The sequence below is a fragment of the Leptodactylus fuscus genome, chromosome 4 (assembly GCF_031893055.1).
Source record: "Leptodactylus fuscus isolate aLepFus1 chromosome 4, aLepFus1.hap2, whole genome shotgun sequence".
Lineage (NCBI taxonomy): Eukaryota > Metazoa > Chordata > Amphibia > Anura > Leptodactylidae > Leptodactylus > Leptodactylus fuscus.
In genome coordinates this window covers 118,920,690-118,992,778 of record NC_134268.1, presented here as the reverse complement: position 1 = coordinate 118,992,778, position 72,089 = coordinate 118,920,690, and the positions used below count along the sequence as shown (strand labels likewise).

General features: G+C 41.8%; 1 protein-coding gene across 2 annotated transcripts; it reads left to right on the top strand.

Moving 5' to 3' along the window:
• The first annotated feature begins 13,902 nt into the window (after window positions 1–13,902).
• Window positions 13,903–60,884, top strand: OTULINL (OTU deubiquitinase with linear linkage specificity like). Of its 2 annotated transcripts, none has more exons than XM_075272202.1 (8): window positions 13,903–14,173; window positions 51,587–51,728; window positions 51,814–51,851; window positions 51,939–52,030; window positions 53,643–53,792; window positions 55,591–55,719; window positions 59,005–59,274; window positions 60,671–60,884. In XM_075272202.1, exons 1-8 carry the CDS (start codon window positions 14,032–14,034, stop codon window positions 60,848–60,850), a joined length of 1,143 nt encoding a protein of 380 aa, XP_075128303.1. In that variant the 5' UTR covers window positions 13,903–14,031; the 3' UTR covers window positions 60,851–60,884. The 2 variants fall into 2 exon arrangements, with proteins under 2 accessions (XP_075128303.1, XP_075128302.1); XM_075272201.1 differs by having other exon boundaries at window positions 51,808–51,851.
• Window positions 60,885–72,089: the final 11,205 nt, after the last annotated feature.

Sequence of the window (72,089 nt, the reverse complement as noted above, 5' to 3'; positions counted from 1 at the left end):
AGGGCCAAATACACTGCTGGTAAAATGCTCAACTCACCTCTGAAGGGCCAAAAACACTGCTGGTTAAAGGCTCAACTCACCTCAAGAGCCAAAAAAATTGCTTGTTAAAGGCTCAACTCACCTCAAGGGCCAAATACACTGCTGGTAAAAGGCTTAACTCACCTAAAGGGCCAAAAATACTGCTGGTTAAAGGCTCAACTGACCTCAAGGGCCAAAAACACTGCTGGTTAAAGGCTAAACTCACCCCAAGGGCCACAAATTCTGCTGGTTAAAGGCTCAACTCACCTCAAGGGCCAAAAACACTACTAGTTAAAGGCTCAACTCACCCCAAGGGCCAAAAACTAAAACACTGCTGGTGCAAGCCTCAACTCACCCAAAGGGCCAAGAACACTGCTGGTACAAGGCTCAACTCACCCCAAGGGCCAAAAATAAAACACTGCTGGTGCAAGGCTCAATTCACCCAAAGGGCCTAAAACTCTGCCGGTACAAAGCTCAACTCACCCAAAGGGCCTAAAATGCTGCTGGTGCAACGTTCAACTCACTTTTTTGATGATACAAACACTATATGATCGTTCCACCAAGGCTCAACTCACTTTAAGGGCCTAAAACTCTGCTGGTAGAAGGCTCAACTCACTTTAAGGGCCTAATACTCTGCTGGTACAAGGGTCAACTTACCCCAAAGGCCTGAAGCTAAGTTTGGCAGGGCTCACCCCAAGGGCCTGAAAAGTAAATTTTTGTATGGCTCAGCTTAAGGGCCTCTAACTTAATTTAGAAGGGCTCACCTCAAGGGCCTGAAAAGTAATTTTTGGAGGTCTCACCACATCACACACACATAAACAATGACAGCTAAGGGTGGGGGCTGTTGGATTTCCCATTGCCTATACCATCTATGGTTGTCATGGGCAACGTGATTTAAAGGGGTGCATGCTAATGTTTCTTTAGCTTAAAATTTGTGTTTCTGTCCATACTAATGTAGACGAAAGAAGATTTCCAAGTATTTTTCCACTTTCCATATTGAGTTTGGAGTGTCTAGTTGATAGGATGTGATAGTGGGGTAATACTGGGACTTCAGCATGTTAGATGCACCCAGGCATGCTTCCCCTGCTGTCCCAGTTGCATTCCAGAGGTGTTGGCATGTCCTGGGGTGTCATTGTGGACTTGGTGACTCTCCTTAGTTGAATTTGGGTTTCCCCTTAAAGGGGCTCTATCACTGGGAAAAGTCATTTTTAACTAATCACATGCTTGCATAGCCTTTAGAAATGCTATTCCACACTTACCTTTTGTATGTAGATTGCTTCAGTGGTCTCTGAATAAGTCCGTTTTTATTCATATGCTAATGAGCCTCCAGCCAGCTCAGGAAGTTCCCAGCAGCCTCCTCTCTCCTATTATCTCCCTATGTGTGTGAAGCAAACAGGAAGCTGAGTCATCAGCAGCAGCAGCAGTCTCCCATAGAAAACAATAGGAGAGGTGTGCACGATCTATCGTGCACCAGTCTAATTAGCATATGAATAAAAACGGACTTATTCAGAAACCACTGAGGCAATCTACATACTAAAGGTAGGTGTGAAATAGACTTTCTAAAGGCTATGCAAAGGTGTGATTAGTTAAAAATGACTTTTCCTAGTGATAGAGCCCCTTTAAACAAGCATTTTTTCCCATTAGACTATAATGGGATTTGATATTCGGTCGAATAGTCAAATATTGAGGGTCTACTCGAAATGAATATCGAATATTTCACTACTCGCTCATCTCTATTTATTATGTTATAATTATTAATAGAGAAATCTATGCAAGTTAATGTATTTCATAGAAGATGTCTCTGAAAAATCCAGAATCTGTATCCTTCTGTAATGGCAAGAGATATTTGCGCAGATTTTTAGCTATTTCATTAGCGGCAACCCCAACAGAATACTGGGCTAACACCATAGAGCAGCATCTCCTAAAAGTATATTCAGTAGATTTATCTATGGGGTCCTGCCAATTACAACTAGAAACGGGTGAACCTCTAAAAAATCGTTTTGGGTTTGGGTTGTTTGGTCTTTCTTTTCTGGTCGAATAAGTTTGGAATAAATCAAACCTTAAATTGGTTTAAAACATAGTGTAGAACGCTCTTAGGGCTTCTAGGAATTTATTTATCCAATTTCTAGCTCTTTAAGGAAAACACAGCCTTATATAAAAGTGAGTGAGGAGTAGCAGCCATCAGCAGCAGTACAGTAAATGAAAGATGATTATAAAGGGAGATGTGCCTGGTAGCGGAAAAAGATAGAATATCTTCTGAAATGAAAAGGCTTCTATGACCCTGAGAATAACACATGGGAGGCAGAAAAGAACCTGTATGAACCTGCTGGTTACCCTGTATGGGAGCAAATGCCACATCAACATTATAACAAATTTCCTGAAAAATCTGGGACGTGCTATCAGCGTGCCTGGCCTGGCTGCCAGCCGAAAAAGCTAGCCTATCTTCCAAAAGTGATCATTGTGTCTGTAGTTTGCTGAATACAGTAATTATATACTGCTGCTCAATCTGACGCACCAGCATGTGCAAAATGTGTGCTTCACCATACAACCATGAAACTAGGGAGTATAGTGGAAATAATGGCTTGAAGCTGGGGGGTAGGAAATGGTCCATTGTTTAGGAACTGGAGGAAAGTGGCGGGCCTTGCTGCGTTTCTAGACTATGACCTCTGATGTTCAAAACGTTAACCCAGTGGGCCATGACAGCTAATGTATTGTCCCACCATGTTTTGAGGGACTACTTTGCTTTTGAAATAATGGTGGCTAGGTGTTCGCTATGAAGTCTGTGAGCTCCCATCAGTTGGCGAACTGCAGTGGATTCCACTAAGTGGCACAGCAGAGACTGCACCACCAGTAACTTGCAGACCAGCCCAGCGGATGACTAGGTACAAATTGCGTGGAGGAGAAGGAGAAGCATATGGAAATTTTTATTTGATTAAAATTTTGAAAACCATGTATCATTTTGTTCCACCTCACAATTATCTGCTACTTTGTGTTCTTCTCTCACTTAAAATCTCAATAAAAAACATTTAAGTTTGTGTTTGTAAGGTGACATGGAATGGGCATAGTCTCAAATAATGACAGATGAACTTTGCAATACTCTTTTGGAAAATAATTATGAGGTTCACCGACAAGTTTCCATATGGACAAGGTTCAAGCATCATGGCGTCGGTGGGATGTATGTGATTGGGCCTCACTGGTGACCCCATCAGTAAAGAAGCTGGAAAGGTGTTTATTAGTTTATCTGCGCCACCCATGGGCCTCCATAGATTATACTCTGGGGTCTGAAGATACAGAGAACAATAATAACATGGATGGCAATATGACAGAAGGGCAAGACTCTTTGACAGTGATTGGCTGGAATTTGCATATATGTAGTTAGTGCTGTTGTAGGACTGTCTGTGAGTGATTCATGTATATTCCAGTGCAGGCGGGTTTAACAGATGTGCAGGTTTATTGTTCATATGGTTATGTCAATTTTCTTAATTTGCAGATGTTTCCCCTCTGGTGTGGATTATATCGGTCATTCGTATGTTTACTATATGGTAAGACATATATGGTAATTGGGGTTTTGGAAAATGGAAATGCTTTGGCACAGTATATGCAGAATGAGTTGAATGCCGGATGTTGTAGCAGACAACAGATCCTCCCAGGTCTGGTGATGTTGGTGGTACATGCTGTAGGGAATGACATTGGGTTGATTCATTTGTAGAATTTAATTCCCCTTATCCGTTAGGATTTTGACTGTTTTCCTGCATTTTTCTCTTCCTTGGTCGTGGTTTGGTCAGATGTGGTTCCTTGGGTTTACTTGTGTGCAGTACAGTCCCGACTGCTATTAAAAGGGCAAGGAGATTGTTGAACATGTGTGTATCCCAACATTCCAGGGTGGGATTGTGATGTGACCCTTAGAAGACCGACAATCGGAGTTTGCTACATCATGACAGAGTCCACTTCAGTGAGATTGGGTTTGACATTTTTCTGTCAAGGATCAAGGATGCTATAGAAAGGGCACTGTCCCTGCTGCTTGGGGAGGTTGGACCCTGGTGGGTTTCACCGGGCTCCGGTGGCATATGGCAGGATCTTGTTCCCTTTACATTATGGAGAAGTACAGATGTTTCACCTGGCGGAACAACTAAAACATGTTCACCGCGGAGGCAGTAACTGCCATTCAGTGACACATCAGGTTTACTTTTTAATAAAGTTATCATACAAAAAAGGGCAATAAATAAAACGTGTAGAAACATGATAAAGAATCTGAATGAATGTGGGGTGCCAGGACCCCATTACCACCAGGACTGTATGCCAAGAACTGCTCCGCATAAGATTCAACAGCCAACTCCCAACCCGTGTGCCTTTGCTAACACTGCAACACAGAGCTCAAAGACTTGCATGGGCCCGCGACCATCGTCATTGGTCCATGGAACAGTGGCAGCATGTGGCATGATCTGAAAAATGACGGTTCCAGTTGTATAGAGCCGATGGGCGTGTGAGAGTGTGGCTTAAGCCCCATGAAGCCATGGATCCTGCATGCCAATAGGGACATGTCCAGGCAGGAGGTGGCTCCATCATGGTCTGGGCCGTGTTCACATGTCGCAATTGGGCACCATTGTCCGGATTCAGGAATCAATGACTGGTGCTCAATACGTGCAGACTATCTGCACCACTTTCTGGTGTTGGAGTTCCCTGATGGGGATGCTGTGTACCAACAGAATAATGCAACATGTCATTGCTCGTTGGTGGCATAGGACTGGTTTAATGAAAACACCAGTGACCTCACGACCCTCAATTGGCCTGCCTGCTGGCCCGACCTCAACCCTATAGTGTGTTGCATAATGTATACAGATACAGCAATTGTTATGAGGACAGCCATGGCACAATATCATGATATCATAGTGCACTGTGCTGATAATTTTGCAAGTCTTCAGTAGGTGATACCTTTTTTAATGGCTAACTCATAATGATGACAGAATATGACGTTTCAAAGCTTTCCTCTGAGCTTCTTCTTCAGATATAACTAAAAAACACTGTAGAGGCTGCATATTTATAACTGGACACAGGGCTAGAATTACAGGAGGGAGGGGGGAAGAGGCTTATTACTATATACTTATAACAACAAACAATCAATTGCCAGATCCCCCAGTTCTTATCTTAATGGCTGTCTTAATGATGTGTATAAAAAGACATAAACCCACGTGAGATGTTCATCCCATTGTCCAACGTCTGGAATAGGGTCATGGCCTTGTACTCATAAATCAGTCGCTGTTTCCTTGATTTAAAGTTCCCTTTTAAGATCAAGATTTTCATGTCATTGATGATGCTGTGGTGTTCCTGGCAAAAATGATTTGGCACGGGAAGATCAGTTCTCTGTTGTTTGATTGTATGGCGATGTGAATTAATTCTCATTCTGAGTTTCTGACCAGTCTCTCCAACATACAGATTTTCAGTGGAACATTTGGTGCAAATTATCAAATACACCACATTAGGTGTGTTACAGGTGAACGTACCTGGGATTTTATATTCCCTGTTAGAGTTTGGTATCTCTATCTTGTCAGTGGTCAGTATGTGGGGGCAGGTTTTGCACCTCTTCTGTCCACATGGGAATGTTCCTTTGTTAGTTGGAGGTGACAGTGAGCTGCTAATAATCATATTCCTGAGGTTTGGTGGCTGTCTGTAGCATAGGAGAGGGGGGTCAGAAAATATGGATTTTAGACGGTTGTCTTTTTGCAGTAGTGGATGTAATTTGCGTGTGATTCCTCTCAGCGTCTCCAGGTGGGGGTTGTATGTGACAACCAGGGGTACCCGAGTGTTCTCCTGTTTGGTATTGTATTTTAATAACTCCGATCTTGGTATCCTGGTGGCTCTGGTGATTTGGTTATCAACTGTTCTTGGATGGTAACCCTGCCTCAAGAATGTGTTTTTGAGGCCCCCAAGGTGTTCGTCCCTATCTGCAGGGTTTGAACATATGCAATGGTATCTGATGGCCTGGCTGTATACAATGGAGTTCTTTATGTGTTTAGGATGAAAACTATCCCATCTTAGGTACGTAGGGCGGTCAATTGGTTTCCGATACAGCGATGTCTCAATTTTGTTGTCCTGTATCTTGATGACTGCATCCAGGAAGTTTATTTCGGAGAAGGAGTGATTGAGCGTCAGGTTGATGGTGGGATGGAACTGGTTGAACTGTTCATGGAAGGTTTTCAGCTGTTCCTCAGACCCGGTCCAAATGATTAGGATATCATCAATGAAGCGATAGTAGGCCCGAGGCCTAATGGTGCAGGTGGAGAGGAAGTCACTCTCCAGCTTGGCCATGAAGAGATTAGCGTACTGTGGCGCCATTTTGCTCCCCATTGCGGTGCCGGTCCGTTGTAAATAGATGCAGTCACCAAAGGAGAAGTAATTGTGAGTGAGGATGAATTTTGTCAGTTTCACCACCGATTCAGCGTTCATACCTCGCTTTTCCATGAAAAACTGGCAGGCATTTATACCGTCCTGGTGTGGGATGTTGGAGTACAGGGATTCTACATCCATGGTGGCCAGGATGGTTCCATCTGGAAGGGGACCTATAGTGGATAGTTAGCAAAAAAGGAGACATCTGATTGGACACCTCCAACTGGACGAAATTTTGATTTGGATAATTACATAGACTGTTTCAGACACATGGTCAAATCCACTATACTGGATACAAATAAAGCCCTGCCGTCTAACATCAGCGCCCAGGAAAGAAGGGCTATAAAATCTCTGAGAAATAATAACGACATCATCATTAAACCAGCGGACAAGGGTGGTGCTATAGTCATGATGAACACATCAGACTACATACAGGAGGCACACAGACAGCTGAATGACACACACTACTACTCCAAGTTGGATTCAGACCCCACAGTGGAGTACTCCAAAAAACTAAAAAAGGTTATCTCCGGCCTATGTGATGGAGCAATAAGCCTAAGCAGCCTCATACCAGCAAGCCCTAGGACAGGGACTTTTTATATGCTTCCAAAACTGCACAAACCTGGGAACCCAGGGAGACCGATCATCTCATGTGTTGGGACTCTCACTGAACAAATCTCTGGATGGGTGGAGGGCACTCTGAAACCCCTAGTGAAGGATACAGCCAGCTACCTACAGGATACTACAGACCTATTAAACAAACTATCCACTATAGGTCCCCTTCCAGATGGAACCATCCTGGCCACCATGGATGTAGAATCCCTGTACTCCAACATCCCACACCAGGACGGTATAAATGCCTGCCAGTTTTTCATGGAAAAGCGAGGTATGAACGCTGAATCGGTGGTGAAACTGACAAAATTCATCCTCACTCACAATTACTTCTCCTTTGGTGACTGCATCTATTTACAACGGACCGGCACCGCAATGGGGAGCAAAATGGCGCCACAGTACGCTAATCTCTTCATGGCCAAGCTGGAGAGTGACTTCCTCTCCACCTGCACCATTAGGCCTCGGGCCTACTATCGCTTCATTGATGATATCCTAATCATTTGGACCGGGTCTGAGGAACAGCTGAAAACCTTCCATGAACAGTTCAACCAGTTCCATCCCACCATCAACCTGATGCTCAATCACTCCTTCTCCGAAATAAACTTCCTGGATGCAGTCATCAAGATACAGGACAACAAAATTGAGACATCGCTGTATCGGAAACCAATTGACCGCCCTACGTACCTAAGATGGGATAGTTTTCATCCTAAACACATAAAGAACTCCATTGTATACAGCCAGGCCATCAGATACCATTGCATATGTTCAAACCCTGCAGATAGGGACGAACACCTTGGGGGCCTCAAAAACACATTCTTGAGGCAGGGTTACCATCCAAGAACAGTTGATAACCAAATCACCAGAGCCACCAGGATACCAAGATCGGAGTTATTAAAATACAATACCAAACAGGAGAACACTTGGGTACCCCTGGTTGTCACATACAACCCCCACCTGGAGACGCTGAGAGGAATCACACGCAAATTACATCCACTACTGCAAAAAGACAACCGTCTAAAATCCATATTTTCTGACCCCCCTCTCCTATGCTACAGACAGCCACCAAACCTCAGGAATATGATTATTAGCAGCTCACTGTCACCTCCAACTAACAAAGAAACATTCCCATGTGGACAGAAGAGGTGCAAAACCTGCCCCCACATACTGACCACTGACAAGATAGAGATACCAAACTCTAACAGGGAATATAAAATCCCAGGTACGTTCACCTGTAACACACCTAATGTGGTGTATTTGATAATTTGCACCAAATGTTCCACTGAAAATCTGTATGTTGGAGAGACTGGTCAGAAACTCAGAATGAGAATTAATTCACATCGCCATACAATCAAACAACAGAGAACTGATCTTCCCATGCCAAAACAGTTCTGCCAGGAAGACCACAGCATCATCAATGACATGAAAATCTTGATCTTAAAAGGGAACTTTAAATCAAGGAAACAGCGACTGATTTATGAGTACAAGGCCATGACCCTATTCCAGACGTTGGACAATGGGATGAACATCTCACGTGGGTTTATGTCTTTTTATACACATCATTAAGACAGCCATTAAGATAAGAACTGGGGGATCTGGCAATTGATTGTTTGTTGTTATAAGTATATAGTAATAAGCCTCTTCCCCCCTCCCTCCTGTAATTCTAGCCCTGTGTCCAGTTATAAATATGCAGCCTCTACAGAGTGTTTTTTAGTTATATCTGAAGAAGAAGCTCAGAGGAAAGCTTCGAAACGTCATATTCTGTCATCATTATGAGTTAGCCATTAAAAAAGGTATCACCTACTGAAGACTTGCAAAGTTTTTTTTGTTTTTTATATTTTATAACCACTGGCTAACACGGTACCAAAACAAACATTTTCCTTGTGCTGATAATGTAATTCATCTCATTCAATACAACTATAGCAAGCTGCTTGTCTGATAACGTAACTCTGAAACTTCATAACATAATCTAAAATCTGTAATGTTATTGACTGCTACATCTGTACATGTGTGTGCATTAATGGGATGCATTTTTACTGGTTTTAAAAAATATTGCAGGTTTACAGAACAGGGGAAACCTGACCAGGTCCTGTACCCTGGGTAGAGCTTCCTGCCCCCTTATTTCCCAATTTTTAGGCTGCACACTTACCCATCACTCTATTCCAGTAGTGTCAGGGAGCAGAATGGTGGGTAATAAACTGATATTCACTGCTCCCTTACAAGAGTGTGGGGGCATTGAGGGGGGCATTAAACTATGTGGAGATGCCGGGGCAACACGGTGGCTCAGCGGTTAGCATTGCAGTGCTGGAGTTCTGGGTTTGAACCCTGCTAGGAACAACATCTGCAAGGAGTTTGTATGTTCTTCCCATGTTTGCATGGGTTTCCTCAAATTCTACAAAAAACATATTGATAGGAAAAAATCTATGTGGAGACAAATATTAAAATAAGAGGATATAATTCCTATAAGGGGAACATTAATGTGGGGAATAGTCTAGGTGAGGCACCGTTATAAACAAGAAGGACATGGACTTGAATTATATTATTCCTTCTGCTGCATCCCCACAGAGCCTGTTGTTAAGTTGAATCCCACCAATGTGTATTACAATATGTATATGCATGTGTATGTGTGAATTTTATATATGTGTGTATTGTACATTTGGAAGAGTAATAGAGGAAGGTGTAGTGTTGTAGTGAGGATGGAGGTCTTCTGGAATAAGTCCACTATGAGATGGTTACTCTTGTAGATCAGAACACTTTATTCCATGCTCCATCATGGCTCCCTGTCTAACCACTCCTCCCCCTCAGCTCAGCTCCTCCTCCATTACTACCTCACTGTTGCTAGGCAGACAAAGCAGAATAAGTAAGCAGAACAGAACATACAGAACATACTTATAACAACATCACATCTCTCCCCTTCTTATAAAAAAAAAATAAAATAAAATGCAAACATTATAAATGAACAATAAATAAAAGGTCCGAACTGAAAAGAAAATTTTACTGCAGAACATAGTCCCTGAGGTGCGTTGGTGGCCTTCGACTCATCCTTGTCGGGTAGCGTTGAGACATCCCGTTATCAGAAACAGTCTGTGAATTTTCGGAGGTGTCTCTTGTTGGTGTTGCTGAACCAGTTGTACCTGGTGAAATGTCCTCATCATCTGTCTCCTCTGCACTTGCTCCTGGGTTGTAGTCACGAAGCTTTTTAAAATGGGAGACATTTCGTGTCACTTGATGACCCTGGCGTTGAGCAGTAACCATGTTGCCTTTGACGTGTGTGACTTGAAAGGGTTCTGGATGATAAGGGGATGATAACTTGTCACTGGGTCTCAGCCTTTTAACAAGGACCCAGTCACCCACGTCCAGCTGTTTGAAGTGACAACTTCTCTTATCTGCATATCTTTTCATCCTGCCTTTGGCAAGGGAATCATTGAGGACCAATGGAGTCTGGACGTGAACTACTGGGATGTTTGGAAGCTTAATGCGCAAAGGCCTGCCGAAAAGCGCAGTCGCTGGCGGAGTTCCTGTAGTAGAGTGTGGGGTGGCTCTGTACTGTCTAAGGAACCTGTACAATTCTTGCTGCAAATCCTTGTGTTCCATGGTAGCAATCCGAAGAGTTTTGTTGATTGATTGCATGAAGCGCTCCACTTCACCATTGGCTTGAGGCCAGTAAGGAGTTATTTTCCTGTGGTTAAAACCAAGATAAGTTGCAAAAGACTGAAAATCTGCACTATTGAAAGGTGGCCCATTGTCAGTCTTCACTGTTTCAGGTATGCCATATGCAGAGAAGATTTTGTCCAGTTTTGGTATGACAGCTCTTGCAGAGGTGGTGGAAATGGGTTCAATGACTGGAAACCTAGAAAAATCATCTATGACAACCAGTAAATAGGAATGATCCGGCAAAGTGCAGAAATCAACACTCACAGCAGTCCATGGATTGTCTGGTAGAGGTGTCATTTGTACTGGTGCTCGGCTATGGTCCACCGTAGTTGCTTGGCAAGGTATACATGTGGCAATAAGTGCTTCCACTTGTTTATCTAGTCCAGGAAACCATATTTTCTCCCTAAGTAATTGCTTTGTTTTAACTATACCTTGATGGGCCTCATGGGCCAGATCGATCACTCTACTCTGAAGTTTCTGAGGAATGACCAGGCGGTTGTCACGTAGTAGTATGTTTGAGTCAGATACAGAAAGAGAGTGTCTTGCATTAAAGAAGGCCTGTAAATATGCTGTTTGGCCCTGCGGTTGAAGACGAGTGTCAGCTAGAAAAGAGTTCCAGTTCTTAGACCGACATGAGTGCTAAAAGTTGTGATATATCTGGAGTCTGGATGCAATTCAAGCTGATGATAACCAGATTTTAGATCAATTTTTGAGAATACTTTTGCACCATTTAGATCTGTGAGAATATCATCAATGGTAGGCGTAATGTGCCTTTCTCTTTGAATGGCTCGATTGGCATGTCGCATATCCACACATAACCTGATTTTACCAGGCTGCTTAGGTTTAGGCGCAACAACAATTGGTGAGACCCAGGGAGTTGGGCCCTCCACACGTTCAATAACATCATCTGTCTCCAGGTCTTGTAGCTCTTTCTCCACTAGCTTGCGGACATGGAATGGGATGCGCCTGTGAGGTTGAACTGACGGCTGGACTGACTGGTCAATGTGTAATTTCACTTGAAAGTCTTTCAGCTTTCCTATGCCTTGAAAGAGTTGAGGATATTTCTGCATAACATTTTGGACAGAAGAGTGTGTTACGCTGTTTGCCAGTTTCACTAGGCCCAGAGATACCGCACTATTGCAGCTAAGAAGAGTGTCTGCAGAACACTCCACTACATAGAAAGTGTCCGTGATGGATTTCCCATCAGCCGTTAGTAATGCCTGAAATTTGCCACATAGGGGTAATGCAGTAGCTGAACCATAAGGATATATCTTCAGGTTAGTACATTGCAAAGCAGGTTTGTTCTTTAGCTGGCTATAAGTGGCATGACTAATAACATTGACAGACGCCCCTGTGTCTACCAGTGTCTCCACCGGATTGCCATGTATTAAGATGACTTGTTTGGGATTAGACATTGTATGCACATTGTGAGACCCCTCAGTCACTGAGAATAAGTAGGTGCTGCTGGGCTCATCCGCAGGGGACACTGACTGCACTGCCTGAACTTTCTGTGGCAAGGCTTGTTTAGCAGAGAGAGAAGATTGTGATTTTGATCTGCAGACTTTTGCAAAGTGATTTTGTTTCCCACAGTTATGACAAGTTCCTCCCTTTGCTGGGCATGGTTTCTGATGAGGATAAGGACCTCCACAGTTGTAGCAGGCTGCAGCCTGTGTGTGAGGCACATGTGGCTTCTGAGTGAGCTTTGCTACAGAAGATGGCTGCTCTGGTATACAGTCTGTGTTCTCTATAAGTTTAGCTTGATTCTCTGCTGCATCATGAATACGTGCAATGTCCAGTAGCTTTGTTAAAGTCATGGTGGGATCTCTGAGTGCTTGTCTCCTTAACTTAGAGGACACACCACCTTGTATGATTTGCATCAGAATTTCCTTGTCTATATCTGCAAATTCACAGTAAGCTGCAAGTTGTCTTAAGCGGACATGATATTCATCAATGGTTTCTGTTGCTGACTGTTTTGACTGTCTAAACTTGAAAATTTCAAAAGCTGCATTTATGTATGGAGAGAAATGCTTAGTTAATGCTGCTTTGCTTAGCTCATAGTCACTGTCCTCCCCTGTATTGGGCAGAGTTGTGAAGATATCATAGACTTGCTCCCCTGCATAGTGTAATAACATGGCTTTCTTTCTTGCATTGTCAGTAATGTTCATTGCTTGCAGGAATATCTCAAAGCGTTTCAGCCATTTATTCCAGCATGCTGCTAAGTTTGCTTGGGGCTGGTGCACATCAAATACAGCAAAGGAGGGTAAGCAGGCCATGGCTGGTGCTAGGATTGCAGTCTTGTACACAGTTTTCTGTAGCAGTGAAATACCTTTAGCTGATTATTCTTAATCCTTGTCGCCAATTGTAGTGTTGTAGTGAGGATGGAGGTCTTCTGGAATAAGTCCACTATGAGATGGTTACTCTTGTAGATCAGAACACTTTATTCCATGCTCCATCATGGCTCCCTGTCTAACCACTCCTCCCCCTCAGCTCAGCTCCTCCTCCATTACTACCTCACTGTTGCTAGGCAGACAAAGCAGAATAAGTAAGCAGAACAGAACATACAGAACATACTTATAACAACAGAGGATATAATTCCTATAAGGGGAACATTAATGTGGGGAATAGTCTAGGTGAGGCACCGTTATAAACAAGAAGGACATGGACTTGAATTATATTATTCCTTCTGCTGCATCCCCACAGAGCCTGTTGTTAAGTTGAATCCCACCAATGTGTATTACAATATGTATATGCATGTGTATGTGTGAATTTTATATATGTGTGTATTGTACATTTGGAAGAGTAATAGAGGAAGGAAGGCCCAGATACACATCATCTTGCACAGGTCTCATTTGCTGTCAGTGACTGCCCCTGCATAAGTATATAATATTTGCTAGACATGATATTTAATATTAAGCTCCATAACATGTTAGCAATGTGCTTTTGTTACACTCATAAATGTGCTGGCACAAAGCGTCTCTGCACGCACATCCAGCAAGCAGTAACAGTCATGATTTAACAAGCCCTGTGATCCTTGCCAGGAAAATGAACGTGCAGTTCCTAATCAGCTCGGCTGCAGCTTCCTGCCAGATAACTTGTTCTTTACAGTATCAAGAGTAAAAAGTGGACATAATTATAGGGCGTTGCACAAACAGAGCCAGCCCATCACCTTGCCATTGGCTTTCGAAGCAAAACAAAAGCACGTAAGGAGTGAAGAGAAAATACCAGTAGGAAGTTCGCTCTCTGCACTTATTTTGCTGCTTGTACTGTAGGAGAGGACTGAGAACAAGAATACGTAAATTCATTCTCAAAGTAACTACATCAGCCTGACTTACTAAGATCATCCGTGTCTATTCAGTCATCACTGCCATGGCTATGTCTAATAAAGTGGACAGTTACTATAGAGAGGTGCCCTTTCGTCGCCATCACACTGCACCAGGCTCTCTAGCCGAGCACCAGTGTAGACAAGAACAGCACGAGCTCCACACCCATCATTCAAGCACATCAACAGGTGAGAAGATATAAATTGTCTTCAGCGCTTTATGCTCTCTTTATATTTCATAGAGTTAAGTGAATATTTGTAAATCTGCAGAGGACTTATCTAGACTAAGTGAAAATTCCATTAGTTATCTCATGAATTTGCCATCCAGACAGGCTGATTTATTCTTGGAATATAAAACAAAGGCTGACTTAAAGTAGTAAATATAATATTAAGTGTTCTGATGTTTATCATTGAAATGTAGCAAAGATTTCTGTACCTAGTCTAGGTTCTTATCTTCTTTAGCACAAGATTGTCTTCACATAACCTCAGGAGGAAAAAATTTATAACTTTTATACACTTATTCCTACTTTAAATATTTACAGCTGCTTTTACTACTACATATTAAATTATTGCATTATTCAGAATAAACTTCAGAATAAAAGGACTGTTATAGTAAAATTAAAAGGATTTAAAGAGGACCTTTCATCAGATTGGGCACAGGCAGTTCTATATACTGCTGGAAAGCCGACAGTGCGCTGAATTCAACACACTATCGGCTTTCCCGATTTGCGCCCCGGGTAAAGCGCTATCGGTCCCGGTACCGTAGCGCTTTACAGTTAGAAGGGCGTTTCTGACAGTCTGTCAGGTACGTCCTTCTCCACAGCAGCGCCTATCGCACTGTACAGTGTGAGCTGGTAGGAACGCCTCCTCCCTCTGCTTACACAGCTCGTTCATAGATGAGTATTATCAGGAGGGGAGGGGGCGTTCCTCCCCGCTCACATTGTACAGCGCGAGACGGACGTTCCGGACTGACTGTGAGAAAAGCCCTTCTGACTATAAAGCGCTACGGTACCGGGGGACCGATAGCGCTTTACTCCGGGGCACAGATCGGGAAAGGCGACAGTGTGCTGAATTCAGCGCACTGTCGGCTTTCCAGCAGTATATGGAACTGCCTGTGCCCAATCTGATGAAAGGTCCTCTTTAAGATGGGTTTTCCAGGACTTATTTAATGATGAACTTAGGATACGGTTACAATAACTGATCATAGTGGTCCTACACCCAAGATCCCCACTAATCACCTGAAGACTGTATAGGGGCTGTGCTTGAATGAGACTGATCTAGAAACCGGCCATGTGACAAATGAAAGTGTCAGTGGAGCTGAAGCATGGCTCACCTGAGCGCTGCCGCCTCTTAAAGCATCTGTTGCCAGACTCTCACTGATCAGACATATTGTTAGGAATTACACTCTTCTATGGATTCATCTTTGTATTGATTTGTGTGCTTTAGTATCTTTCAGTATCTTACATGTGTATTGCTACCTTTTAAATCCTTTTAAATGTGATTGGAATGTGATTAATAAAGGTGATATATTTTTCTTATATAAATTATATGTTTATTACATTGGTAGGTGCAATTTTCCATAAACGCATACCCTTCTTGTCCAGTAAAAAGCAAAAAGCATTTAAAGGGGCTCTATCAGCAAAATCATGCTGATAGAGCCCCACATATGCGTGAATAGCCTTTAAAAAGGCTATTCAGGCACCGTAAATGTTATATTAAACTACCCCCCCATTTTAAAATAAAACCCTAAAAAAGAATATTATCTACTTACGCATCGTGCACTGTAGGCGGGCATTCAGGGTGTGTCTTTATCTTCCTCCACGCCTCTTCTTTCTCCGATGTCCTCTGGTCCCATCCTCTTCCGGCGCTCGCGAGCGGACACTGATATAAAAAAATGGCCTGGGCGCATGCACAGTAGCATGCGGCTGCTACTACGGCTATTGCGCATGCGCCCAGGCCATTTTTTTATATCAGTGTCCGCTCGCAAGCGCCGGAGGAGGACGGGACCGGAGGGCATCGCAGGAAGAAGAGGGGGGATGAAGAAGACGGTGCACCCTGAATGCCCGCCCAGCGTGCACGATCCGTAAGTAGATAATATTGTTTTTTAGGATTTTATTCTAAAACTGGGGGGGTAGTTTAATATAACTTTTACGGTGCCTGTATAGTCTTTTTAAAGGCTATTCACGCATATGTGGGGCTGTTAAATGTGGGGGCTGTTAAATGTATGTATTATATATATATATTCACAGCTTTCCTTATGTGTTTACCCTTGGTTTCACCCCAGTGTTAGACACCCCCTCATTTAGTACAGCTCTGGTCAATCATAGGGTGGGATTTGGAGACTCAAGTCTCTGCAGGACTATTAGTCTGGTTAGTTTGCAGTGACTGTTGGCACTGTCACCATCCAGCTCTAACATGTTCCTAACAGATTTGCTAGAGACAGCCTTGAGACAGGGATCATCAGCCTGTCTGCTGCACACTTTGAAGGCCAGGAGGAGTGAAAGAGTCCCATGTGCCAGGAACTGTTTTCTGGGACCCACCTCATAATGTATCTAGGCCCAAGGGACTTACTAGCTGCCAGCCTTCAGACCGATTTATTGGCTGAGGCTAGATTGCTGTAGAGTTGTTGAGTGGAAAATAATGCACCTACCTATTATTAGGTATGGGCATCGCTCATCCCCAAGTCTGAGCGAATCTAACAATCAGGAGACTACTACCCCCATTGGGAAGTTGCATTGGTCAGGGCCGGCTCCAGGTTTTTATGGGCCCTTGGGCGACAGAGCCTCAGTGGGCCCCCTTGTAAAGGAGGTGGGGGAGTCGAGACACTGTGCGTCACAGATGAAGCGAGGGACGTCATGCAGGAGTGTGGCGTCACCAACGCCATACCTCCCAATTTTTAAAGAGAAGAAAGAGGAGCAAAATGTGCGGCGCGCTCTGCGCGCTGCGGCAAATTTGGCTCCACCCACTTTGGTTGATTCCACCCATTCTCATTCATTTATCATGTGCTCCCACACAGTACAATCCTCCTACAGTCACCCGTAAATTATATGCCCCCCCTCCATCTCTCCCCCAGTTTCATATACACCCTTCCTCTGCCCCCCAGTTTCATGTCCCCCCCTCCATCTGTGTCCCCAGTTTCATCACGTTCTCCCCCTTCATCTGCCCACAGTTTCATGTCCCCCGTCTCTGCCCCAGTGTCATGCTGTTCTCTCCCCACCCCCTTCATCTGCCCCAGTGTCATGCGTTCCCCCCTCCCCTTCATTTGCCCCCCAGTTTCATTGGGCCCCCTCCATCTTTGTTCCCAGTTTCATGCCGTTCTCTCCCCACCACCTTCATGTTCTCCAGTGTCATGCCGTTCCCCCCCTCCCCTTCATTTGCCCCCCAGTTTCATGGGCCCCCTTCATTATGTTCCACCTTTATATTTAATACAAAACAAACACTTACACTCACCTTCTATCACTCACCTTCCATCGATCCCCCGACGATCCTCTCTCCAGTCACATACGCGATTAAAGCAGGAGCTGTGAGTTCAGCTCCTTCTTAGCTGCGGCCCGGCTTGCGTGTGTAGGCGTGATGACGTCATCGCGCCTACACACGCAAGCCAGGCCGGAGCTTTAAAGTAGGAGCTGAACTCACAGCTCCTGCATCGCGTATGTATTCCAGCTCATCGGCGGACGGACCCCGATGAGCTGAAATCGTGACAGGCAAGTGCCGGGGGGCCCCCAGAGGCTCTGTGGGCCCCGGCACTTGCCCGACTATGCCGTGCGCTGACGCCGGCCCTGGCATTGGTTCACAGTTTACAGTTGCCACAGTAAAGTTTTTATTTTTCACTCCCTGCTGAGTCATTCCTGGGATTACCATCAGGCCCCTTCCGAACACCATCACACTGGCTCAGGAGAAGATAGGAGTCCTTTCCAACCAGAAGTACCCCAGAGCAAATGCTACCATTAGCATTGGGTAGCACATAGGCCTTCCAGCTCAGTGCCCAGCCTAGGTATGCTGGAAGAAATTGGTTGAGGGCAGTCGACCTATCTGGTGACTTAGTTATTGCCACTATTATTGCCATTATTGCCATTATTGCTATTAATGCTATTATTGCCAGTTCCCTCCATCTGGATTGCTGCACAAAACTGACCTGCATAGGCAGCAGGGAAGAGCAGCTACAAGAGACACAGAATTTGGGATATCAGTCTTACTCCCAACCACTGTAATTATTCTGGATTAAGGAGGAAGAGTATCCTGAAGGCCCCGTACAATCCTCAGTGGGCACATGGGTGGCTGAGGGGGGACTATGGGGGCATTTACTCTGTGGGGGTATTATACTTTATATGGCATTAAGAGCCATTATACTGTGTGGGAGTCACTGAGGAGGCATTATACTGTATGGGAGAAGAATTGCTACTGTACAAATGAAAACTTACCGGAAAACCTAGTCCATGCCACTGCTTGTCTAACAGTGTGATAGACAGATACAGTGATTCCATTCCCTTATCTCCGTCTATGAAATGCAAGCCTTCTTCTCCAGTTCCACATAAAACGAACACCTTATCATTCTGCTTGGGCTTTTTATAATACCTATGAGTAGTGGCGTAAATAATATTGTAGCAGCCAAGGCCTGCGACCTTAGGGGGCTCCTGCTGCTTTTATTTTTTAATAGGCTAATATCTGCTGGAGTAATCCCAGTAGTTAAATGGCCCTATATATTTACCAATCCCCGATTCTCCTCACGGCCACCTCCACTGCAGGGTGCCCCGTGTATCCCAGCCATGTAATATGGGATGCATGGGGCCCTCTGGAAGGCAGAAGGTGAAATACCCATGAGCAGGAGCGTAGATAGGCCCACGGCAAGAGTATAATAATTAGAGGCCCAGAGGAGGTGAAAAACATAAAAAAACAAGTTACCTCTCCTGGGCTCCGGCATAACTGTTTGCTGTCTTTTACTCTCTACACCAACCACTGCCCCCCTTATGCCCTGGCCATAGAAAGAAGTCTCTATCTATGTATATATAGAAAAAAAATTTAGATAGCTTTTAGGAAAGATTTTTTTTTTTTTTTACTGTAGTACACACATAAGACGTCTTCTTTTGTATGTCCTGTGGTGCTGAGCGCTGGTCAGTAATATACATTTCTCACTGGCACCTGCTCAACTTTTAGTCTCAGGTTTTGTTTTTTTTCTTTTGTAATAATTTAAGTTTTAGTTAGATTTAGTTAGCATTTCTATAAATATAGATATAAATCTCATCTATGTACAGTAAGATTCTAGATAGGTACTTACCTAACGTCTCATCTGACTCTATTGTGATGGTTGTAGTTATGTGGTTTTAAATAAAGCTGTGGACATTTAATACCAAAAAATAGTGTCTTACGTATTTATCTGGATCATGCGTTATGCAGTTTGGGTCACTTTGCTAGCAAGTTGGGGTCTATCATATAACCATAATCATAATCTAATAATCCAATAACAAGGCATAGCACTGGTAGAAAAATCAAATTGCCATGACAGGCTGTTTATATGGTATATTGTCCTTTCAGTGTAGTCCAGGTCCAGATTCCAGGAGCAGAAATACTGTACAGTATATTATAGAACTGATATAAATACAAATGAATAATATTTATTGTATAACATAAACCTAATAAACTATTTCAATTTGCTAAGTTACCTAGAAATATCTTCTCATTTATGTAAACTACATTTTTCTTCGGTAGTGATAAAATCTACTTCACCAGTTGTAGATGATACTTTTATGTATGTATGGAATGCCGACGATGAAAGATAAAGACTAAAATCTGTAATCGCTTCCTACATACTGTAACAGATAACATGGAGAATTAAACCAGCAGACTTGGATGAGTTTCAGAATGTCACCACACCCTTTAAGATAGAAATACAGAAATACATGTCATATTAGCTGTGAGAATAAAAGAACTTTAATATGTGTTGTTACACGAGTTGCCTATAACTCATTTGTATGACACTGACACTGGAACTAGTTTTTTTTGTAAAAATTATTGTTGGTGTTGTAAAAGTAGAGCTCTTACTGTAATGATTCTTCACAATGGCTCTAGGCACTTGTCTTCCAGTGCTAGCCATAATATACCCACACTTCTAGGCCTCGGGAAGAGCCGACTGCGCATGCCTACAGTATTGTTAGTGGCCATTTTCTTATGGCCTGTGGGCTTGCGCAGTCAGCTCTGCCCAAGGCCTAGAAGTTTGAACCCAGCTCCAGAAGAAGACGCGCAGTGAGGCTGTTCCTGAAGAAGATGGAGGCGTCGCTGGAGATTTCTCTCGCAGCATTGGGGACGTCCCCAGTGCTGTTTGAACTCGGTGCTCCTAGAGAACTCATTTCCATACGAAAACCAGGATTTCTACCGAATGGTGGCATGGAGAAGACATCTAAAGGTAGGAGAAGAATAGCCTTTATTAAGGCTATTCCTACGTGCGATCGACAAAAAATGTGATTTTAATAATAGAATCCCTTTAAGAAAGTTATTGATTGCAAAACTACTATAACGTTATACCACATCGGATGCCAGCCTTAGCTTATCACAAAACAAAGGAGATTTTAAAGCTAGACTCATTTTTAGGCACATTTACTAAAGTGGAATCTACTTCTTACTATTTACTATATATTTATCACCTAGTATCTGTTATGTTCACATCAGAAGCTAAATGGGATAGCAGCTAAAGCTAGCCACACGATGACATGGTCACTGATTTGTAAAGAAACTTTGCATAAATCAGTAGTATTTTATAGTAATTGTTAATACATATCCTAGAAAAAAACCTTCCTTTACCACTTATCAGGTTATTTTCATGCTCCTAAACTGACGTGTGCTCTAAAATCTCCTTCATGATCTCCAAAGGCAGACTGTCTGCTCACAAGTATATAAGGCTCCACCAGTCTCAATATAAGACTATGGAGACTGGTGGAAAGTGGAGATGAGTGAGACAGAAGGAGAAACTCATGTAGAAACATACAGAGAGGCTTCAGGAGATGATGGGAAGTTTTCAGTGTCACCCCAAGTGCTTTATGCACATCAATACTGGTCAGTAATGGTCAGTAATATGTGCTCTCTCATCTGAACGCTTATTTGCACCTGGCCAAGTTACTGGCTGTGCTGTGGTGTATTCCACTGTATTTCACCAAAGGCATGCACTCAACCTCAACGGAGGATACCTAGCTGCCATTATTTCTCTAGGAAATCTATCCCTGCTTTATATTACTATGTATGGGATGGAGAAGATCAGGGATCCACGCTCAAAGGTCATATTGGAAAAATATAAAGGTCCAAATATACTTGAATTTATATGAAAAAGGTTTTTAATAAAATAAAAACAGTAAGTACAACGCGTTTCGGATTATGTAAAATCCTTTTTCAAGTGCAAAAAATCACAGGTCCACGTCGGGCGAGATGCATCTCGCCCGACGTGGACCTGTGATTTTTTGCACTTGAAAAAGGATTTTACATAATCCGAAATGCGTTGTGCTTACTATTTTTATTTTATTAAAAACCTTTTTCATATAAATTCAAGTATATTTGGACCTTTATATTTTTCCAATACGACCTTTGAGCGCGGATCCCTGATCTTCTCCATCCCATCCATTTTTCCCGGGTATCCGGTGTTTCCAGACGGAACCGCTGCCACTCTTACCTGGCTCATCTTACAATGCGGATACAGGTGTTGTGACTATATCACAACCCCTCCAGGTGAGAGGATATATTGGTCATTTTTATCTTTTAATATAAGGCTTGATATCTTTCAAAAAGTGATACTACACTTAGAGCGCTCGGTGTCTCTGTTTCTTTTTTGTTATATTACTATGTGTCAGAGAAGGTGGACTTTCCTTCATATGTCAGTTTGGGGAAAGAGGCATGCGACCAACGTGAAGAAACAATTATGAACAAGGACAATACATAGCTTTCACTGCACAATGAGTCAATGTGGTAAGCAGCAGCTGCAGTGCAAAGTCAACAGGCCAAGTGTTAATTCCATGCATGCCCAGTTTAATCCAGTTTGCCACCAAGTCTGACTACATCTTTCAATAGCTGCTACCCCCCTTCATCATTCCTGACCATCATTGCTGTTAATTATGCTCTCTGCTGTCAGGTTAGTGATCTCTGTCTTTCTGATCCAACTCAGGACCGCCAATGTGTCAGCAAAGAGCAAAATTGTGCTGAAACTAATGTAAATGATTGTTCTTGGAATCAGAATCATTGGAATAGCACCTATTGAAAGATGCAGTAAGTTGGAGTTGGTTAAAAATCCTCTTTAACTCATATAACCATACCGACACAATGGAGTCAGCTGCAGTAACATAAAACTCTATGGTGAGTGCCAGCTGTTCACTAGAAAACATTACAGATATACTACATTTTCACTTGTCTCAGCCTTACTTGTAGTCATTTATTGTCTTGCAGTTCATATAAACTGTATTCAGCTGGGTAAATAAGTTTATGTCAACAATTTACATATATGGCTTATAATATTTCATCATAGTTTATAGAATTACTGTAATAGCAGTAGTTTACATTGTGAAAGCATGCATGGGTGAGTCATCTTGTCCTACAGTACATGAAGGCGTCTTCGAATAACAGTGTAGTGTTTCTCAGTCTGGTTATGTGTTCAGAGAAAAAGTTTATTAAACTATCAATTTCTGCCCTCACTTCAGAGCTTTTTTATTGTCTAAAAACTTCAATACGAAATGGCTTTTAATAAGAAATATTTACCATTATTGATGTGAGCTAATGTACTGAGATATCACCTGAAAGGCACCTACATTAGTTACCTATGGAAAGGGGAAGGAAGGACATGAAGCAGCAGGTAAATATCAGGAATAGGACATTGATTCCTAAAGCATAACTTGTATTAGACAACTAAAAGAGGTATAAAAAAAACATGTTCCAGGGCAGGAGCTCTATACAAAATATCTCTCTGGGACATTGTGGTGGGTTGCACCAAAAATGACCACCACAAAGCAGTGACCTCCAGTGAAAGAATATATTTATTAAGAGACTGTGTGTCACAAGGAGAGCTCCTGATGCAGCGAAACTTGTGTACCCTGTCAGCTAATGACCGTCACTTAGAGCTGTATATAATATACATATAATATATAATATAATAATATAAGTAATCATAATATATTATATAATATATGTTGCTTACAGTATTATTATTATCTTATTATTAGTAGTAGTATTAGGAGTACAACAGGGTAATGTTAATGAAAGGCTACACAATAGTATTATGTGAAACACCATTTGTTTCTATTTGTCTCTCAAACAAGCTTATGCTGTGTTAACACCAGCGCTTGTACTACCTTTGGGTATTCTGTTCCCCTCTCCGCATGAAAAATATGGAGAGAAAGCACAGCAAGCGCACACTCTCTCCCCCTCTCCCCGAACAGAAACCCAAACGTAGATGTGAACCTAGCCTAACTGATGACTCAGCCAAGAGCCCCTGGTTTGCCCATTTGTTAGGGCTCGTTCACATGGGGGGCGGTGCGGAGGATTTTGGCACTGAGAGTGACGCGGGGAGCTGCGTCACTCTCTGCTCAAATCCCGCCTGCCACGACCGTCGTGGTCGCGGCTGCCCCCTCCAGAGTTGGCTCAAGTGAATGGGCCGACTGTGGAGGTTGCTGCCGCCAGGCGGAAGCTGCGGCTCCGCGAGCCGTGAAATCCGCCTGAAGAAAGAGCAGCTCGCTTCTTTTTTCCACTAGCAGCAACATGCCGCTAGCGGAAAAAAGAATGCTACCGGTCTCCATACACCACCATTGTATGGAGGCGGATTTTGAGGCGAAATCCACTGTCAAAATCCACCTCCTTGCCCCCGTGTGAACTAGCCGTGAGACTTTGCGCAACATTGGAATTTGGTCCATGTATGGCGTTTATTGTGTTGTCTTCTCTGTAAAGTGATATAACAGGCTGGACCCTGTTACAATAAAGTAGGATATTTATACATATCATGAGACGGTGTGTGTCTGTCCTTCAAGCTTGTAATCAATATTTGTTTTAAAGGGAGTCTATCAGCAGTTTAATCAGCATAAAACTAATGAACAGTACCTTGTAGAGCGGCTTCTACACTTTCCAAATAAGTTTTTTTTATACTTTTTTTATTCTGCGATGCAGCTCCATTTTCATGAAAATCAGCATTTTGTTTTTATGCAAATTAGCTGAAAAGGGCTTTAGGGACCATGTCTTCTCTTGCAAGAGCTTCACTCTCTTCTCCAGATAATAGTCCCTAACTGCAGACGAAGTGTGACAAATTGGAAGACATCACTCAAGCAGTGGAGGTGGAGCTGAGCAGTAGTTTGATGTGGTTATCTAGAGCAGAGAGTCAAGTCCAAGTAAGAGAAGATTCAGACTAAAGCCCTTTTCAGATAAATTTCATAAGAATATAACACTAATTTTCATGAAGATCTGAAGAGCTGCAATGCAGAATGAGTAAGGCATCTTTGGTAAGTGTTCAACAAGGTACTGTCATTAGATTGATAAGTTATTAGTCATTTTGACAGGGGAGCTAGTGGATATCTGTCGGTGAAAATTCTGAGGTTGTGTATGGCCATGATCATGTGCTAGAAAAAAAAACTGGGCCAGCACAATGATGATGATGATGATGACATTGCAGATGATAATTCTCTTACGGATAGGACCTGGGTGAAAAGGTGACATCAGATGAAGAGATTGGTGACAATGGTGGTAATTCTAGCCATCGCGCAGGCTCAACGTCCAAAAAGCCTGTCCAGGAAAGACCTATTGGTACAGAGAAGGAAGGGGTGGGGGAAGGTAGTGGTAGTGGCACTGGTGTAAGTACATGTGGTCATCTCCCGTGTGGGAACTTTTTTGTACATTGCCAAATGATAGATACATGGCAATTTGCAATTTCTGCAAGCAAAAACTTAGCTGTGGCGTGTAGAAAAAAATGTAGGAATGACATCTCTATGTCTTCATATGAAAAGGCATCGCTCACTTATTTGGAAAAATAGACTTGGCAGCAGCACTGGTAGGGCAAGTGAGTAAGGCTGTTCTCCCCTTCCTTCCCGTTATCTTCCTGCTAGGCAGTCCATATGTACATGTAGCATTAGCACATGGTTTTTATCAACATTATCATCAACTGTTTCTCCTCCTTTTCCTACACCTCCTATTCCATGCCAACATCACACATTCATAAGGTAATCTGTGGCCAGGAAATAGCAATATATCTGGCCACTGTGCCATTTAACTTGCACCTGGTGAAGCTGCTGGCAGTGCAGTCAATGTCGCTTGACTTAGTAGATTCCACTGCATCTCAACAACTGATGGGATGTGCCCAACCTTAATGGGGGATACCTAGCTACCATTATATCTGTAGGAAAGTTCTCCCTGCTTTATATCGCAATGTGTTGATAAACATAGACATATATCAGTCTGGGGAAAGGTGCACACTACTTTCAACATGTTGAGCATCAATTATGGACAAGGACAATACATAGCTTTCACAGCCCGCTGGGCTGTTTTGAGCGTTAGCAGCCACAATCCAGAAACGCTGCAAGGCTAGGTGCTAGTTCTACTTCAATTGTGCTGGCCCAGTTCCAACACCATAGGCCCATCCACCTCCTTCATCCTCTTCACCAGGGCAAGATGTCGCTTCCACTCATCTACTTCTTCCTCCACTCTCATTCCATGGGTGTAAGGCCATGCACTGCCATATGGTTTTGCAATTTATGACCCTGGATCAGAGCAGCCACACAGCGGAGATGCTGATTCACTGTATCCCACAGCAAGTATCCTGAATGTCTCCTCGCCACTGTACAACATATTTTACTGTGTGGGGGTCACTGTGCAGCATATTATACTGTGTATGAGCTACTGAACATCATATTGTACTGAGTGGGGGCCACTATGGAGCATATTATACTGTTTGGGGGTCATTATGGATCATGGGGAAAAGTCAGCTCCCACTCAACTCTGCTATTCCGGAGATGTAGCAGTGCTGTGCGGTCAATGCTGCTACATCTGAGATGTACAGAGCTCTGTCAACTCTGCTACATCTGAGATCGGACCACAATGCAGACTGCTGTGGGCTGATCTTAGACCCTGCCTCCTCCGGCAGAACCAGCGTTGATTGGCCGAATACTGTACACTGTACGGCATTCGGCCAATGAATGCTGGCCAATGCTTTCCTATGGGGAAAGGTCAGCTCCCACTCAACTCTGCTATTTCGGAGATGTAGCAGTGCTGTGTGGTCAGTGCTGCTACATCTTAGATGTACAGAGCTCTGTCAACTCTGCTATTCCTGAGATGTAGCAGTGCTGTGCGGTCAATGCTGCTACATCTGAAATGTACATAGGTCTGTCAACTCTGCTACATCTGAGATCGGACCACAATGGAGACTGCTGTGGACCGATCTTAGACTCCGCCTCCTCCGGCAGAACCAGCGTTGATTGGCCGAATGCTGCACACTGTACGGCATTCGTCTAATCAACGCTGGCCAATGCTTTCCTATGAGGGAAAGTCAGCTCCCGCATAACGCAAGCTGACAGGGATCCCGACTAGCATATAATGGGCTGCCACAAGATAGAGCCCAAAAGAGCTGTTTGAGTAACATTCCCACCTAAGTAAAGGTAATCCCTAGCTAACCCTGCCAGTACATCTATCGCTGTCTCACAGTCACATAGTTCACAGTCTCATATGAACCAGATCTGAAATCCACTATTCGTCTAAAGTGGAGGTCACCTGATTTCGGGATTTTTCCAATTTTTTTCAATGCCTCTGTTGTTGTAGTTCCTGTCCCACCTCCCCTGTGCAGTTATTGGTGCAAAAAAAGTGCCAGGGAAGGTGGGAGTGGAATCAACTTTTTAGTGAGTTTGCCACGTGGTGTTCGACTGGAATCGAACATCTCAAACAGCCTGATATCCGATCGAACATGTACTTGGTCGAACTCTGTTTGCTCATCTCTAGTTATTACCATGTGAGTATCATTTCATAATTGATCTAGTCCCAATATGTATGTCTACAAGGCCATGACTAAATATCTAAACCTTGTTCCTTGTCATTGATTTGTCATTTGGTAATGTACAAAGAAATGTCCATACAGGAGATGACTGCACATAACTTCTACAACCAAAACCAGTAGCAGTGAAAACATGTTTGCTTGTGCCACTGCCTCAGTTAGTGGGGTGTACAACTTTGTGTTCTGAGGTCAAGCCCTGTCTTATACTTAAATGAAAAAAACAAACAAAAACAAATGAAGATTTATATAGGCGAAAGGATCACCTCAGTAACTTACTGAAAACTTTAATAATCTATTTAATGATATATATATATATATATATATATATATATATATATATATATATATATATTATATGTGTGTGTGTATTAGAAATTACTAAAGCTTCAACAGTAAAGTAAATTGCAATAAACCAGTTTCAGTAATGTACATTATTTGGCCAGATCATTTTTTAAATAAGCATATCTTTACATAGGCTTTAGAAAGGCTATTCTAGGCATACCTGTCATTCATTGATCCTCGCAGCTGTTTTTTAATTAACCCATTTTTCTTGTTATGCAAATTTCTCTTCAGGGAGCAGCAGCATCATCAGCAACTTCTGTTTCTCACCATCCCCTTCTTGAAAGACCATCCCTCCTTCTACACATCTTCACTGCTTCCAGAGCATCGAGTCACGTAAAGCGCGATTAAAATCTCGCACATGAGCTCTACGTGACTAGCTGCTCTGAAAGAAGGAGGTGTAGGAGGAGGGAGAAACAGAGGCGGCTGATGACCAGTAATAATCTGGGGTCTATCATTATTATATGATAACTAATTATGTATCTATCCATTTTTATAAAGGTGGGAGACGTGTTAGGAGTTCTATTGGGTGTGCTTAGGTCATTAAGGGTTAATCTTTTCCTTGCCTTCAGTCTCCATGCCATTAGCCATCAGGTGTGTTCTCTGCTGCTATTTAATCCCCATCCAGGCATGGATCCTTGCCAGCCATTCACTTTGTGGTTCCTGGTTCCTCTGCTCAGTCTGATTCCCTGTCTGTTTGTATTCGGTCTGTTTTCTTGGTTTATTTACCCGGCTTGTATTTGTGATTATCCCTTGTCTTTTGATTTGGTACCTTTATTATATCTCCTGGCTCGACCTCTTGTTCGTCTGACCTCGCCTTCTCTTCTGTGTCTTGCTGGGACTTGTGGTCCTCCCTGGTTCCATGCTGTTTAGTCTTTTGTTTTGCATTGCAGTTACACTGTGCTTTCTGTTTAGGTGTGACCCCCGTGACTCCAGTCCCTAGGACTTTCAGGGCCTCCTCTACCCTTATCCTAGCCGCCGGATAGAAGTGTAGGAGCCGTGGTAGGCGCACTTCAATTAGGAAGTGCATTGGTCTGCCTCATCTCAGATACTACAGCATAGTTATAGCTGCAGGGTCTGCGACCCCTTTTGTCATTAGTTGCACAGTGTTGCTTTCCCAGCTGTGTCACTTTGCACTGCCTGACCCTGACTCCAATCCTTACAGATCTAACTTGTCAGTTAGATAAATTGATTGTTGGTCACATGGCACAAGCATACTCCATATTTTACTTACCATCTCACATGATAGCTTCTTAGCCATGTTCTTTCTCACGGATATATTCACAAGTCACGACTCTGGCTATCCTGAAAATAACACACACTTATACTCACCTTACCTCACTACTCTCCGGCATCTTCGCTCCATCCATCTCGCTTCAGCCTCTTCTTCGGTCCTCTTATGCCTGAGGCTGAGGTCACGTGCCCCAGATATCACTGCGGTGGCCTGTGATTGGGCCTCAGCAGTCATTTGGGGTGAGATGATATCATCATGCTGAGCAGGCATCTATTGTATAGGGGCCCGCTAGCATGTACAGATATCCCATAATGCCGGGCCCCTTTCCATTAAAGAGATGTTTAGTGGTTGAAAAACAAGGCTTTTGCTATCATGGTGGCCCGTGGCTCCAGCCATCTTCAGCTGTTCGCGTGCCCTCTAGGCCCGATCGCGGTTGCACCCCCTGCTACCATGATTGTTACGTCCCTGTCTCTTGGAGGATCACCTTGCTTAGTTGGCAGCCCTCTCCTGGCCTAGAAAATTGGCAACCTGCCACTTTCTGAAGTGATTCTGGGGACCATGTCTCAGTGAGTATTTTGATTCTGAGATTTCACCATCTGCTGTGATTTTCCTGATCTTCCAGCAACATTAGTGTCTATGCTATCTGCTGCTTCCGTACAGCTGTCTGTGCAGTCAGATCAGTAGAGAATTGAGTTAGGTCAGAGCAGAAAGTGAGGGCTACTTTATTTGTAGAAATTTTTGCATATTCAGTTGCAGACACTGCCCTTATCCTTTCCAGTTTTCACCGCTTCTTCAGCTTGGGAGCTTTTGTAGTCTAAGGCCCCACGGGATGTCTCGCAGCAAAAAAGCACTGAGGCAAAAAACACAGCGGCAACGCATCATAGTTTTTCCTAAAGCACTTTAGATAGAAAGTTTGCAGAGTTTCCTCCACAGACTTTCTGTTATAATTATACCTATGGGGAAACCACCGAAGTTTCCATAGGTATGATTGTCATGCTGCAATTTCCAAAACCATTTTTACTGCAGAGTAGGCATGGGATTCGCTAGAATCCCATCCACTTTGCCCTTACTGTAAAACGCCATGCTTTGCAAATCGCGGCGTTTCCGTCCCGTGGGGCCCTGGCCATAGAGTGTTTTTTTGGCTCCAAGCTAACAGTGTGCCAGAAATTTTTCTTCAAATTCTATAGTTGCCGGTACAACTTGCAACTGCCATTCTGTTGTCATAATAACAAGAAAATGACATAAACAACCCTACTGCTTCTTCAAATACCAAAACTATGTTGGTGACACTAGGTACACGCCTGCGTTTGGATTTCTAAAACTAATTTGCTTAAAAAGTGGTTACCCAGGGAAACCTACAGACCCCATAGACTTCCTGCAGAACTTTTCTCTCCGCATTTTTTAAACGGATTTTGGGAGGAAAACCCTGAATGTAGATGAGGCGCAGGTGTGAACCTAGCCAGACGCATTCCGCTCTCATAACTTCTGGTGGCTTTTAATTTAAAAAGACAATTCTTCATCTATTTTTTTCTAGGCTCACAGCCACAAATTTCTCTCCCAAATAACAAGCCTATACTACTTACATGTCATCAAAACAGGCTCATTTTTCAATGAAGCCATTGTGTTTTTTTTTTATATAACTGCCATTTGTGCCTAAAAACTACGGCAAGCACCTTTTAGAATGTTTTAAATGTTAAAATGTGTAAAATCAACAAAGTGTATGGTTAAACTCAGAATTTGCATCCACTGCTATCTATCCATTTTTCCATAGACATATATGTTACTCTAACTTTGAAATAAATTTGGTTGTGTTTGCTTTAGAGAGTTTGAAATTGGATACATGAGTTCCTAGGAGCCCAGACAGTGTTATAGACTGTTTTAAGCAAATTTAAGTTGTGGTTCGACCTGAAATTAATCTTGGACCCGAGACACCTGAAACAAAACATATCTTGAGAGGTTCGCCCATCTCTAGAAGCAACCCTGATAAGCTCATCTGTGCAGAGAGGTAGTTTTTGGCCACCCAGCAATCAGACATTTATAGTCTGTCCCAAAGATAAGCCACTAAAAAAATCTTGGATAACTGTTTCAAGCTAAAACTTTGCATTCTCCTCCTCTTATCACTTACTGATTTTTTCTGCCATTTTAGAAGATTTATAAAATAAAGTTCGGAGGGGTTGAAGTGTGTGTATGCGTGTGTGTGTGTCTGTGTGTGTGAAGGCACGTTCCCCTGCACCACCCCAAAGCTATAATCTTAGGGGGCATTCACACGGAGAAACGTGACACTGATTCTGGCACGATAACTCGCGTAAGAATCAGCACTGCAAAACAGAATCCCATTGACTTTAATGGGTTCAATTTAACACGCGTAACACATTGAATTCAATGGGTTACAAAGTGTCCCATTGATTTCAATGTGTTACGCGCGTTAAACGGAACCCATTGAAGTAAATGGGATTCTGTTTTGCAGCGCTGACTCTTACATGAGTTATCGTGCCAGATTCAGCGCTGCATTACTCCATGTGAATGCCCCCTATTGATTTTGGCATCTGAGGTTAGTAGGAGTAATTTCTGAATCCTGCAACTAGTCCCTGGTCCTGGCTGTGAAATACAGCCACAACCTGGAAGTCATGCCATAGACACAGCTCCTATGCCTTCAGCATAAAGGTGCCATACTGTTATGGCACTTAGCATTAACTATACACTCAGCAATGTAATAGTCTGGCAAACAGCAGAAAAAAGTTAATAGTGTAAAAATTATCAGTGGTATAATAACATTACCGTACATTTATCATTTTTTTGTATCTTGTCTACTACTTTGGATTTGGGAAAAGAGAAACTTGTTTGGCCATGAATAGCATGTTCCTTATTTTCATTACCAAATGATGATCTGCATTCAAATGATTACAGCCGATACCATATATCCAATATGCCCATGGTCATTTTGTCAAAACACTTTCTGCATAATGTTGTAAAAGACATGTATTTGTATAGTAGTTATTCACATGCTGATATTTGCATGTGATAGTTTTTCAAGTTTGCATGTTGTTCTTTGTCTGTTCGCATATAAATTTGCATTGTAAAACAGGTACGATAAAACATTATGATACATTGTTTATTTCACATCTCATTTGTGTCCTGCTTCCTTTTTTCTTTGGTAGTGTTAATATATATGTAGTGTCAGAAGGGCTGCAAGAAGTGATGATGCTTTGTAAGGTCACACTCAAGCCTATAGGCACCTTCAAGACGGCTATGAACTGCTGTAGGCAATGGGTTCATTCTAGGTTGGTCTTGTTCCCATTTTAATGGGTAATAAGAACCTGCACAGGGGTTTGATTTCTGTAGATGCTACAATGTTACCAAACAAGAAAGTGGTAAATGAAATTGGATACATAAGTTCCTAGGAGCCCAGACAGTGTTATAGACTGTTTTAAGCAAATTTAAGTTGTGGTTCGACCTAAAATTAATCTTGGACCCGAGACACTTGAAACAAAACATATCTTGAGAGGTTCGCCCATCTCTAGAAGCAACCCTGATAAGCTTATCTGTGCAGAGAGGTAGTTTTTGGCCACCCAGCAGTCAGATATTTATAGTCTGTCCTAAGGATAAGCCATTAATAATGAATGAAGAAAATGGATTAAAGCCATCTGTTTTGGGTAGCTAGTAGAGATGGGAGAACCTCTCAAGATTTATTTTGTGTTCGGATTCGGCGGCTTGGGTCCCCAGTTCCTTTCAGGATGAAACCTGATGGGTCCCAATGTGCATTGTCAGTGTGCTAGCTGTGGTACACTGACCCATTCACTTCTAGGTTCTCATACACACGACCGTATATTTTCACAATCCTGTTCATGGGGTCTGTAGCAAAACTCATCATATTCCTGTCCGATTCCTGTCTGTTTTTACAGGCGGAACACGAATGTCATCCATGTGCCATCCGTGCTATGTGCATGTTGCCGTAGAGGTGATTCTCTTGTATATCACACACTTGGCGGAAAATTGCTCAACTATGTGGGTTTATTACATACTCTTCGAATAACTTGCCAGAAAGTTTATTGCAGAGCTGGAAGTGAATTGACAATGTCTAAGGATTTATTGCAGATTTGGAAATTGCTTACATCTGAGGGGTTAATATTACAGAATTAGATGAAAACCATTCATATCTCAGGAGTTAACGTGGATTCTGAAAGGAATTGCTTGTGTCTGATGAATTATTACTTGCTAATGTAAATGACAAGAAGTGAATGACACAGATAACCAGGTACGCTTGGGACAGAAGCCTAAGGTATAGGAGATATCTGTCAAATGCAAAACAATCAATGTAAGAACAATGCCAAAACACAAATTATCTCTTGCTTATGAAGGAAACAAATATGTATACATGACAGGAATTTATGGCACACAAAGTAAATTGTTGTAATTCATAAGTTTACACCATTATAAACTTGGTCTAATTTGCACAAGAAATTCAGTGCTATAAGATAGTTATGTCACATGGTATCTGGCGGCTCCTCTCGGTGGACAGCGTCAGACTATACGCAGTGCATAATGGTCTGTACTCGCAGAGCTGGAAGCAAACATGGCTGCTTTTACCATAGGTGCCACGGTGTAGCTGCACCAGGCTCTATGGTTGCAGGGGCCCCCTCCTCTGGCACGGATCAAGCGGAATAGTCCCACATTTTGGGTGATATCCCGCTATTCTGGGAGGCAGGCAGTGATTTCACTTCTATCCTTAGAACACAGATGGAGGTTGAATACCATTAGCTCCATGCGCTATTATGCTGTGTTCACACATCAGTATGCCATCCGTCCCTTTGAATTCAGTTTGACACTTCCCCAAACGGACTGATGCACATACTGATTGTATACTGATACCTTTTTATGCTGATTGCAAACGTTCTCCAAAGTACTACAAAGTAAAGATAAGGAGATAATAAATGTCCTTATGTCCTCCTTATCTCTACTCTGTTTACAATTGCTACTTTTAATCCCCTTATCTGTCCTCTAGGGGATGGACAGTGTTTGCTATCAGCATAAAAAGGTGTCAGTATACAATCAGTATGTGTATCAGTCCGTTTTGAAGTGTCAAACTGAATTCAAACGGATGGATGGCATACTGATGTGTGAACATACCCTTATTCAACCTTCGGCAGGAAAGTGCAGTGAGCGTCGAGCCACAGATATTACAATTGGAGTCTACAGGTTCATGGGAATATGGTGCGGTATTCTTTTTTTTTTATGCAACATTGATGGATGAGGGGGGCAGGGGGAATTAAGTTTTGGGGAACATTGAGGTCCACTTTCAAAACGTTTGCACAGGGCCCTCCAATGCATTAAAATGACCCTGCGGACAGACACTAGCCACATCCTACTATTTCCACTTCCTCCCACTTCCCAGGATTCCTGAAGGCTACTCCAACTTTTGCAGATTCTGGACGTCTTATTGTTATGCCAACTAACCAAGGATCAGACGAGCTAGTGCCTCACTGAGTACAATGTTATGGCTGGAATAAACATACAGAGACTGACAGGACACAGTTATCAGGCATTTCACTTGAGGTAGTTTCAGAAACAGGTATAGTTCACAGTAACAGTTTGGTGGTAGTTTCACAGCACAATCATCAGTCACTGGCAACAGCCTGCTCCGACTGTGCTAGAGTCACAGCAGCATTTCCTGCTGTCAGATCCCTGACAGAGCAGTCGTATGAGTCACCATTATCAGTGAACTACACAACACACTCAACACTTTATTAGTACAACACAAAGTGGCAATATACATAGAAATATAACATGCACATCACAAATGCATGCAAATAAAAGCACCGGGCCTATAAACTACATGTAGACATTGATATTGTTAAATACAATAATTTAGCAGAGAGTCATTAGTTCCTTACTCTGCCATTCACACTATGGCCAATGCTGTTTGTCTGTTACACTGAGCCAGGGAGAAGACAATGTAGAGGACTGCTGCAGACAGCTCAGTGTGAAAGAGGCAGGGAGACAGCTTCAGAGATGGGGCTACTAAGAGGGAATTATATTGTATGGGGACCACTAAGAGGGCAGTTTACTGTGTTAGTGACATTAAAGGAGTATCCCCATTTCAAAGATCCTATCTAAACTGGTAGCTTATGTAAATTGAAGACTTTTCCTAAATATAGAAATGCTGCTTTGTTTTCTTGTTATGTGAAATTATTCCTCCTATTGTTTACACAGTGTTAACATAACCATGGACCTGTGACATAGGACTAGTGACATCACTCACTGCTCTCACTGTTATCTACAGCTCTGATGTTCAGCCAATTGCAATTTGCTGATAAAGATCTGTTCTCTCTCTCTATGTAAATAAACAGATAACAATGAGTTGTCCATTCTCTACAAGCATGTGCATATTATCTGATCTGCATTTATATTAGACTAGCTGGTACTCGCGACTTTGTCTGCGGTGATTGTAGAAGTGGGTAAATCCACGTACGGGTAAGGTTGCCGCTTCCATACATTGCAATGGGAGGATGCTATTCGAATAGTATTCGCTCATCTCTAACTTCAATTGTAACTTCTTACAATTGAAGTTAGAGATGAGCGAATACTATTCGAATAGCACGCTCCCATTGCAATGTATGGAAGCGGCACGCAGACTTTGCAGGCGGCCGCCGCTTAACTCCTCGCGTGCCGAGTGCTTCCATTCATTTCAATGGAAGCGTGCCATTGAAATGAATAGAAGCGGCTGGCACACGGGGGGTTAAGCGGCCGCCGGCAAAGTCCGCGTGCCGCCGCTTTCAATCACATATAAGGCACACTGGACAGCGCTGCGCCTTATAGTCCGGTGCGCCTTATATATGAACCTAGACAGGACTCATGTCGCTCATGGGTAATGCGCCTTATAGTCCAGTGCGCCTTATAGTCCGCAAAATACGGTAGTTGTAGTATGTTTGGAGAAATGCTATTGGTTTGATCAATTTGTATTGATATTTGTCTGATAATGCAAACAGTGGGCAAACGTTGGTTTGGGGTTTGGAGTATGTTTGGCGCTACGGCGTTAAGCGTCCAGGTAAAATATTTGTATAGCTTTGTACAGCGGGCGATTTCGGACACAGGGATACCTAACATGTACAGTATGTGTTTCACAGTATTGAAGAACTTTTATATGTGTTGTGGGTAATTTTTTTTTTTTTGGTTTGCATGAATTAGACCAATGCTAATGAATTGCAATGCATTGGCAAACAATCCTAATTTCTTTTGCAGGCTGCATATAGCAGGTTGCCAAAGAAAAGGGTTGTTGAAGAGGAGGGGGTGTGCTGACTAATGCAATGCATTGCAATAGTAATGTATTGCAATGCATTGCATAATTGTGCCAGTGCTATTGCAGGCTATGTAGCATAGCCTGCAGAAGCCTGGACAGAGTCAGATGAGTGGGAGGCGTGGGAGACCTGGCGGCTGCCATAGCAACCTGACGCCTGCAGCCTAGCTCAGTGTAGGCGGCGGAGAACAGCAAGAGGATGCTTACGCGCAGCGGGGGACAGATCGGAGGCGTGGCATAGGTAAGGGGTGGGGGCCGGAGAAAGTAATGTCGCCGCTTGGTGTGGGCACAAAGAGGGGACATTACGGCGGCTTCTAAAGAGTGTGAAACATTGTGCAAGCACTATGCATAACGAAGGCGCCGGCATGTGCCGTACTGCAACGGCGTATGTCAGCAAAGACTACAGTGCCTGAATGGTATGTGAGCGCTAGCAGCGAAATAGCCGGCCAGCCATTGTGAAGCATTATGGCCGGCGTCCGGCTCCCGGGCGCCTGCCATAGTGAAACTGCCGGCATGCGCCGTACTATTACGGCGTATGTTGGCAAGGACTATAGTGCCTGAAATGTACGTGATCAGTAGCAGCGAAATAGCCGGCGGCTATGCTATGGTGGGCGCTTGCCATAGCAACACCGGCGGCCTAGGCCATAGTCCGACGGCGTATGTGGGGAAGGGGTGCAGTAAGGTTTGAAGCCACTGTGAGGTGTTTTTGGGATAAATAAATGGAGAGGGCAGTAAGGATGATTGGTGACATTATTATGGAGCGTAAGGTGTCCGTGCTGTGTGGAAGGATAGAGCGGAGTATAGAGGGCCGAAGTAGAGGCAATGTAAGCATGCTATTGCAACTTACCAGTGTTGTTGGCGTGGAGAGGTAGAGAAGGTGAATGGATCATGAAGAGGGGAACAGCAGTGAGGTGAGGGTGCCGTCGGGGAGTATGGCAGGCTGGAGAGAGTAGTTTGGGTGCTGCTGCCTACGGTGGAGGGGCAAAATGGTGGCGTGCTGGAAAGACGGTCAGGAGGTGGCTAACATGCGCATGCTCCTGCCAGTGGAGTGGCCGGGTGGGCGGTGTCGCGGATCGTCAGAGCAGCGGCGAGTGTTGCAGAGGCAGCCTCCTGGAATATCGTTAAGGTGAGGGTGAAAGTGGTAAAGTATGTGTAAATGTGATTGTGTGGGGTTAGGGGCTAGGCTGTAGAGGGTAATATGAATTTTGTTGCTTGCTATGGTCCAAAGTGTGTGAGATTGCAGAGATAGTGATGTGAGTTTGGGTTTTGTGGGGGTCCTGGGAAAAACGTATGTGCGCTATTGTGAGGAAAAGTAGCCTATTGCGCAATCCAGTGTAGTAACTATGTTTGTGGAAAATTTCAGCCAAATCGGTGGAGCGGGTTTTGCGTGATTGAGGAACAAACATCCAAACATCCAAACACACAAACCCACAAACATCCAAACTCACAAACTTTCACATTTATAATATTATATTAATAGGATTTCTATTAATTATAATAAGTATTGTGATACTTGATAGTGTTCTGTTCAGCAAGCTGGGAGGGGGATACAGGAAGTGAGAAGAAGAGACAGCAGACAAAGCTGCTGAAACAGGGAGATGAGAAAACCCCTTTAAGACTCCACACCCCTTCCAGTGGCCTGTGATTGGCTGAACCAAGTTTTAGGAAGGTGAAGGGGTGAACAACATAAGGGATAACACAAGAGAGAAGCTGCAGATACATAAATACACAAAATACATACATATAACACAACCAGAGGCACATAAAATAATAAGAGTGTAGGCAGTGACACTCTGGGTTGCTGCATATTGTCATTCCAAAAACCATCTGAGAAAGAGCTATTAACCCTTTCCCGCCGATGGCATTTTTTGATTTTCGTTTTTCGTTTTTGACTCCCCTCCTTCTAAACCCCATAACTTTTTTATTTCTCCGCTCCCAGAGCCATATGAGGTCTTAATTTTTGTGGGACAAATTTTTCTTCATGATGCCACCATTAATTATTCTATATAATGTACTGGGAAGCAGAAAAAAAATTCAGAATGGGGTGGAAAAATGCGTTTCTGCGACTTTCTTATGGGCTTTGGTTTTACGGCGTTCACTGTGCAGCCAAAATGACATGTCCCCTGTATTCTGTGTTTCGGTACGGTTCCGGGGATACCAAATTTATATGGTTTTATTTACATTTTAACCCCTTAACCTATTCGCTGCCAAGGGTCTCTGGAAATTTTGCACCTCCAGTAGCCAGAGCAATTTTCACAGTTTTGAGATGGACAAATCAAACCTAAATTGCAACATTAAAAAAACATCCAACCCCCCCATACCTATATATTTTCTTAAAGTAGACACCTGCAGCATTGTCAGAATGCCACTTGGTACTGTATACGAACAGGCACCTTCATGCAATTTTGATTTAAAGTGAATGTTTTATGAAAAAATGCAAATAAATGTATATTAGTTGTTAAAAGCGGAAACCAAACAATAAATTATATGCACAAAACCTCCTAAAAATACGAGTTCAACATGTGCAGAGTTCATACATATCACTATGGCCTGAACCCGCATGCACGTGTCTTCAGAAAATCGATAGAACTGGAAGGAACTAAATTCTGCTTTGAAGCTGGAAATGTTAAAAAAGTATCATCCTATAAAATGTAGGGATTACACACCATGAAAAGCAAGTGAACCCCTAAACCCTATATACAGTCCTATGAAAAAGTTTGGGCACCCCTATTAATCTTAATCATTTTTAGTTCTAAATATTTTGGTGTTTATAACAGCCATTTCAGTTTGATATATCTAATAACTGATGGACACAGTAATATTTCAGGATTGAAATGAGGTTTATTGTACTAACAGAAAATGTGCAATATGCATTAAACCAAAATTTGACCGGTGCAAAAGTATGGGCACCTCAACAGAAAAGTGACATTAATATTTAGTAGATCCTCCTTTTGCAAAGATAACAGCCTCTAGTCGCTTCCTGTAGCTTTTAATCAGTTCCTGGATCCTGGATAAAGGTATTTTGGACAAACAATTCAAGTTCAGTTAAGTTAGATGGTCGCCGAGCATGGACAGCCCGCTTCAAATCATCCCACAGATGTTCAATGATATTCAGGTCTGGGGACTGGGATGGCCATTCCAGAACATTGTAATTGTTCCTCTGCATGAATGCCTGAGGATTTGGAGCGGTGTTTTGGATCATTGTCTTGCTGAAATATCCATCCCCGGCGTAACTTCAACTTCGTCACTGATTCTTGAACATTATTCTCAAGAATCTGCTGATACTGAGTGGAATCCATGCGACTCTCAACTTTAACAAGATTCCCGATGCCGGCATTGGCCACACAGCCCCAAAGCATGATGGAACCTCCACCAAATTTTACAGTGGGTAGCATGTGTTTTTCTTGGAATGCTGTTTCTTTTTGGACGCCATTCTTTTTGGACGCCTTTTTTTATAACCAAACAACTCAATTTTTGTTTCCAAAATGAAGCTGCCTTGTCCAAATGTGCTTTTTCATACCTCAGGCAACTCTATTTGTGGCGTACGTGCAGAAACGGCTTCTTTCTCATCACTCTCCCATACAGCTTCTATTTGTGCAAAGTGCGCTGTATAGTTGACCGATGCACAGTGACACCATCTGCAGCAAGATGATGCTGCAGCTCTTTGGAGGTGGTCTGTGGATTGTCCTTGACTGTTCTCACCATTCTTCTTCTCTGCCTTTCTGATATTTTTCTTGGCCTGCCACTTCTGGGCTTAACAAGAACTGTCCCTGTGGTCTTCCATTTCCTTACTATGTTCCTCACAGTGGAAACTGACAGGTTAAATCTCTGAGACAACTTTTTGTATCCTTCCCCTGAACAACTATGTTGAACAATCTTTGTTTTCAGATCATTTGAGAGTTGTTTTGAGTAGCCCATGATGCCACTCTTCAGAGGAGATTCAAATAGGAGATCAACTTGCAATTGGCCACCTTAAATACCTTTTCTTATGATTGGATACATCTGGCTATGAAGTTCAAAGCTCACTGAGGTTACAAAACCAATTTTGTGCTTCAGTAAGTCAGTAAAAAGTAGTTAGGGGAATTCAAATCAATAAAATGATAAGGGTGCCCATACTTTTGCACCGGTCAAATTTTGGTTTAATGCATATTGCACATTTTCTGTTAGTACAATAAACCTCATTTCAATCCTGAAATATTACTGTGTCCATCAGTTATTAGATATATCAAACTGAAATGGCTGTTGCAAACACCAAAATATTTAGAACAAAAAATGATTAAGATTAATAGGGGTGCCCAAACTTTTTCATAGGACTGTATTTTTTGAAAGTAGACAACCTGAAGATTACAAATGTCTTAATGGGTCATCGATACCCACATCCACCTTCATGCAACTTTGCGACCAACACAAATAATTTTTTGAAAAAATACGCTAAAACACATATTTGCACCTAAAACTCATGTTCAATCTCACATTCATATACAAAATACTTTTAAAATAATAGCTTATGGTGTATACAATGTGTATATATACTATATGTACCGCAAACATCAACTACAACAAGAGCTTGGACTCCCAAAAACACGAATACAGAAGACAAGCAGGATTTTGCTGTTGTTCACTAATATGTTAAAAAGCTATACTGCACCTACCAAACGGTGACTGTGATACCAAAATCTAACTTTTTTCAGAGTACACAGCATACCGTATATAAAAACACAATTTAATAGTTTATATATACAACCACCTTCATTCAACTTTGCCGCAAACAGAGATTGCTAGCAAAAATTGCGCAAAAATTCAAATTTGCCACTAAAGTGTGGCTCAAGAAATCCCTTTCTGCAAACATAATGTACTGTCCATAAAACTGCAATATGTGAGGAGTTCATACATACCACACATGTATATATTTACAGGGGCGGGTGTTAAAGAATCGCCAAAATCGCAGAAATGCGCCATCCCTTTTTGTGCATGTAAATTAAATAGGACTTTACATAAAAATGTTATTTTCCATCCCCCTATAATAATTTTAGCAATCTATACGTTCATCTCTAGTGATAATCGTAATTACTATTATTTTAGTGTGTAACGGATATCACTAGAGACGTATTTTACTGTAGAAAGCTCAGGTATAGACAGGACAGGGATTGGGTGAAATGTAAACTTTATTTGCGACTTTATGTATATGTTGTGTAAGTGTTTGGTGCAACTTTTTTTTTTTGGCTTGCGACCTCGACAATGGTAAACGTCTGGGTCACAGTGCCAACAAACTTCCTGGTTATGTTCAGGAGGTATAACATAAGAATACCCCACTAGAAAAGCTCAGGGGGGAATTACATTATAACTGTATGTGACAATCAGAGACAAATGTATAGTATGTTCTCTGATTGGCAGGAGAAGGGTTAAAAGGGACAATAGTGTCCCTGCCACCCCCCTCCTGCTGTCACATACAAGTTATGCAGAGAGACAGATTGTTTCACTGTCTCTCTCTCTCTGCTGCACAGCTCCGTGTCCCTCTTCCTTTCTTGTTAGATCGCAAATTGCTTGCTTAGACAGGAGGGGGGGACACTTTGGAGCTCTATATCTTTGGACTGCATCAACATATCTTGATGCTTTCAATTGCATTTTAAAGAGGATAATCTCATCTTTAAAATGATATCAAGAACTCGATGATTGGATGTACAGTTTTGGAGAAATTCACTGTTGAAACGCTGTCGGGAATTGAGATCTGCAGTTGGATCTCAATGCCAAATAGTGTTTTCAACAGTGAATAGCTCCAAGACTGTAAGTAAAATCATCAAGTCCCTGATATCATTTTAAAGATGAGAGTCTCTTCTTTAAAATGCATTTTAAAGCATCAAGATATGTTGATGCAGTCCAGAGATATCGGCATTAGTAGGGAGGACGTACTAAGTACGTCCTCCGCTACTGAAGTGCCACCTTGGGAGCACGTACAGTGTACGTGCCTGGCAGCGAAAGGGTTAAAAAAAAATTCCAAAACTGTGTTAAAAAAAATTTTTTCTAAAAGTCGCCATATTCCGACAGCCGTAACTTTTTTATACGTCAGTGTACGGGGATGCATAGAGCGTCTTTTTTTTGCGGGGCTGGGTGTACTTTTTAATTCTATGCCTTTCACCGTGGCGCCGGAGGGGTTAATGCCTCCGATCGGACCGGAGACAGATCAGAGGCATTACAACACTTGATTGTAGTGAAAATGTATAGGAGCAGTGTGCTTTCCAAGGGTTTTAAGGGAAACATTAAGTAAATAATGCACCAGGTTTATACTAAAGTAGACTTAGAACAGTTCTTGATGTATTTGCTTGACCTAATGCCAAAAAGGGACAACAATCAGCAAGCATGTCCAAAAGATATGATGGAAAAAGTCACCCAGCATATTACTTTGCAAGAAAATATTAGAGATAGATCGACTGAGCTTAAGTGGTAGTTCCAGAATGTGATATCAAGTCATTCAGAGCTTAATTTAATTTTTCCGGGTTCTGGATACATTAAGAGTTCAGTTTGGTTTGGGACCACACAATTGGCCAGAGGGCCATAGGGAATTTCCTGTTCATCCAAGTCTCCCATCTGATCATGCTAGTAATAAGGGCAATGGACTCTACAAAGGTAAGTAGAACGCTGTATATGTTAGAAATAAGGCTGGGTGAGGAATAGTCTTGCAGACATAAGAACTCAAAGAGGGTGGGCCACACGGTGGCACAGTGGTTAGCCTTGCAGCGCTGGAGTCCTGGTGTTCAAATCCCGCCAAGAGCATAAAACCATCTGCAAGGAGTTTGTATGTTCTCCCCATGTTTGCATGGATTTCCATCCCATATTCCAAAAAAAGACATATTGATAGGGAAAAATGTACATTGTGAGCTCTATGTGGGGCTCACAATCTACATAAAAAAAAAAAAAAAGAACTCAAAGAGGGTGAGGGTTGACAAGAGCAACCATCTAGTAGACAAGTCTGTTATGTTGCCCAGATGTAAGCCCTCAGGTGGAAGTCATGGCCTAAGTATTCCTGTCAGGAGTTTGCAAAGTAAACAGAAGAAGCATTTCAAATTGAATAGATGGTAGACAGTTGGTAGTGGATCCTGCACATATTCTATATTTCTCTTGAGAAAGGCAAAGGGGCCTAGTAAAGTGTGGACCTGAATCAATGTTACGGGTCTCCAGATAAAAGGATTGCATTCTGAGGCTTGAAAAAGCGCACGTAGAAGCGCGAAACGGCTGTTGCCTTTTCTATGCCATTTATGCTGTACTTCCCTCCCCAAGAAACATTGTTTTTAAAGATGTGATACCTTAATAAAGGATGTTCTTTTAAAGAAGAAAAGCCTCTGAGTGGGTGAGTGCCAATCCTAATTTTTCTTTTTGCTACCATTTCTCCAAGTAAAAGACCTAGGGTTCAATAGAACTTGCCACAATTTATTTACTTCAGTCCACTTGTTGTATACCTACAAAGTAGGCCATGTGGCATGAATATACAGAATAGTTATACAGTGAGCCAACAAACTAGAGTGGAAAAGTCCTATGTCCACCTGCTACAAAGGTAAGTATAAAAACATAAACTTTATTAGTATCATTTAAACCTTAGTAAAAAAGACCCTCCCCAAGAATGGTGCTAGCAATAAAGAACCAGAGGTGAGTGTAATTGAGGCAACAGCACGATATTGTTAGTCCTTAAGGTCCTTAAGCGTTTGGAGGACATTACTATTCCATCTGAGGCTTTCATGGCTAGCCTTGACGTCGAGGCCCTCTACTGCTCCATACCCCATGACAAGGGGTGTGGGGCTGTAGAGGGTTTTTTGCGATCCAGGGGTACTTACTTCACAGCTCATAACAATTTCGTTATGGAGCTTTTGCGGTTTGTCCTACACCACAACGCTTTCATCTTTGACCGCCACTTCTTCCACCAGCTCAGGGGCGTGGCAATGGGGTCCTCCTGTGCCCCAACTTACGCCAATTTGTTCCTGGGATGGTGGGAGAAGGAGGTGGTCTTCTCTGATCCTTTTGTGGATCAGGTACATAGATGATGTCCTGATCCTCTGGGGAGGCACTAAAGATCAATTTAATGACTTTGTTGGGACCCTGAATGTAAATAATTTGGGATTATTTTTTACGTCAGAAATTCACCAATTTACCATCACATTCCTAGATTTAAGAATTTATAAGTCCCCTGAGGGAAGACTAAGTACTGAAGTTCACAGAAAGGAGACAGTAACTAACAGTCTCCTCAAATGGGACAGCTGGCACCCCCAATCGGTCCGTAGAGGAATACTAAAAGGGCAGTTTCTCCGCCTACGGAGAAACTATACAAATTTTTCGGAGTACCAGCAAGCGGCTGCAGAACTTAGGGGTAGGTTTCAGCAAAGGGGATACCCTGAGAGAGTTATTGCAATGGCTCATCAACATGCGGCCTCCACAGAACGTACAGCACTTTTGCAATCCAAACCAAGGGAGCAATCTGATGTGGTTAGAATTGTGGGCACATTTGATAAAGCCCATGTGGAAGTACACGCAATTCTGCAAAGATACTGGAGCATTTTGAAGACTGATCCCCACATTGGTTCTTCCCATGGAGATTTTCCATCAATTACTTACCGTAGGTGGCCTAATCTACGGGATAAATTGGTGCATAGTCACTTAAAACCGACAAATCAAAATAACTGGCTACAACGTCATGTTGCTGAGATGATGGGTACTTACCATTGCGGGAACTGTAAGGCATGTAGGTACATTAGTCCTGGGAGTACTTTTTCCATTATTTCAACTAGTAGACAATATGACAACCGCAGTTTTATTAACTGTAAATCGAAAGGAGTGATCTATCTACTCACATGTAAATGTCAAGCACAATACATGGGCAAAACGATTCGTGAGTTACGTAGAAGGGTGCTTGATCACATCAACAACATACTTAGAAGAGATGATACTCCCATTGCACGACATGTATGGGAGATGCATGAGGGAGATGTATTATGCATCTCATTCCAGGGAATTGAACTGGTTAATCCTTCGCCGAAAGGGGGGGATTTTGACCGTAAGGTGTTACAAAGGGAAGCGAGATGGACATATCTTTAAAGGAAAAGCATACAGAAAACCACCAGGCGTAAATTGATACAAAAATACAAAATCTTTAATTCAATAAAAATACACATATAACAAAACAATACATATAGAAGATTCAGGGAAAGTGATATACCTAAAAGCAAAGGCACAAGATGGTATGGAAATATGTTACAACGAGTATTGTAGCAGCAAACAATGACACAGAGTACATACAATTAACTGGGTGTGCAAGTGGGATAACACTGAAACCCATTGAGACAGATATATAATGACCCATTGAAATGGCCCTGTGTAACAGTTGGTAATGAAGGGTTAATTGTGCAAAAAAGATATCTGCATGTTATAACCAGAAAGGTCAAAGACTTGCCCCCCCCAAAAAAAAATAATTATTAATTGTCCAGTATATCTGCCTGCATGCAGAAAGTAACTCACATGAAAAACCTCATAGAGAGGTTAACTGTGCAATGTATGTGACTGCATGCATGAACCTATAGACAAAAGGACTTTTGCCCAACAATCCAGGGTTAATTATGCATTCTATGTATCCATATGAATGGGTATGTGAGAGATTCCCCAAATAACTTCCAGGTGTGAACTGCCAAGTTGCATAATCACCACACATAACCCTACTATACAGTAACCCAATAACCACCATGGATCTAGCGTATAAATAAATGTATGAACGCTACTGCTACATACCGTACCGTACCAGCTGTGCCTGACACCCGACGCGCGTTTTGCCTAGACGGCTTTGTCAAGGGATATGTCATATCACTATAGTTTCGGCTAACTGTCTTTGATACATCTGAGATGGGTTATTCTCTTTATTCCACCAAATTCATGATCGTCTCTACCTACTGTATGATGGTCATCATTATCTCCTTTTACAATTTTTATATATCTCTTGTATTTGTTAACATCTTTGCATATTATGACCTATATGTGGATCTTCTTTAAAGAGATATGACTATGGTTATATCGGAGATGGTTTAAGTTTTTGATTGTCGTTTATTCCATCAAATGCATGATCGTCTCTACCTACTGTAGGATTGTCATCATTATCTCCTTCTGCATTTTTATATCTTTTATATATCTCTTGTATTTGTCAACATCTTTGCATATTATGACCTACATGTGGGTCTTCTTTAAAGAGCTATGACTTTGGTTACATTTATACTTATAAGCAACCTGTACTTTGTCGGTTTTAGTTGATTACTCCGCCCGGCTGATGCATGATTGGTTGGATTTTCACGCAGCGCCGTGGGTACGAGCTGACGTAGTAGGCTAACCCTCAGGGTCTGAGGGTCTGTAATGCATCAAGCCCCCTGATTGGTTAATATGGCGAGGGAGGCAGGATTAATCGCCTTGTTAAAAGACCACTTGCCGGAGCGCTCACTCGCGGCCGAATATCAGTGCCGGAGGAGAGCGAGGCAAATAATGGGCTCTTCTATTTTACAAATCTAAAACACCTCTGATGAATAGTTAGTGTTATATCTACTAGGAAACGCGTTAGTGTTCTTAGCTAATCTCTTAGTGTCTAAAAAGGGTTTCTCTCAAGCCTGTGAGTTACTCTACTACCGTATTTTACGGACTATAAGGCGCACTGGACTATAAGCCGCATTGCCCATGAGCGCCTTATAGTCCGTCTCGGTTCATATATAAGGCGCACCGGACTATAAGCCGCAGTCCGGTGCGCATTATATCTTATTGAAAGCGGCGGCAGGCAGACTTTGCCAGCGGCCGCTTAACCCCCCGCGTGCCAGCCGCTTCTATTGGAAGCGCTCGGCAGGCGAGGAGGGGCTCTATCAGCAAAATCATGCTGATAGAGCCCAACCGTAAACGTTAGATTAAACTACCCCCCCGTTTTAAAATAAAAGCCTGAAACAGAATGTGAAACTTACCGAGCGGTGCAGGGTGGGCGGGCATTCAGGACTCCTCTTCCTCCGATGTTCCGTTCTCCTCCGGCGCTCGCAAGCTGATAATGGCCAGGGCACATGCGCAGTAGAAGCATTATGATATTGCGCATGCGCCCCGGCCATTATCAGCGAGCGCCGGAGGAGAAGGACGGAACATCGGAGGCAGAGGAGGCCTGAATGCCCGCCCGCCCTGCACCGCTGGGTAAGTTTCACGTTCTGTTTCAGCGTGACAGCAGGGCTGCCGGACACTTCCTATTCATTTCTATGGGAGCAGGCATGCGAGCGCTCCCCATAGAAATGAATGGACTGCTTTTTTCCATTCATTTCTATAGGGAGCGCTCGCATGCTGGCTCCCATAGAAATGAATGGGAAGTGTCTGTCCATTCATTTCTATGGGGAGCGCTCGCATGCCTGCTCCCATAGAAATGAATAGGAAGTGTCCGGCAGCCCTGCTGTAACGCCGGCGTGTACGGCTGTGATACACACCGGCGTTCGGTAGTGTGAATGCACCCTTACGGTGCCTTTTATGTATGTATGGAAGCGGCACGCAGTCTTTGCCGCCGCTTCCATCCATATATAAGCCGCACCGGACTATAAGCCGCACTTACGATTTCTGAGGAAATCGTAGGTTTTTATGTGCGCCTTATAGTCCGGAAAATACGGTAACATCTACACAGGGATTTAGCTTTTTTTGTGAAGTGGGTCAGGTCTTACTTCCCAGATTACTTCATTTATTTGCTTGTCTAATGCTCCAGCTTGTTAGTCATCTCTTTATTGTCTAGAAGTGACTATATTATTTATTCATTGGAACTTAGCCATAATTTACTAGTCCTAGGATTAAGACTGTTAGTATTCTAGGCAATATATTTCTCATAATACAGGGACTATCTAGAGTGTTTTAAAAGCCTCATTTATACTTATAAGCAGCCTGTACTTTGTCAGGTCTATCCTGTATATTGTTTCCATGTAACAACATGGCTCCGATGTGTTGATTTTGAGAGGGGCGGGTTTTAGTTGATTACTCCGCCCGGCTGATGTGTGATTGGTTGGATTTTCACACATGCGCTGTGGGTACGAGCTCACGTAGTAGGCTCGTACAGGGTCTGAGAGTGCGAGGTAGGCAGAATTACTCACCTTGTTAAAAGACCACTTGCCGGCACGCTCACTCACGTCCGAATTGTTGCAGAGTGCAGTCGCAGAAGAAAGCTTCAGAGTACATTATATGGATTAATCTTCAGTTTACTTATCAGAACATGAGGTAACATCAGCATGTCTATATAGCAACACAACAAGGAACACACTGGGAAGAACTAACCATAGATAGATGCAGCAATGTGAGATACAGACAAGTCTCCATCGCATATCATTACATGTATTCAGCACATAACAATAATAACATCACCATCTAATGTCCGGAAGCTGTAAGTTCCTCCAACACAGTGTAACACAATAAGTCTATATCTGTTGCATATATGTATATACCAACACGAATATCAGTGCCGGAGGGGAGCGGGGAAATAATGGGCTCTTCTATTTTTTAGCTTTTTTTGTGAAGTGGGTAAGGTTTTACTTCCCAGATCACTTCATTTTTTTGCTTGGCTCCAGCTTGTTAGTTATCTCTTTATTGTCTAGAGTGACTATATTGTTTATTCATTGGAACTTAGCCATAACTTACTAGTGCTAGGATACAGACTGTTAGTATTCTAGGCAATATATTTCTCATAATACAGGGGCTATCTAGAGTGTTAGGGAATACTCAGCCATTTATATCGTGCCTAGATTATCTGGGAGACTCCCGTTTAAATTAACTTGTTGTTGTCCAGGTTAGAAAAGATTGGACACCACATATTTTCATTATTGAAGCCTTGTAGCTTGAGGACATTTATGAAGGAATTTTGGTTGAGTTTCCAGTACAGTGCGTATAGCCGATATTGCCTATCCAAATGATAACTGGTGTATCCAACTAACAATATTGTGCTGTTGCCTCAGTTACACTCAACTCTGGTCCTTTATTGGAGGGTCTTTTTTACTAAGTTTTAAATGGTACTAATAAACTTTACGTTTTTATACTTACCTTTGTAGCAGGTGGACATAGGACTTTTCAACTCTAGTTTGTTGCTTGATTAAGCTATGCCTAGGGGTTACCCTGTTTTAGTTTTGTGATAGTTATACAGTGAGATATCAAGGTAAGCCAAGCCCCCTTGCAAAAACGATGCAGCCAATATAATTCCAGGAATGTGATGGTGTTAATATGACAAAGTTCAATGCCTGAGACTTAAGTGTTCTAAGAGCAGAAGTTGTATATGAACCTTGAAAAACATGTTCACTGCTGATATCCAACCTAGAAGAGATTTGTGTAAGGATTTCCTTTTGGTACACAAAGCTTAAATCTCTAATCATAATACGTATGTCCAAATGAGAGGCGTAGCTACGTGTACTGCATAGGGAGGGCAAACGTATCTAAGTGGGCCCCCAACGCAGTTGTACCAATATTATCACCATAATGATCATATGGTGGTAGATATTGGCTGTGCACAGGGCTCTACAGACCATTTAGGTGATACTGTGCAGTTACATTTTGTAACTTAAAGTTGATGTCTCTTACTAATCGCTCACATTTCTCTTCTCTTTCTTTCTCTTCTCTTTCCTCCTAAGGGTCCTAAAAAGAAAATGATTCATAGATGTATTCATATGCAAATGAGAGAAAAGTCATATTTGGAAAGTATGAAATTACCTACTGCTGGTGAAAACACTCCAGAGTATAGTAATAACATTTTGTGGGTGGTGTACTCTGCTGAACCCAAAATTTTTGAATTATTTGCAATGAACACCATTGGGGCTGTTATGGGACATAAAACTGTGTGCAGGGACTACTATGGCACATTATAGTGTGTGAATAGTGTACTATGATATGCAGGGGCCATGAAAGGGGGCGCTATACAGTGGGGGCCCCTAAGTCAAAAGTTTGCTATGGGGCCTAGCCTTTGCTAGTTACGCTTCCTGGTCCATCCCCACCACAGTATAATGCTCCTCAGTGGAATCAGACAGTATAATATGCTCTCCAGCTTTCCACACAAAATAATATGATCCCCCCGAGCCAACACACAGTATAATGCTCCACAGTGGCCCCACAAATTACAATATGCTTCCCACAGTGGTCCCACATAGTGTAATGCTCTGGAGTGGCCCCAGACATTATAATGCCCCACATTTCCCTACACTGTATAAAATGCTCCCCAGAGCCCACTCTCACCACAGTATAAATCTCCACATTGGCCCCACATGGTATGATATACTCCCCAGTAGCCCCACACATTATAATAGGTGCCCCATAATACCCACCCAGTATAATGCTCCATAATGTCCCCACACACTATAATATGCCCCAAGAGCCTCAATACACTTTAGACAAACCAATCAAAATTTGTTTTGACAAATATTCATGAAGTTCAGCCCTCTGATTCATTTTAGTGATATTATTATACTCTGGGTCACCTCAGACCAGAGAGAGGCCCATTGAAAGTGATGGAAAATAACAGTAACTCAATTTGCCTCACCTCTCTGGGCATCCTCCTATCGTTCTGCTGTCTCCGACTTCCTCTTCACGACAGACATCCTGGCAGTCACTACTGAGGACTGTGATTTGGCCTCAGCAGTCGTGAGGGGAACACTGTTGTTATGATGCCGATGCGCCTCACGTAACCGCTGAGGCCCAATCACAGGCTTCAGCTGTGAACTCAGGATTGCTTGTGAGCCACAGGTCAGAAATGGCCTGAAGATACTGCTGCTCTGCTTCGATAAAGGGCCCATCGGCACAAGACACCAGTTCCCTTTCCATCAGCAATGTGACAAGGCCCCATTCTTGACTGGGACCTCCAGAGGATCCTCCGGTGGGCCAGTCTGATGCCGATAGCAATCATGAAATAATTTAGCTATTTTAGTTGGGTCATAATGTGGCACATCAGAACAATGAGTGGTACTTTTCAGTGCGGGGGAACATGTAACTTGAGGGGGGCATGACACAGTGGGGGCACCTCGGGGGGGGGGGGGGGGGCAGGGGGACACGATGGGGGAGGCCAGAGGTGTGGGGGGAAATGAATTTGTGTGGGCACCCTGAAGAGGGACATGAATCTGTGGGGAGCAACTTGGAGGAGGGCATTATAAGGGGCATATTGTATAGGGCCACTAGGGAGCCATTATACTGTGCGAGACCAACTAAGGGGAATTCTACTATGTGAAGGCCATTGAGGGAGCATTATAATTTGTGCAGGTCAGGTGTTTCTGAGTGGTGGTGATGGAGGGGGCCACTTATGAAATCTTTGCACATGGCTCACAAATGTGTTAAAACTGCCCTGGTTGCTAATGCTGCAAAGGTAAGGCATACCACAAGTGGTGCAAGACAGATTGCTGTAGAAATGTGCAGTACAGAGGAGGGCTACAGCGGCTCCATCTTTGAAGTGGGTTTGGTTTCAGGGTCAGGGGAGAAGGCAGAGAGGAGAACTCCGTGGTCTCCAGGTCTTCTGTTCCCCATGTTGATAATTTAAAAACTGATTTTAGAGCAGATATCAGCACTAAAAGATATAACTTCAAGTCCAGGTATCTCCTTTCATTGGCTTCCAGTCACATTCCCAATTCCCTGGGCTAATTTAGTTTTTTTCAGTAGAAATTCATGTGACAACTCTCTCTGCTGTGCTCAGAATAGAGATGTGAGTGTTGTTTTAACTAGAGCAGAGATGACATTAGATTTTTTTCCTTCTAGGGACCATCGATGAGTATTCAAGGATGTCATCCCTTCATGAGGTTATAAATAAGGTGCAGAGCCAAGTACGCTGGTGTCTTCTACTAGCTGTGGATGTACTGCTCATGATGTGGCAACACTTCAAAGCCTTCCTTTCATTATGGTATGTTTTTCTTTCCTATTTCTGGACCAATTCCAAATGTTACATTATTACAATCCTTTCCAATAATTTATCTGCTTAGTTTCAGGTATAAAGCTTCATGCCAAGGGTTTTCTAAAAATAAAAGTAAGAATCCAATTTCTCTTGGATGAATGTAGGTGAAATGTGTGTTGTGTGCAAAATCTTACTGTTCTTGTTTACATCTGTGTTCAGGAAACATGAGTGTTAATTCAGAAGTCGACACGCTCTCTTATTGTTCTAAGAAATGGAAAGGGGAAGCCCTTAATGCTAAGCAGATGAGGAAGGTAAACAGCTCTTACTCTCAGCACTGTTCTTCTTGTACAATAGGAGTGGATGAAAGAGTAAAAACTGAATAACTGCCTTTTGTCACACATGCAGGACTGGGCCTATTATTGACATACACACACTTTCAGAACATGGCCCCAAACTGATCATTCCCATTTCTACTCCAGCACCACTATGAGGTCAGCTAAAAGGCGTGATGACTGGTTTCAGTCTGAAATTTAAGCCCTTACTTGACCTTTTCAATACCCTTTATTGTATTGATTGTCAATTTGAAGAGCGTCTGTCCAGTAAATTTATTATAAATGTAATGACAATACTTTCTATAGTTTTAAAGTATGCCCATGTTATTCTGCTTTGGAGTCCTATTTTCATGTAATTCTCCCTTTTATTAGTATGCAAAAAGTGCAAGTGTTTTTGGAGGGTACCTCAGCTTGCCTGTGCTTTGATCTCAGCTCTAGATTTGTAGCAAAGCACTTTCCCCTCATTTGCATACAAATAAAATGGCAATCTACTTGCAAATGAGGCTCCAAGGCTGAAACGCAGATGCATAGTTGGAAACTCTGCGATCACCTCTACAAAGTACTACAATTAGGTTTATAACAAATTTATTACTGACGGAAGTGTTAAGTTAAACGTTGCTACAATTGAACTTGGGGCCGGTTTTAGACAAATTTTGGCACAGAGCAAAAGGTCTGGAATGCAAAAATGCCTGAACTGACTGAATATGGTCAAATTGGAGGCCATTGTGGGCTGAACCTGAAGTACTTACTAATTTGCCGAATCGGAAGGCACCTAAGAAAGTGAGTGTGAGAGAATGTTTCTTGAAATAATAAAAATTCATACCTATCTGTAGATATTACTGTTAACTTAAGGATAAAATCTTTAAATGAAACCAGCCTCCTACCATTAGGCAGTGAAGTGCTGTGACCATAACCCTTCAGGGTCTGGCAGACTAAAAACCGCTTGGTATAATCCACTATGTCAAAAAACTTAATCCAAAAAGCCAAGGCTGCTAGGGTCTTTTGAATTGCTAATGTGAACTTGCCACACAAACATTTAAAGAAATTGCAAGTAAGCACAAGGTGACAGGTGAAATTATTGACTGGGGGGATGATACCGACTATTAAGCACATATACCACTGACAAACTGTCCCAATGAAACCACATTCTCTTGTTACGCAAATGAGGGCCTCAGAGCTCAAGTACAGCTACAATCGGGAAAAATCTAACAGCATTAACTGTGTTCACAACAAGGAATTTGGCAGATTTGGGGGCGGATTTTGCCCATCAATCCAAATCAGATTCTTCTCAGAATCCGCCTCCCATTGTTTTCACTGGAAGGAGGAGGTCGCAGCAGGACACGGGAAAAAGAAGCGTCCTGCTCAATCTTGCCACGGATTCTGTGGCTGATTCAGCCACAGTGTCGAGTGGCTCGAGATTGTCTATGCTGTGATCATGCATAGGATGTCTGCGTCTCTGCAGAGGAGATGCGCTCAAGTTGCAAAAGTATGTTAATGTATGTTTAACTATGTTACTTGGTTATTCTAAGTGATCTTGTTAAGTTGATTATTATATTAAAGGATGACAATATACATGTACATAATATTATAGGCCTATGAAAATGTGTACTGGAAACATAACATCAAGACCTTACAACCTGTAAAAGAGGACAACTACTGTATGCTCCGGGCCATCATGTTCCAGGTTTTCAGTCAGGCACTTCCATTCCCTGGTTGGATGAAAGAGAAAGATATCCTAAAGGTGCTATATTTTTTTTACCGTAAATACAATAATTTCATCTATCACTGGATTCATCATTTTATATTGTGTTTAAGAAAATAAACATCCTAATAATAATAAACATTATCAGTGGCATAACTATAGTCTTGTGGGCCCCCCTACGCAAACCTTTGTCCAGGACCTCATACCCCCTCCCTACAGCAAATTCTTGATAGTGACGGTTATGGGGTCCCACAAAGTATAATATGCTCCACAGTGGCCCCCATAAAGCATTATATGCTCTACAGTATAATATGCTCCACCCAGTGGCCCCATATATGTTCCCGCCAGTGCCCCCACCTAGTATTAGAAGCTCCCCACAGTGGCTACAGCTCCTGCTGTCTTGAGCATCTTCAGACGTCACTGCTTAGGCCTGTGATTAGGGACGCACTGATGTCGTTATGCCGCTGCACCCTTGTGACCGCTGGAGCATAATCACAGGCATTAGTCAAATGATGGAAGAGTGCTGGAGAGGAAACTGAGCCCAGGAGAGGTGAGTATATGTATTTATTATTTTCAGTGACCTCCCCTGGGTTGCCATCTATTGGAAATGGGCCTGGTAAACCAGATTTCCCCGACTGCTATCATAGTGATCTAGGGCCCCATCCATCTCCAACTGGAGCCCCATTCCCTGCCAGGACCGGTCACACTCCCTCTGACTACAATCGTTATGCCACTGAGCATTATATTGCATTAAATAGGCTTACTAGGTTTACAGAACAAACTTAGAAACTGACACTTTCAATTTGTAAATTAGAACTTGCAAAATAATACAATGGATATACTTCATTAATGAAAGTCAGTCAGCACCAAAAACACGTGAGGTCAGTGATATAATTTGTTTGTAGAATGGCTGCTTTATTTTGAAAAAAAACCCCAGCCTTTTATTCCTGCGCAAATGAGCTAATAGTGCATCGGGGGCATATCATGGGCATGGGCATCAGCCTCTTGGGATTTTTTTTTATTTTTCAATGGATCAACACTGTAGCGTTATAAGTTGGATTTCATGGACTAGTGTCTTCATCCACCTTGCCATCTTCAGGGTTTTATTCCTGCATGGCCATCATGGCCACTCCATTCACCATCAGGCTCAGGAAGGTTTACAATTATTAGAACTTGCAACAGGGGAAACCCTACTACTATCATCAGACTCCCTGCAGGCCCCTCAGCACTGCACTTAGTCACCTAAAGATATTGCCACAGGTCACCTGCATCAACCAGATTTATACACAAAAGATACAATAAAGTAGACTATGTACCAAATATGTTTACATTGTCAATTAGCCCTGTGTATATTGCTAGGAAAATCCCTTCCATGAGAGTTTCATATTCTTTTTTATTCTGTAGTTTCTGCATTATTGAATACAAGATTAAGATTTCTTTGTATATTTAGGCAATTTGACTTTTTTACAGCTCTGTGTTGTAGATTATAGCTCTGTCTCTGATTATAAATATTACTGAATTTATGTACATTTGGTGTAGATATCCACACAAGTACTTAGTTGACATTGAACATTGCAATAATTATACAAATGGTGATCATTTTGTAAGCCTTAATACTTATTTCTGATCCAAATCTTGTCTGAGTGTTAGAAAAAGGGAGCTTGCAGATTACAAACTGAATTGCTTATATGCAAAAGACTATCTGGCATATGCAAGTAAATATGCTGCATTTCTACACTACAGTTCCATACTGGTAATGGTGGATATGTTCCACAGTAACTTACATTTGATAAATAATTTATTTCCATTGTTCCTCACATCATTTTTATTCTTACAGCTTCCTGAAAAGCTCCTATATTCTCAAGGATGCAACTGGATACAGCAATTCAGCTTTGGCCCAGAAAAATATGTCGGTCCAAAAGTCTATGGAAAATTACGCAGTTGTCTAGATCTTTTCAAAAATGAGGTAACTACATAGAGGAAAATAAATGTAATGTTTTTATAGACTTGGTTGTTGGTTATTACATAAGGCTGTGGAAGGGAATCTATACATCCTAGCCATGGTATGACAGAGATATTATCTCATTGAGAGACATGACAGCCAGTAGTGTATTTTTTTATGAAATTTCTATTTATTGAGAATTTCCATCTAACAAAAATACAATACAGAAAATGTAAATATTGTAGATACATCTTTGAGAAATAAGTACAAGATGGAAAAAATGTGTATGTAATAAAAATATAGGGGGATGGGATAAAATTATCCTATAATGTAACTACAAAACATACATGGCAATAAGAAAAAATAACCTGAATACACAATGGACCCTTTACCTGGATGATAAATGATTAGTGAGCGACAAAAGAGAAGACCAGATAAGTTAACCACACTGTCATTGGATGGGGGGGGGGATTACGAAGAAATGGCGGGGGCTACTAGAATTTAATAGAGTGAGTATACATGAGGTGGAAGACTAGGAGTAGTATCTGTAAGTAATTCATGAGCGCCAGATCTTTTTTAAAAAAATGGTCATAAATAATTTCTACCCAAGAAATTAACTCATTCATTCTGTAGATTTGGTTAATTAAATCACACCATTGGGATAGTGGAGGTGGGTCTTTCTGTAACCAATTACATGGAATTAGTAATTTAGCAGCCATCATCATAAAATGGCCAAGGAGGATCTGGCTTGTTGAAAGGAAGGCTCATTTAGCCAGAATAATAATAGTTTAGGAGAGAGAGACAAATGTAGATGTTTTTTTTCTACATCCTTTCAAAAAGGAATGATTTTGTCACGGTATCACCAGTGGAGCATATTGCCCATTACCAAATCATATCGCCAGCATTTGTCTGACACAGAAAGACCACATTTGTGTAAAAACAATGGTGTTTTATACCATCTTGAGATTATTTTATAGAAATTTTCTTGAATGCGTATACACTTCGAGAAACCATGAGAGCAAATCAGTAGCTGTTTGCACTATTCATTTGTGAGCCTTACATTTAGTTCCTTTTCCGAAGCATCTACATAGGGTGGCTGGGTTGTAGATGATACACCAGGTAACTATTTTGATAGTTTTGAAGTTCTCTTAAGGGCTAAGAGTACAAAGGGTAAGATAGTCATTGTATCACACTCACCTCTTACCTTGAAATTTTCATAAGAAAAGTTATCCTTGCTTCTGGCTACTTTATGTGTGTCTACAACAAAGTAAGCTGCATATAAGGGGGAAAGTTATGGCTAGTACATAGGGTATAGCACCCAATGAACTCTTGATGGCCTTTTTCAAGGGCCAAAGGAGAAAAGAAGATGGAGTTTGTGAGCTAAGGGTGTCAGATGCAAAGGATTCAGGCACATCTATCAAGCATAAGTTTGTGTGGTGGCTGCGATTTTTCTTGCCCTCAAATCAGGAGCAATAAGTATTTAGGGTTTAGTCACACGGAGTAACGTGCCGCGTGACCTGGCATGTATACGGCGTGTGAAATTTTGAGCGCTATAAAAGCTCCCATTGATTTCAATGGGAGCCTGGATCGTATATGCCACGTTATTTTGCGGCCGCAAAATAACGCGGGATACATGATCTAGGCTCCCATTGAAATCAATGGGAGCTTTTACGGCGCTCAAAATCTCACACGCCGTATACGTGCCAGGTCATGCGGCACATTACTCCGTGTGAATGGACCCTAAGGTGCTTATGTTGCTCCAGGAACTTGAGTCTGGTAGCTTCATTCTAAGAAATAATGGCCATCTGGGAACTTTCCAGATGGCTCCCTGTTTGTTTCAACAGTTCGTTTCATGACCAGTTTAAGTGCCTGAGAGATCATGCACTTGAGGAAAGCTTTAGATATAAGCCCCAGGTCATCTGATGGTCGGGTCTTTCCATATCTGAGGTCTACCACGGGAGCCAGCACCATCTTAATCTGTGCAATGTTGGGTGCATGCCTTCTCTCTCATTTTTTCCTTGCTGAATTTCACCATTATAGCTGAGAGAAGAATAAAAAAAAAACAGCTTGGTTACTGGTCTTAAAACTAGCTCCCAAACCACTTGAAACCAGCATCCATCGATTTCATCAGACGCTGAATTTTTAGCTAGTGGAAAAAATAAGCATCACTTTCAAGCTGCAGGTGGTTTCTGTCTGAAAACTTCTATTGAATATAATGGGAGGCAGAAAAATACCATCTGGCAGGGGTGAAATTGGATGAAATATTGGAAACGGAATTTGGTCAAGCAGAAAAATTTATCTTCAAATTCCTGAAGCTGAAGTTTTCAGCTAGGAAAAATTCCACCATGTGAACATACCCAAAGTAGGGGTGGTAATTAAATTCTTATATTTTAAATTAATTTTAAAGAAAAAAAAAGAGATAAGACACGTATATCATAGGCACTCATCATTACAGTATGGAATTAGCTAAGGGCTCGTTCACATCTGCGTTGTGCACTCCGTAGTTCAGGTTTCCGTTTCCTGCCTAAATCAGAGGCAGGAGACGGAAACCTGCAGGAGTCTTTCTCACCCATTCAAATGAATGGGTGAGAAGGCTGTCCGGCCGTGAGCGGCGGTGAGCGTTTTAGGCTCTCCGCTGCAAAACCGGGTTTTATAATCCGGACACAGAGTCGGACATGCAGTACTCTGTGTCCGGATTAAAAAATCCGGTTTCGCGGCGGAGAGCCTAAAATGCTCACCACCGCTCACGGCCGGACCCGGTCTGAGCTTTCCGACTTCTGGCATGCAGAAGACGGAAAGCTCAGAACGAACAGATGAACGCTAGTGAGAACCTAGCGTCAGTAGCATGAGTCCATATCTTCTATAGACCTTGATGTCAGTACTTGAAATAACCTTTCAATGTATGATAAGTTGTCATATTAACAGTACCCATGCTTTTAACAGAGATTTCATTGTTGTATGGTATTATTTGCAGTCATTTATAGACTGAAACATTCTTCTGTATATATGCCACAAATATATTCAAATATAAGCGAATACAGCTATATTTGTCTCTATTCCTTTCTAAAACAACATACAGTGGTACCGTATGTAAAAGTATAGTAAACTACACTTTTCAATATAATAGAGATAAAAGTAATTTTTTGGCATACAGTATGTTTTTATAATGATTGCTTATGATAATATTCAATGTATGTGTCAGCAGAATAGAGGCAAAATCTGACGTAAACCTTCCATGTGTAATATTTGCTGCAGTGTGTGAATTCTACTGTACAATAAATATGATTTCCATGTTTTTCTCTGTTCTAGTGGGTAGATTTTTGTGCTTCTAAGGATCGAGTGGAAAGGAACAAAATGTGTAGATATTTTTTTTCTGATGAGACCAAAGAAAATAAAGTGTATGAAGCCTTAAAATTCATTATGTTGTACTTGGTGATAGAAGCTCATGATAATCTGAAGACTGAAGATCAAATTCCCAACTTCTTCCACTTCCTCTTTTCACGAGACACATCTGCGGACCCTCTAAGCTACATGATGAACCATTTGAATATGGTCGGTGATACCATAGGTCTGGAGAAGGTAAATTTGTGGGGTGATTCATTTCAAGAGTGATGGTTACAGCAGCAGGTCCTCTCTGGATCTCCATAGATTATCATACTGAACAATCAATGTTGTAGATGCAAATACACCATATTGATATTTCTAGTTCTTCGCTAATAGATATGGTGTCTTTCCAGTAACACTTTTATTTATATATTACCTTTTTAACATACTGGGAAATGGTTATATCTGCAATCTAAAGAAGAAGCTTCAAGCTCAAAGAAGAACTAGATGGTTTATGCCCAATATATTGTCCATCTCTTGCTTCTACCACATGAGAAATGAGATTCTCAAACCTAACCATTGCCATGACATCAATATGTAAATATTAATCCAATTCTTACTCACTTGAAGATCAACAGGGCTCAACATCCATAATTCCCACCTTTTAGATGTTTGAAGCGAACTCTGTATTTGGGTGAGCACCATGGCATCTTCACAGAAAGCCATATACTGGACCATACATTGTATGGATACGTTAGGTATAGATTTGAATGGGAATAATGGTTGTGTTGAGAGTTTCAGTTGTTCAGGGTTTTTGTTATCATGTCTTCTAGTGTGTCTCGGTTGCAAATTCTGTTCACAAAAAAGTCTAACAATATTCAACTTTAAGTCATGGTTGCAGCACATTATGTGTCACAACGTAACTCAATTTACTAACATTAGTGAAGGAGTTATAAGGCAACCCAGGGATCTTTGGTTGTGCAATGCGAGGGAACTTGCAGTAGCAGTGGGTCTCAGCAGTCAGACCCCTGCAGTAAACATAGGGGAAAGGATAAGTGCCTATAGGTTGAAGAGCCACTTTAAGAAATAAAAAATGCCATTGCTTTCTCTTGGAGTGATGGAGTGATTGCTGGTATACTTCTAACAACTTCTGGGGATAGTGACCACTTGGTAGGGAACCCATGAAAGTAAAATATTTTCATTTGTCTATGAATTTTTGTCAAATTCATTATCACTTTTGATTCATTCATTGCAAATACTATCTGTATTTTATTAGACAAGGGGAATAAAGATCAGTATCTAAAAAATTCTGTGTGAAACTGGCAGAGGTTTAAATTTGTAAGTCATTTTTATGTAATGAGTTTGTTGTCTATTTTTATTCCCTAAATAAATTTTGCCTATAATGTGAGCATTAATAAAATATAAACCTCCTTGGTATACTGTATGTACATTGTAATAATTTAGTCTGATAGGCTCACGCCTTATGTTTTCCTTCCTTGGGTTTATAAGGAGGAAAGAAAGATTTAGTATTTACTCTTCCCATTCAGTTTGATCTACAATCTATCCCCTCTCCCTAACTTTATGGACAGATTTTTTTTCTACCATAGTAACTATGTGCCTTATTTTTTACACGATCCTCTCTTTATTCTAGGCTGAGCTGTGTTTAGTCGGCTATGCTCTTGAAGTGAAGATAAAAGTTTTGCGGTTGAGTAAATTTAACACAGAAAAGTTTGAAATGATTTATCCTTTGGATCACAAGCGAGATTGGCATGAGATTACTTTAATAACGGACGACGATCAACACTATAATATACCAGGCGTCTACCACTGAGTTACCTACCACTAGGTCACCTACAGAGAAAATGTATTGCTAGTATGTATTGCACTTCAGGTTTTTTTATAGGCCATGGGACAAATGACAAGAAATTGGAATACTCTAATGGGTTATGAATGTCTAACAAATTCTTACTTTCCGAGTTGAAGTTATTCCTGTTTTCTCAACAGATGAATTATGGTTGGTTGGTTGGAATGAAGACACAGAATATGAAAGACTTGTTTGCTTGTACAAAAATGTGCTTTAATTTGTTAACTTACGCAGTGTATATACTGGTTAAAGATATTATGGTTAAATGGTTAAAGATATATTTACAATAGTGTTTCAGAACATGTGTGTAATGCTTTATATGATACGTGTGAATAAAATAAGCAGAGAGAATACCAGAAAAGCTGAAAATGGAGGTGATAAATCCAATAGATCACTATGTGATCATTAGGCTGAACATAGAAGGCACCCTCATTCAGAAGCGACAACCCTCATTCTCCAGGCCTTAACTAATATAAAAACATTTCTAATATAGTCAAATGCTTTCTTATATTAATGAAACTATTAATATCAGGGAATGGGACACACATACAAATATACCTAACTCGCTGTATATCAGTTCAGTGAGGTATCCGTTCACACATGTATGACCCTGGATGCATCATTAAAGAGGAACTCTGCTTCCACACTCACCCATCACATTAGGCTACACAGTAGTGAAACGAACCATACAATCACACATCCACACAAATAGCTGCTGGTACTCACAACTTATGGTAAGAGAGCAACCAACATACCCAAGCCACGCACAACTGGCACACAAGAGGGTGACAAGACTAAGCAATAGTTCCTCTCTTTGGACTTGTGGAGTCATTTAGAGCCAAAAATAATCTAATTAAATTTTAGATTTTATATTACAAAAAAAAGTACAATGATATAAATAAATAAATAAATGTAATAAAAAGACAAATGCATACAAACTATGAACAACAAAATGGCTGGGAGCACAGCAAAAAGTAGATGGGTAGACTCTACAGGTGTCCTACAGTATATCTCTAAAGTCTGACCCTTAATTCATCAATTTGTAAAGGATTTTTAGCTCTGCTCATTTGATGTAACCTCTGATCTATGAAGTTACAATTTTCACTTGGATGTCAGAGCATTGAGTATCTATGCTTTCAGATTAACAAATGGAGTCATGATGTCAGCTACACTCCACACACACTGACTTGCCAATTAGATTGAACACAATTGAATTAGCATCTGCGACTTGTTTGACCATCTATATCCTTTCATCACAACTAATATTTATATGAAGACAGAAATACATTAATATAGTGCAATCATGTCTTACACACTGTCTACCAATAAGTATTTGGACATTTGCGGTAGAATAGAAAAACAACATTTATTCAAATTCAATAGTTGGTAGACCCCAGCAGATGCTTCCTTACAGATGGTATTGATCGACACAATACTCCTGGATGCCTGTTGAAACTCCTGGTGTATGTGAGCCATCAGTTGGGTGCGTTTTCTCTGGCCAGCACTTGTCGGTCTCTATCTCCCAGTTTTGGAGGTCTGCCGACTCGGGGCACATTCCAAGAATCACCGTTCACCTCTAATTCGTAATGATATAGGCCACTGTCGATTTGGGGTAATTCAGTTCGCTTGCTATGTCCCTTTAGGATCGACCATTTTTGTGGTACTCCACAATTTCCCCTTTCTCAAAATCGGACAATTCTGCACTTCGTGGCATCTTGGATCTAACTAATGCCAATGCACTAATGCCAATGCTGTTTCCCATTTAATGGCGGTAGGCATGACGTACATCATGACTGCAGATATCTTCATTTGCATGGGTGTCCAAATACTTACTGGTAGACTGTGTAGCATTTAGAGTCAACAGTTTAGGGCTAACAAACAATATTTTCTATAGCAAAAAGCAGTTTATTAGGTCATTCCGAGAAAAGATCACAGATACAATATTTGTTTCAAAAGTGGTAGAAAAATAGCACTCTTTACGATTACTATATTGGGGCACATTTATACTCTGTCTAGGGGAAAGAAGGATTCAAGATCAGTATGAAAGAGATTTTTACTTTAAGAGCAGTGTGACTGTGGAACTATTCCAAAAGAAGAGGTGAGGGTTAACTTGTTCAAAGGATTTAAAAGGAGCCATTCTTAAAAAAAGATATGAGCTATTTGGTGCGGTGATGGAATTGCAATCACTCCAATGACGTAAGCAGTGTCAATGCTCCAAAGAACTAATTTGCATATTGATAAAAATGGTGATATCTTGGCATTGGAGGCACTGATCCACAAGGTGAAAACACTGTATGATTCAGATGACTCTACCCTATCTACAGGGCTGGGTTGATATATCTGGTGATAGATTTCCTTTAACATGTCTGAACGTTATGGATATTTGTCTTTTTAAATCTATGTTACCATGTAGTATTAATAATAACTATAAAAACAAGTAAAATATATAATTACATGCAAATATGGAAAATTAGGGGTAAATTATTACTACACACAATAGTATATAGTAAAGGAATTTCTGGCACTCCAGAGTGTGTTCAAAAGAAATTGTGCTTTATTGCATCCAAATAGTGAAATGCCATGGACGAGGAACCCTGTCCATGCCATGCATCCGTCATACTGAAGAAGGTCATCTTGACCGAAACGTCTATGGCATTTGACTATTTGGATGCAATAAAGCACAATTTCTTTTAAACACACTCTGGAGTGCCAAAAATTCCTTTACTACTGAATATGGCAGTGACAAGCCTTTTCTGAACACCCACCTGGGCAACCGAGTGACAATACATTACAATTAACACAAATATATATATATATATATATATATATATATATATATATATATATATATATATATCCACATCAGAGGTGTAACTAGGGGTTCAGCACAGGGGTAGACCAGGGGGGGGTCCAGGTCCAGGGGTTGGATCCTCAACCTAGGTATACCGATATTATCACTATATGGTAACCGTATAGTGGTATATATCCGCTTTTCACAGGGCTCTGCAGACCATTTAGGTGAATACAGTAAGCAACATTCAGTGATTTATCACTGACGTCTCTGACTAATCGTTCACACTTCCTTCCAATTTCTCTTCTATCTGGACCGCCATGACTCCTTCTTTCAATCTCTGTAAAGTTTGCAGCACAGAGATCTTTGGCTCCTTACTTTTCCAGGCATCTGACTCACATTGTCCTCATCTGCACACCCATTCTAATGCTACCCCCAATTATAAAATATATACTATAATCCCCCATAATGAATAATACTCCCAAGTGCATCTTTAAATTAATATGTGCAGGGTACACATATAGGACGTCTATGTCTCGGTGCAGGAGGTGTGATGCTATGACGTCATCACTCCTGCCTGTCCTGACATCAGAAGTGTTCTGTCTGGTCTTGGTGTCCTGTAAACCACAAGATAGTTGCAGGATGGGTTTTAAATAGAACGGTGTCTAGTTAAAAGTAAAACATGTATTATGGTGATCCTGGTGTGGGCCCCACAGAGTCAGTGGGCCCGGAGAAGCTGCCCCTCTACCCCCTCTGCTAGCTATGCCTCTGGTCACCAAATATTAATCCTGCAATTGTGGAGGAACTGTTAAATAGATGCCAATCTTTATCAAATTGCTCCAGAAAAATAAAGTAATTCAGTATGGATCCTATCAATCAGGATTCTGACAGAGGCAACTTTGGTTTCTTTTATAATGGAAATAGAAGATTTGTCACCAGTGATCTAGGTCTGATCAATAGGAATTCACTGTAAGAAAGACAAAGCTGTGCAATACAACCACAAATTCAATGAATAAGAGAACTTAGTTAAAAGTATGAAAAAAATAAACTATACACTTCCTTTTTTTCCGGGAGACTTGCGTAACCGACTTATTTTGGTATTGTGTGTGATTTCTTGTTTTTACTTATTTAACAGCTAATTGAATAAGAGAGAGTGTTGTTTCTACTGAAGGAATAACGGATGACAATATCATAGATTGTAAGTTCTTGGGTTGGGTCCTCTCTCTTTTTGTACCAGTCTGCCATTTATAAAACTCATATTGTTGTATATTTGTGTCTTAAGTTATCTACTTGAACCCTTTTTCATATCTTATCTTCTTATCTTATGGTAGAGTTGGAAGGGACCTCAAGGGCCATCAGGTCCAACCCCCTGCGAGTGCAGGTTTTCCTAAATCATCCCAGCTATATGTTTATCCAGATTCCGCTTGAAGATTTCCATTGATGGAGCGCCCACCACCTCCCGTGGCAGCCTATTCCACTCTCTCACTACCCTCACTGTCAGAAAGTTTTTCCTAATGTCTAATCTGTATCTCTTTCCCTTTAGTTTCATCCCATTGCTTCTTGTACTTCCTTGTGCTAATGAGAATAGGGTAGATGCACTGTGACTACCTTTCAGATATTTGTAGACTGCTATTAGATCTCCCCTCAGCCTTCTCTTCTGCAAACTAAACAATCCCAGTTCTTTTAGCCGCTCCTCATAGGACATGGTTTGCAGACCTTCCACCATTTTGGTTGCTCTTCTCTGGACTTGCTCCAATATATCGATGTCTTTTTTGAATTGAGGCGCCCAGAACTGTACACAGTATTCCAGGTGTGGTCTGACCAGGGAAGAGTACAGCGGAATAATGACCTCTCTTGATCTAGATTCAATGCTTGTCTTAATACATCTCAGAATTTTATTAGCCTTTTTTGCAGCAGCACCGCACTGTTGGCTCATGTTGAATTTGTGATCTACTATTATGCCCAAGTCCTTTTCCCCTATGCTATCACTTAGTTCTATTCCTCCCATACTATATATGTTTTTTACATTTCTGTTACCCAGATGTAGAACTTTGCATTTGTCCCTGTTAAATACCATTTTGTTCGCCTCAGCCCATTGTTCCAGTGTGTCTAAGTCCTTTTGAATACACTCTCTCTCCTCTCTAGTGTTGGCTATTCCTCCTATCTTCGTATCATCTGCAAATTTTATGAGTTCCCCAATAATTCCATCGTCCAGATCATTTATAAAGATATTAAAAAGTACTGGGCCCAGAACAGAGCCCTGCGGCACCCCGCTTTTGACTTTCTTCCAGTTGGATGTGTAGCCATTTAGTATTACTCGTTGTGCCCGATCATTAAGCCAGTTGTGAATCCACCTAACTGATTTTTTGTCAAAGCCATACTTAATCATTTTTTCAATAAGAAGGTTATGTGATACTTTATCAAATGCCTTACTGAAGTCAAGATATACTATGTCCACGGCATTCCCTTGGTCCAACCATTCAGTGATTTTGTTGTAGAAGGAAATCAGGTTAGTCTGACAAGATTTATTGGTCATAAAGCCGTGGTGGCTCTGGTTAATTAATGCCTTCCCATCCAGGTACCGAAGTAAATGTTCCTTGACAATTTGCTCAAAGATTTTTCCTGCTATCGAGGTCAGACTTACCGGCCTGTAATTTCCTGGATCGTCCCTTTTCCCCTTTTTGTAGATGGGGACAACATTTGCCCTTTTCCAATCTAAAGGGACCACTCCTGTTTCCCATGACTTACCGAAGACTATAGCAAGGGGTTCTGTTATTTCCTCTGCTATCTCTTTCAGGACTCTAGGGTGTAAATCATCTGGTCCTGGGGACTTGGTTTCCTGTAACTTGGCTAAGTGCTCTCTTACCAGACCTTCGCTTATAGTCAGCTTGGAGTCCTCCTTCCCCTCATCTCCATCACCATTAATGTCGATATTTCCATTAGTTTCTTGGGAGAAGACAGATACAAAATATGAATTTAGTAGCTCCACCTGCTGTTCCACCATGTTAACTGTTTCTCCTTTGTCATTCTTCAGGACTCCAATGGTCTCCTTCACTTTTCTTTTGCTTTTAACATATCCCCAAAATCCTTTTACCTTACTCTTTGCCTCTTTTGCAAGCTTCAATTCGTGTTCAGCCTTAGCTCCTTTGATGCTTGTCTTGCAGAGTCTGCAGACTGCTGTGTACTCTTCCTTAGGTATAGTTCCCATCTTCCACTTTTTGTATGTTTCCTTTTTCCTTTTTAGCAGGTTATGTAATTTTTTGGTCATCCATCCTGATATTTTTAGGTGCTTCCCATTTTTCTTCCTTCTAGGTATTGTTAGTTCCTGTGCTTTAATGATTTCCCTACAGAAGATTTCCCACCCTTCATGTGCATTTTTGTGCTTAAGAATTTTGCACCATGGAATTCTGCTAACCCTTGCCTTCAGGCTCTTGAAGTCTGCCCTGCTAAAGTCGAGCATTGAAGTCTGTGTCTTCTCAGGTCTTCTTCTTCTTGCAACCCCAAACTCAAGTATAGCATGATCGCTGAATCCCAGTGTCCCTGCTACCCGTAGTCCCTCAACCATGTGCTCTTTGTTGGTTAGGACTAGGTCCAAAATGGATGTTCCTCTCGTGTTTTCTTCTACTAGCTGGGCAATGAAGTTGTCTGCTAGAGAGGATAAAAATTTGATGGAGCCTTTACTCTTGGCTGTGTGGGTTTCCCAATGAATGTCAGGGTAATTGAAGTCTCCCATGATCACTATTTCATGTTTCTTTGAGAGCGTGGTCATTTGCTGTGAAAAAATCTCATCCATGTCTTCTGTCTGTCCTGGTGGTCTGTAATAAACGCCTAGTATGATGTCCTTATCATTGTTTTTCCCTTGAATTACTACCCAAATAATTTCCAGTAGATTATCATTCTGTAAAACTGTAATTTCTGTGGAGATGTGTTCTTTTTTAACATACAATGCAACTCCACCCCCTCTTTTATTAGTTCTATTCTTTTGGAATAAGTTGTATCCTTCCATCTGTATGTTCCAATCATGCATGTCGTTCCACCAGGTTTCTGTAATGCCGATGACGTCATAGTTTTCCTTGTGTATCATCAGCTCTAGTTCTCCTTGTTTGTTTCCCATGCTTTGTGCGTTTGTGTAAAAACATTTCAGATTGTGCTCTGTTACATCCTTTTTCGTAATTTCCTTCTGAGTATCTTGTCTTGGGTCCTCTTTACCACATCTAGTAACCTTGTTTAGTATGTCTTTTGGCTGCATGTTCTTGTCTTTCTTTTTGTCTTTCTTTTTTCTTCCCATCCCCTCTTCTTCTAGTTTAAAGCCCTTCTGATGAGTGTGGCAAGTCTTCTGGCAAATATGTTTTTCCCAGGTTTTGTGAGATGTATCCCGTCTCTAGCAAGGAGTCCATCGTAGAGGTAATTCACGCCATGGTCCAAAAATCCAAATCCTTGCTCTCGGCACCACCGTCAAAGCCAGGTGTTTACCTCTAGTATTCTATTCCATCTCCTGATGCCATGACCATCAACTGGGAGGATTGATGAGAATACTACCTGCGCATCCAGTTCCTTCACTGTCTTCCCCAAATTTTCAAAGTCTTTATAGATAGTTGGTAAATCATTTTTTGCCGTGTCGTTTGTACCCACATGTATCAGTAGGAATGGGTAGTCGTCCTTGGAGCTGAGGAGGCTTGGTATCCTATCGGCCACATCCTTGATTTTTGCTCCTGGGAGGCAGCATACTTCTCGTGCGGTTAAGTCTGGCCTGCAGACAGCTGCCTCTGTTCTATGTACAGAACCATGAAATTTATGGTGCTTTAAAACAAATAAATAATAATATCAACACATTTATAAATCTGCAAGTAGGAGAAAGGTTTGTTGTATGCACGTTAAGAATGGAGGCTGATTTATTAAAGAAGTTATCCAAGAAAGTGAAAAGACCTTTCACCTGCTGCACATTCAACCTGAGCACAGTCCAGCTGAATGTGGGGGTCACTGGTACTGGACCCTGCTCCCATTCACTTCAATGAGAATGTCGAAGATAGTTGAAGTAAAGCACTCGACTATCTCCAGCGCTCTCATTAAAGTGAATAGGAATAACAGAGAGAGCCAAAATACAGCTTCATTTACCTTTCGCTCTCATAAAAACAAAATCCAAAAATTATGATAGAATTGCAGGGTTTTTGACCTCTTGCAATGCAGAGATAGGTAAATTGAAAAAAAAAAAAAAAAAAAAAAGTAAAAAACAAACTCTGCATGTCCAGAAGACCAATATAGACTGTATGCTAAATGGGTTCATCTGGGACCTTTGTCTATTGAGACCATTTCCTTTCACTTTGATTTTCAATAGGGTGTGACAGTATTTTTTGTAAAGCTAGTATCTACTGTAACCACCACAGTGGTAATTACCAAGTTTTCCTCACTCATAGCAGATTATAATATAGTCTTTTTGGGCCGCAGCCCAGTGCCTAAGGCTCCAGGGGGCTCATAGCTACCCATATCTCTCATCAACTTTAACAAGTGCATGCCACAGAAATATGGCCTATGTTTACAGTAGAATTTTACATGTTCCTGTAAATACATGCACAGCCACAAGTAGTCTTCATGAAAGTAAGTGGGCAGCACTATAGTATAATATCTGTAATGGGGCCACTACCCACCTTGCACCATTTTGAATGGTGGTATATTTTATATGGCAAAAGTATCTTAGGGGTCCAAAGTCTGGTAGTGACTGCGCTGCACCGCTATTGCTGTGTTCCGATGCATCTTCACTACAATGCATCTGTAGGGAAAAGGTCTATTGCGACAGCCAAGTCATTCACTGGGGTCAAAATTCACATTAACTCTGACTATGCGCAATGTCTTGTAAGAAAACCCAGCAACCCCACCCCCTCCTGGCTCTGAGGTATATTATACGCAAATAAGGCACCAAGACAACATGTGTGGGTAAAAAATTGTGGGGGTCGGCCACAGCTTTATTAACAAACTAGCTGGTACCCGCGACTTCGTATGTGGTGATTGTAGAAGTGGGTACATACAGGCGCGGGTAAGGTTTTCGTACTGTGTATAAGGTATGGGATATGAAATGTAACTGTGTATCTTGTTGTTGTAATTCTGAGAGCACATGAGACTTTTGTGATGAATGTAATTTGTATTTCAGCTGCTATACGGTGTTGTTATAAACTGTACATAATGTCTTTGGGACAGAGGTATTTCAAGTGAATACAAACAAACATTGTATGATTTGTTATTTTCTGCCAGTACATGTACATTTTGGGCACAGGATACTCTTGAGCAAGCAACATAAAGTCTGTCCCTGTGCATGACAGTTTAGTAACTCCATGTGCCTCTTATTAATAGCAATTAACCCCATCATGTCCCTCACATTAACCCCTGTGTAAGAGTTACTGATATGTGAGAGACTTGGAGGTAATAATTAAGTATCTTCATTATTGAGGTCTTTTATTATTACCTCCATATGTCTCACATAGTAGTAACCTGTATATGAGGCACACAGGGGTTAATATGAGGGACATGATGGGGTTTATTACCATTAATTTGAGGCACACAGGGGTTAATATGAGGGACATGATGGGGTTTATTCCTATTAATGTGAGGCACACAGGGGTTAATATGAGGGACATGATGGGGTTTATTCCTATTAATATGAGTCACACAGGGGTTAATATGAGGGACATGATGGGGTTTATTCCTATTAATGTGAGGCACATGGGGTTACTAAGACTAAACTAATAACCCCAAATGCCTGACATTAATGAGAACAGTAATGCTATGTACCTGCGTGTTTTTCAGTTTCACTTTGCTAGCAGCTTCCTCTTCTCCTCGGGGAAGGTTTGCAGGATGCAGACCACTATAGCAGGCACAGACCTGAGCGATTAAGCTCCACCCCCTGGGTTTCCTGCACCCCTCTCAAAGAGAAGTGGCCTTATGCCTCAGCTCTAGCAGCCCACTGAAGAGACTCAGACTTCATTTAACTCTTGCAGGTCCTGTGCTGCTGGCATGCCAGTGAAATATGGCAGGAGTGCCACTCTTGGGGTTTCTGGGGTTGCAGGGGTTGCTGACCTCTGCTGTAGAGGGTAATATGAATTTTGTGGCTTGCTATGGTCCAAAGTGTGTGAGATTGCAGAGATAGTGATGTGAGTTTGGGTTTTGTGGGGGTCCTGGGAAAAACGTATGTGCGCTATTGTGACGAAAAGTAGCCTATTTCGCAATCGAGTGTAGTGACTATGTTTGTGGAAAATTTCAGCCAAATCGGTCGAGCGTGTTTTGCGTGATTGAGTAACAAACATCTAAACATCCAAACATCCAAACACACAAACCCACAAACATCCAAACTCACAAACTTTCACCTTTATAATATTAATAGGATAAACATATTAGCAGAACCCTGCTACCCCATGATGAAATGTAAGGCACCCCACCAGAATGCCCCGCCACCGCTTGCGGTGGACATGTGAGAGATGTTTTCAGTGGGTGACGCGCCTCCCTCTTCTCTCCGTAAGCCAAAGGGGAGGGGACAAGGTCCTGCCAACATGCCAGCTGTGACACCTAGGAAACAAAGAAAACAATAAGACCAAGCAAAAGAGCTGTTTAACAGCAACATCAATAAAAACATGGTCCACAGGACCCAAACAAATAAATAACAAATAACCACATAACAAACATAACCCATAAATAACTAACAAATAAATAACCAAAATAAAAACCAACGAAAAAAAGGAGTAGGGCGGGAGGGAAAAAAAAAAAACTCTGAACACGACGCTGGCGAGGATCCGAAAGGAAGTCCCCGCCCAGCGCCGCGGCTTAAATAGCCTCGGGCGGAGACTCCGCCCCTTTCCCCGCCCACCGTAGCATCACCAGCCACGAGGAGGAGGGGGAGAGACGGAGCCTGCGCGAAATCGCGCACAGCCGGAAGCCAGCCAGCTTAAACAGCCGGCCGGCTAACATTTTGAACATTTAGGACAGTACACACACAGAAGCTTAACTTGAAGCTCCTGGGCCCCAGTGCAAAATCTATAATGTTGTACCATATAGTACCATGTACTATTTAAAATACTGATGTCTTATCTGGATCCTGAAAAGCAGACTTGCCAGGTTTAGTGTGAACTTTGCTCCCATACACACACGTCCATCCAACAGTCAGACAATCACACTTCAAAAAGGTAATGGATTCATAAAGCAAAGCAAAATCCCATTAAATCTAACAATTAACTCAAAGGATTCAGGGCTGATATTTATAAAAGCAGGCATCCAGCTGGCATAACAAGCATAACATTTTAAGAATAAAAAGAGAAAAATAGAAAAATACTTAAGAGTCTTTCATTTCCAGGTAGTTTGAAGGATGTCTTCTGATGGAATTGGACACATCCAGCTTTGTTCGTTGACTTAATATGGGGTTATGGAATTCTC

Coding starts and splice junctions, on each gene's coding strand:
- OTULINL (XM_075272201.1), top strand. CDS start 14,032: ATGGCTATGTCTAATAAAGTGGACAGTTACTATAGAGAGGTGCCCTTT. Junction 52,031..53,642: donor ATGCTAAGCAGATGAGGAAG/GTAAACAGCTCT, acceptor ATAATATTATAG/GCCTATGAAAATGTGTACTG. Junction 53,793..55,590: donor AAGAGAAAGATATCCTAAAG/GTGCTATATTTT, acceptor TTATTCTTACAG/CTTCCTGAAAAGCTCCTATA.